The sequence below is a fragment of the Suricata suricatta genome, chromosome 11 (assembly GCF_006229205.1).
Source record: "Suricata suricatta isolate VVHF042 chromosome 11, meerkat_22Aug2017_6uvM2_HiC, whole genome shotgun sequence".
Taxonomy (NCBI): Eukaryota; Metazoa; Chordata; class Mammalia; order Carnivora; family Herpestidae; genus Suricata; species Suricata suricatta.
This window is the reverse complement of record NC_043710.1, coordinates 87,089,726-87,161,814: the sequence shown is the minus strand read 5'-3', so window position 1 is coordinate 87,161,814 and position 72,089 is coordinate 87,089,726. Positions and strand designations below refer to the sequence as shown.

Here is a 72,089-nt window from a genome sequence, read left to right as displayed (position 1 = left end):
ATTTTGAAGTCCCTGAATTTGTTATTCAGAATGTTGCAACAAAAGATACCTGCTATGCTAAGCCAAAATTCTTCCTTGCTTTCTATGGGATAATTTGATTCTTATTAAAAGACTGATTTCTACTGACATGGTAGAGCATAGAGTCCAGTGGTAAGCCAAGCCCCTACTTAAGTTTTATCTACTAAAATTCAGACATGTTGGGGCACCTGGGTGGCTCAGTCAGTTAAGCGTTTGACTCTAGATTTCGGCTCAAATCATGATGTCATGATTTGTGAGTCTGAGCCCTGTGTTGGGCTCTATGATGGTGGTGTGGAGCATCCTTGGGATTCTCTCTCTATCCCTTTCTCTTTGTTTTTCCACATCTCTTGCTCCCGTATGGTCTCTCTCTCAAAATAAATAAATCCACTTAAAATAAAATAAAATAAAATAAAATAAAATAAAATAAAATAAAATAAAATAAATAAAATTCAGACATACTGAAACAAAGCCAATGGTTGCTTGTCTTACTTGCTAGCAGAGGGTCAAGCATCAGAAGGAATGCCACTGCATTTCCAGCCCAATATACAATGCAGGAACTGCCCATCTGGGACCGGTTCTCTCTCTTTTCTATTTATTTTTCTATTATTTGTTTTCTATTCTATCCTTTCACTTAACAGTGTCTTTTTTATCTGCACTTTATACTTCTAGCACAGTTAGCTTCTAGGAAGACCTGAACCATCAGTCATTTACTCCTTACCATAAACCACCCTGTTTCTATTTTAAGGAATATTTGCATTTTAAAGCCTTATCCCTAATTATGGAGTTGAAGCCTTCAACCCTGTCCCTTACAAATGATTCTCAGGAAATATGAATATGTAAAAGAGACATTTTTATGGGGAAAAGGGGCAAAAGTTCTTCCTTGGACCCTGAAACCCTCCTATGTAGAAGGCAGGATAGACGGCTGTCTTTTAGCCATCTAAGGTTGCATGCAATATAGTGTCTCCATCTGTTGTTACTGATCCAAATGCCATCTCTTTCTGAGTCACTGAATTGAATTTTTCTGGGAATACTCAAAAGTTAACTTATTTTTGAATTTTATCTGATTTTCCTCGGTAGACTAAATCATTTCTTATGAATTACTGAGGGATGCTTCTGTAATTCTACTTAGTATTAGTTATTCTGTCTTGGTTTGTAGTTGCTTACATCATGTCTCATCTTCCAACAGGAGTGAAGGATCTCTTCTCTCCCTCTCTTCCTTTTTTCTCATGTATTTGCAGAAAATCCTCTACTGTGTTCTGGTGCTGGGTTTGGCCTTAGGAGTAAAGATATAATAGGGTTTTGAATTTAAGGAGCTCAGTTGTTATTAGGAAAACAGTCTTGTACAGGAAATTATAATGCAATGTGATGGAGACTATAGCAGATGTTGATTTCAGCCTTTTCACCAATTATAGCAAAATATTTTTCTCTGTATTGAGGCTCAGTAGAGAAAAGGAAAGTATTCACCACTGTAAAGCTTTCTTTTCTTTCTTTCATTCTAACCAATAACTCTTTTGGATTAAAAATTTTTTTTTCTCTCCTTTAAGTCTGCAGTAGAGGTCAACTGTTTTTTCTGAGAAGTTCACTTCTCCTCTCCTCTGAAACTTATTTGAAATTCTATCCATGGGCAACTATGCTGTTATGTCTTACTGGCCACAGGGCTGGTCGTGTGATACACACGAGGCCAATCAGAGTCTTTCTCTGGGAACTTCTTATGAAATGAATCCAAAGAAAGAGACTACTTTACACCTTGTCATAAAGGTGTAGAAGACATAAGTCTTAGAACTGCCAGTGGCCATGGGCCCAGCTTCATGGAGATACCTAGCATGAAATATTGAAGATGATATTCACAAGGAATGGGGTGAGATCAAGAGCCTAGTCAGCATCCAGTCTTGTAGGAGTTGACCTAGATCAGCTGCCAAACATACTCTATTTATAGTCTTATGATGAGCCAATGATGTCCCCATTCTGCCTAAGCTTGTTTGCACTGAATTTACTGGAAAACAAAGAATTTGACTCATACAAGTTGTGAACCATCAGTTTTTTCTCCCAATCTGTCAATACCTCACTTTCTAATTGCCCACTTCATACCATGAGTGTCAGAGAACATGCACTCTTTTTTTTTATTGAATATTTGATAGAAATGAGTATTTTATATCTTCTTTTTTGGGGGAAGAAACGAATTGTGTTAGGGCCTAGATTACATAATATATTGCAAGTTTAGGATAGAGCATCATTTGGCTTTTAAGCTGGTTGTAGAACAATGAAATGTGAGCAGGAGAATCCTTGGATTTGATTTGTGGATCTTGAAAGAATCAGGCTTCTCAACTTAGAAGACAAGTTCCTCCTGAGAGAAGAGAAGCAGATACATCAATATGTTTGATTGCCCGGCCACAGGGATGAGAGAGCACAGAACATCCTCAGTTGATGCCAAGGAGAAAGGATAAGGGGAGTGTGGAACTTGAAAAAAAACACAAAACAAAACTAACAAAAAGGTATATTTAAGCAATGAGTAGCATTACAAGTAAATTTCTCTAGTCTAACTGCTATCCCTTCTTCAGAACCATGGAGTAATTTCTAGTCACTTAGGTGTCCTTATTTGAACATTAGACACAATACATTCTGAATTTATGATCACATAAATGCAGTTTTATTATTATCATTTCCAACCCCACAGCATTATTGAATTCTTACTGTTTGCCTAGTTCTACTATGTCAGGTATGGTTATGTATAAAGAAATAGAAGGCATGATTCTTGCCACCATATTTCTCTCACTTTGCATTGAGAAGACCAGAGTGCTATAAAAGCTAAAGAAATTTGCAACACAGGTTAAACTAAGTAACAAAGAGATCTTAGCTGCAAAGGTATTGAAAAGAATGGTCAAGGGAAGCTAATGGAAAAAGAACTCCAAGAACAGGACTTTGCTGGGTAAAATATAAGGGAAATGATTCTTTTACTTGAGATAAAATGCTTGTGAATATAGGATATACTTGGGGACTAAGAAAACACTAATTTGGTTGGAGCAAAGTACAGTGCTTGGGTATTGGATTAGTGATAAATTATATTAATGAGGCTGGATTGGGTCAGATTGTTGAATATCATCAATGCCAAACTCAGGTATTCATAGTCTATTAGGTAGGAACTCTAGTTGACCTGGAGAGGTAAACACAACAGGACTTTGACCTTCACTTCATGAAGCTTACAAGCTGATGGTATATAAAGAGAGAGATAATTAAACAAACAACATGATTAGCTAATATATAGTTTAAAGCCCAATGTATTTGTAAATCTACACACTCACTGGGTAATTAGTGCATGCCAGGCATGGTGTGGTATTGTGAGAACACTAGATCAAATCTCTCTCTTAGTCCCATGGGTACTGTAGGCAATGAGGTACACCCACATATTTCAGAACGGGAGAATAACTGTGTAAGTCAAAATCTTCAGCTACCTGCTTGAAACTAATAATCTAAAAAAGGAACATTTGAATAATTATGACAGTGACTGCACAATATTTGAAAACTTCTTTCTCACTGAAATAGGTTTGGAAGTGGCTCCTGACTTTCCTGCTTTTCCATTGCCCCATCTATGAACCCCAATGTGGGCCCCTTTATTCCTCTAGTCTACTCTTGCCATTTCCAGATTGCTCTCCCCCAGTAAAACAGGCTGAGTCCTCCCCAGGCTGTCCTTCCCTCTTCCCTTTGAGTCTCTTTATATCATTCATTTGCTTAACATGGTCTTTTCGTCATACACAGTATTAAGGAAAATTTCTGGCCTGCCAACATTGGAATAATGACATGCTTTTTAAAAAAATGTATACTTATTTTTGAGAGAGAGAGAGTGAGTGAGCTAGAGAGCATGAAAGCCAGGGAGGGGCAGAGAGCAAGGGAGACACAGAATCCAAAGCAGGCTCCAGGCTCTGAGCTGTCAGCACAGAGCCCGATGTGGGACTCAAACTCTTGAACCATGATATCATGACCTGAGCCAAAGTCGAACACTTAACCAACTGAGCCACACAGGAACCCCCACATTCTTTTTTTCTGATGGGATTTCCTCCCTAGTTTTACTGAGAAATAATTCATGTACATCACTGTAGAAGTTTATGGCATATAACATGATGGTTTGGTTTCCATATATAGTGAAATGATTACCACAACAAATTTAGTTAACATCCATCATCTCATATATTATATCTATATTTGATTAAAAAAGACTTTCTCCTGTGATGAGAGCACTTAGGATCTATTCTTTGAATACCTTTGCTATCTATCCTACAGCACCATTAGCTACAGTCATCATGTTGTGACATGATGTGACATGATATCCCCAGTATTCGTTTATCTTATAAAAGTTTGTACCTTTTGACCATCTTTCTCCCATTTCTCCTCCCCCCTGCCTCTGGTACTACAAATCTCATCTCTTTTTCTATGAGTTTGGTGCTTTGTGTGTGTGTGTTGTTTGCTTTCTAGAATCCACGTATAAGTGGGGTCACAGTAGTGGTCTTTCTCTTGTCTGGCTTACTTTACTTAGCATCATGCCTTCAAGGTCCATCTGTGCTGTCACCAATAGTAAGATTTGGGTATACACATCACAACTTCTTTATCCATTCATCTCTCGAATGACACTTAGGTGGTTTCCATGTCTTGGTTATTGGAAACAATGTTGCCATGTTCCTGGGGGTAGAAATACCTTTTTGAGTTAATGTTTCATTTCTGTTGGATCTATTCCCAGAAGTGGAATTGCTGGATCACATAGTAGTTCTATTCTTATTTTTTTTGAGGAAACTCCATACTCTTTTCCATTGTGGCTGCACCAATTTACATTCCCAGCAACAGGGCACAAGGGCTCCCTTTTCTCTACATCCATGCCAACATTTGTTACTCTTTATCTTGTTCTTCTTTTTTTAAAGTTTATTTATTTTGAGAGATAGAGAAAGTATGAGTAGGGGAAGGGCATAGAGAGAGGGAGAGAGAGAGAGAGAGAGAGAGAGAGAGAGAGAGAGAGAGAGAGAGAGAGAGGATCCCAAGCAGGCTCTGCACTGTCAGCACAGAGCTTAATGTGGGGCTTGAATTCATGAACCACGAGATCATGATCTGAGTCAAAACCAAGAGTTGGATGCTTAGCCTACTGAGCCACCCAGGTGCCCATATCCTTTGTATTCCTGATGATGACCCTTCTAAAAGGAGACATAAAGTCACATTTTTAAAAAATTTTAAATGTTTATTTATTTATTTTTGAGAGAGAGTGAGACAAAGAAAAGGGGAGGGGCAGAGAAAGAGAGAGAGAATCCTAAGCAGGTTCTGTGCTATCAGCACATAGCCTGTTGTGGGACTCAAACCCTCGAACTGTGAGATGATGATGTGAGCTGAAACCAACAGTCAGATGTTTAACTGACTGAGCCACCCAGGCACCCCCATAAAGTCACATTCTTAATCAATGACATCTAAGTTTCATTAGAATCTATATCTTATATAATTTATTTACCATCATAGAGTCTTCTGTTCTATGTCTGGAAACAAAGTTCCCTCTGCAAAGAAGCTTTGTGGTTATTGGAGGATGAGCCTGGGCTTAGAGCTAGACATCTGGATTTCAATCCTAGTTCTCTTCTCACCCAGGAATGTGTGTTCTCTGGGCTGGCACCCTGGGAGCCAGGGCTAGGCAAAGTTGCTGGGTGCATAGGCTCTGGGCTGCCTCAATGGAAACCAAAAAATATTGAAGGCACATCATGAGTGAAGGTGGCCTATGAATCAAAGGAGGAGACTGAAATGATAAATCTATTGGGGGCCAGCAGATGCAAATGGGTCCCAAGTGAAGATCAGAGCAAGTGTTGGTCTGCGAATCAGCAGGGCCAGGAGGTTCAGAGGATGAGTAGCTCTGTGAACAGAGACAGCTTTTTAAAGGGCTTCTCCAGCCTCACTCGTGTTGGTAGATGGGACCTTTCTGAAGACGGTGTGATCTTGGGCAGGCTGCCCTGGTCTCTTTGTGCCTCTGTCTCTGCAAAATGGAGGTTAGGCTGTCTGCCTCAAGACTCCAATGAAATTATCTAGCACACACATTAGGTATCTCCCTCAAGCAATTCTACGTGGCTCTTTTTTTCTCATTGGAGAAGCTTCTGCACAGGCAGCCGGCTGATGAGAGTTTCGTTGCAAATCCCCAGAGACGCTCAGAACTTCATGAGGGCCTGAATCTGCTCACTGCCATTGCCGAGATGTTTCAACTAGTTGGGCTTAGGTTCCGGCTCCAAATGTGTTCTCTGCTTTCAAGACTTCCCTTTTATATTTCTTTCTTAAACTTTTCACCCTCATTAAATTAAGCTCCAGTTTTTGGCAAAACTGTGTTCCCAGGGGAATTCTTAAAAAGTCCCATGTTGAGTTAAAATAAAATATTTCTTCTGCAAGTACTGTGGTAGCAGATCTTGGCTATATTGAAAGACCTGGAGTCCACACAGTCTACCGTACCCTAGGATGCTTCGGTTTGATATTTGAAATTATCCTTTTACTAAAAACACCAGGGAGGCTGGATTGTAACTAGTAGGTCCTTTTAAATTTGCTTTACTTCTTGGATAGAAGCAGCTCATTATAAATCCATCCTTTATCGTGTATTTGAAAGCAAGAGAGTGAGCATCATGCCTCCCAAGCCAAAGCCTCTCCTTTCCTTCCAGTCATTTGTGTTTTCTGATGTTCTGTCCTGTATCTCTGCTTGCACCTGCCGGAGCTGAGAGAAAGGGCTGACTCTTAACGGCGCAGATCCATTAGGATAAGAATGTCACATGCTTTCAAATAAGCCTGTCCTAATATCTGTCTCTCTGGCCTGTCTTCTTTTCTTCCCCTAGTAACCAAGATTAAGTCATTGTATGGGCTAAGCTTATCTTTTGCTATTTATTGTATTTTTGGAACACCCACACATCTTGTGGCAAGTGGACATTACCAATGAATTGTTACTATAACGATGTGTTACCGGGTCATAAAGCTAGTGGCAATTTATATAACTGCTGGAATTGGGAGGAAACTTGAAACCAGTCATCTTTGGAGTACATTGGAGCAATGTTGGGTTAGAGGTTGGATATCTACACCCTGGAACTTCTCTGCCTAACCAGCCCCTTCATTCCCTGCTGGTGAGATACCTGGTGTCTGTTCAAATCCAAATCACCTATAGTCCTTTCTGAGACCCCAGGAGTATATTCCTGGAGCCTTAACTATGGATGCGGGTGGGCAGCATAGAGCCGAATTTATTTCTTTCATATTTTTTCATTCCTAGACTTAAAAGTTCCCTAGTACTAGCATTTGACTGACTCAGTGCTGAGGACACATAAAACATAAGTATTTTACTATAATAAGAAATTATCCTTTTACTGAAAATAGTAAAATAAGAAAATGGAACTGAATTCCAATATAACATGAAAATGGGGAAACAAAAAATTTCCTTAGAAAGCACTGAATACAGCACAATATCTTAGAAGGGAGCTGTAGGCAGAGGAAAAAAACCATTTTCATGCAGAAATTGATTTCTGAACTGTGTTTTGAGGGATAAATAAGAGTTTGGGGCACAGCTTGGAGATGTTGTGTGACTGAGATGTGTCAGAGCCAGGACCAGGTGGCCCGCTCGTGATGTAATAGTGTGAAGATTCCCGACCTTGTATGTGGATATAAACACATGGGAATTTTGTTAAAATGTAGAACCTTATTCTCTGGGCCCCATATGGGGCCTGAAAGTCTGCCATTCTAAAAAATTACTGCTTAGGGGGAAGGGGGAAAGAGAGCTGGGGAGAGTGAAAGACCATTGAATACTAAAAACAAACCATGGACTGAAGGGGGAGGGGGAGGGAGGGAAGGGGGTGATTGTCACGGAGGAGGGCACTTGTGGGGAGAAGCACTGGGTGTTATATGGAAACCAATTTGACAATAAACTATTATAAAAATAAATAAATATAAAATTACTGGTTAAAGGTCCATTCTTTCTTCTTACATATCTCAAGACTTTTTTTGTTTGTTTTTTGGAACTTAAAAAATTGGCAATAATTTCAAATTTACAAAAAAGTTGCAAGAAGAAACACTATATACATTTAACCCAAATTCAAATTCAACAATCTTCCCCTATTTTCTTTTTTGTCACATATTTGTATCATCATGTGTTTCTGAACTGCATAGAAGTAAGTTGGTGACATTGTGCCCCTCTACCTCTAAATTCTTCAGCACATGTATATTTCCTAAGAAAAAGAATGTTTTCTTATTTTTATCAAAATCAGGAGATTTAATATTGATCAATATCCTTATCTAATACAGACAATATTAAAAATGTTTAATTGTTTCAATAATGCCTTTCCAGAGATTTCCCACTCCTTGGTCCAGGAGCATACGCTGCATCGGTTGTGTGTTTCCTGAATATCCTATAATCTGGAACAATTTCTTGGCTGTTTTTGTCATACTTGACCTTGACAATTTTGAAGAATACAGGCCAGTTATTTTATAGAATGCCCCTCAATTTAAGATTGGCTGATGTTTCATAATTAGATTCAGGTTATGTATCTTTGGCAAGAATCCCACAGAGGTGATATTGTGTCCCAGACCATGTTTTGAATAACAAAAATCTAGTGAACGCAGGCCAGGCTCCCAATATGTCAACCAAAGATCACCTCTCTGCCAGGAGCCTGCGCTGCCTAACACTGTGCTTGGCGGATGCTGGCGGGGATGGGATGGATGTGCCGTGTTTTCCATTCACTTTGACCCTTTGGACGCTAGATCTCATGTTAAGCCAGTTCTGTCTGCCTGTAGACGTTGGAATTTGCCCTGCAGCTCCGTGTAGCCTCACATCTGGTCTCTTTGCATGTCACCTGCATTCCTGGTAGTCAGGACTTGTCTCTATCTTCTGCCTCAACTGGACAGTCTGGCCCTGGCAGTCTAGGATGTCATTCGGAAGGGGACTTCCAGAGAGACTGACTCATTACAGGATGGATTGGGCTACTTGAAGTTCCCCGGATTGCTCTTGTCTATAATTCCCTACTCCTGCAGTTCTTTCTGCCTAGAATGCCCTTCCCCCTTCCTTTCTCTAGTAAGCTCTCTCCTTCCTCAGGTCACTCACAAGTAACTCACATGCACATAAAAGCCTGAGAGGTTCTGTGTAAAGGTCAAGATCAAGAAGTCCAGTCCTGAAGGAGACTGTAGTATCGGGTAGATTAGGCTGCAAGACAAGGAAAGGCAGAGCTGGGAGACAGTGATGTATAAGTGGTTAAAAGCAAAGCCCCTTCACCTCCCATGTCCGACTAATTAGCTCCAATACTTTCTGGCTATGGGGCCTGGACAAGAGATTTTTAAAAAATGTTTTATTATTTATTTTTGAGAGAGAGAGGCAGAGCATGACTGGGGGAGGGACAGAGAGAGGGAGACACAGAATCTCAAGTTGCTCAAGGCTCTGAGCTGTCAGCACAGAGCCAAATGCCAGGCTTGAACTCACCATCTGCAAGATGAGCTGAAGTCAGATGCTTAGCCAACTGAGCTACCCAGGAGCCCCCTGGACAAGAGATTTAACCTCTTTGACACTGCCACTTGCCTTACAGGGCTGTTGAGAAGAATAAATGGATAATGCAGGCTGTTTGATATTATAATCATTGTTAGAGTGGGGAAAGCAGAAACTGAATTAGGGCTCTTGCATCGCCCCTGCTTGGGGGTAGGATCAGTTTCCCAGGCTGGTGTTGGGTGAATCGGCAGATGGTGGCAAAGTGGCTCCAGCTTCCCAGATCAGGGTTCCTCGGGTCCTCATAAGTCAACCAGTTCTTATCAAACTGCCACAGCCCTGGATGCAAGGTGGTCCCGGCCGGACCGCACACGTACCGGGACACAAGCAACTGTGTGCCTTGCAGTTCTCGGGAAGAGTATTTGAATCAGAAAAGCAGGGGGAACGCAGGGAATATTTCACCTTGATTTTCACGAAAACCGCTGCAAACTGTGCCAGTCTGCTGCGAGAGTAAACTTTCTGCAGTGCTTAAAAAGAAGTGCAAAGGAAAACAGTTCTGATCAAAACCCGGATGCCTTTGTCACAGGCGTTTTCTCTGCAACACACCCAAAGGCATTTTGTAAAATAGCAGCAGCTTCTGAAAAGATGTGTTAATAGGCTACAGTTTGGGTGTCATCTGCTCCTTCCCAGGATGGGTTTCGCATCAAGACAGACATCAAAATAGAGAGAGTCTAGATGAATTCACTCGCATGCTGGCACTTGATGGAGAGCAGAAGAAAATCAAATGTCTCAGTGGCCTGGACACTACAACTCTTGATGTGAACATTTTTAGCTCCATTTCATTCTCTCAAACTAATGGGGTTATAAAATCATTCTGCAAGAATAACACCATTCGTGGATACAGTTCTGTTCTGCCTCGAAGCCTGGAAACATTCCAATTAGTGGAGATTTACTGAGTGTGTGCTCCATGCTAACACTGTAGTGGGCACGAAAGGGGACTGGACATTCGAGTAAAACACGTTCCTTGCCAGTAGTGACCGCTGGTGGACTGCCCATGTTAGGCTACTTCAAATCCTTATTTCATCCAGGATGGTGTTAATCCTCAATGTACAAATGAGAAAATGGAGGCCCAAAGAAATAAAACAATTTTCCCAAGGCTGCGCAACAGGCCTGAGCTGGTAGTGTCTTGAAACCTATTTGCTGTTTTACTTTACCATGCTGCCTTGGAAAAGCGGACATCGCACATTTTAAAAGAGGCCAAAGGACTTAAAATAGTGTATGTGAGGGCCGCCTGGGTGGCTCACTCAGTTCAGCCCCGGAGTCTTGATTTCAGCTCAGGTCATGATCTCACGGGTCATAAGTTCCAGCCCCATGTCAGGCTGGGAGCGGGGAGCCCGCTTGGGCTACTGTCTCTTTCTATCTCTCTTTCTTTCTCTGCCCCTCCCCTGCTTCCTATCTCTCTTTCAAAATAAATAAAAATAAATGTCAAAAAATAAAATAAAATAGCATATGAGAAATGTGAAAAGATAATGTGGGATTAGTCCTAACTGAAAAGATTCCTTCAGTTAGGACTAATCCCATTGAACAGATGGAGAAACTAAGGCTGATAAACGCATTCAAAGAATTAAGAGAGTTTATTCTTGAAAGAGGAAGGCTCAGGTGCTTTCATGACCCGCATGCCTTATTTGAATTAACCCTTGGTGCCGCCGCCATGGCTGCTTTGCAGGGCGGACTGTCTACTTTCTGGATGCCTGTGATCTGCACAGATGGTGTCTGGAGTATTTAGTATGACTTCCCTCAGCCACAGGTTGGAGGAAGCGAGCATCATCACTCATTCTAGGTGACACACCTCGTGCCAAGGTTCCTCAAGGTGCTGGAAGCAAAGCAGCTAAACACGGCCAGAGAAAGGCCTTCTGGATCACGGTACAGTGGATGGAAACCCTCTAAGGATGGGAAGCAGACGGCTGGGAGATTGATGTGTGCCCTCCGCCCCTACACACAAAGGAATAGCCACCCTGCACCTCTCTCCCCTCCCTTCTCCCTGTTGAGTTTAGCCTGGCTGTTTGGGATGGCATTGAAGAAGCACGTCTGGTTTGATTCAGTGGCAGCACGGCTCTGAGATACCATCCAGAAGGCATGAGAGAGGCACGTCAAGAGGGTGTGGTGGAGACTTACTGCTGTTCCATGAATTTATCACTGAGCATTGTGTCCCCAACCCCTAAAGGAAGAAAGAGAAGGAAAAAAAAAAAACCAAACACTAGGCAAAGGGAGTTAATCTGTGTCCAGAGCATTCTGAAATAATAAAATCAGAGCAGACTCCCTGGATACCATCCATTTCCATTTCACACTCTCAGAGCCTGAAGACAGACCAATGAGTTTGGCTGGCAGAACTCTGTCTTTCTTTGGCTAGCTGTCTAACTCAGTTCTTCCTACCGGCTGGTGGGAAGAAGTCTAAAGGGCCTGGAAGTGTGTCTCAGGAAAACAGCACGCCGGGTTCCACACCCTTTCTCAGGCACTGGGCAGAGACATTCAGGAAGTTCCAGCCTCCCTCTCTGCTCAGTTTTGATTATACCCTTCCCAGTGGGCTAGAAGGACACCACCTTCAAGGACACTGCCATGTAGAGTTCTTTGTGATCATTCCTGTGAGTCATGACAGTCAGGGGGAAGCATGACTTGTGTGCAAGTGGCTCCAGCCCCTCTGAGGCCCCCTGGAGCCCTGCCTTGCCAGAAGTCTTGGAGTCCACCCCTCCTCCTCCTCCGCACACTCAGCTTCTCTGCTCTTTGGGGCTGAGGGAAAAGGCAGGTCAGTGTTAACCCTGTTGTTTCACAGGGCCCAGCCAACTTTGTTTCTGTAGCCCAAGGAGAAATGGAATGATATGGAAAAGAAAAATGACGTCCAAATTCTCCTTCATCAAAACATTTGAAAGGCCCTGACATGCAGTCATTGTGCTCCAAATTTATTACTACAACAGAACTTGGGTAATACTAATGAAATAGCAATCAGTGGGATCATGCCGTGCGTGCAGGCTGCAAGGCAAGGAGAAGACATGGGGCCTGAGGGTAGTGAGGACCCTTATAGAACCTTCAGGGGGTTGCTACTGTCCTGTCATCATTGTCATCAGGTCCTGAGAAATAACAGTAAAGTGGTCCTGGGGGAGGACCCTCCTTCCAGACTTTGAGGAATGCCAGGCCCTCAAGCATGCTTTGTCTCTGGCTTCCAAAGCTGTCTGTGCATTTAAGAGAGGGATGAAGGAGACACATATAACTACCAGTAATTGAGGGAGTCCCATGGGCCAAGATTGACACTTTTGTTTTATTTGATCCTCATAATATTTCCACCACCTCAATTTTTCAAGCTCATAGGTATTAAATAATATTTACCCAATGTCATAGAACATGCAACTAGACATAAATTTGAATTCTGGCCTGACTATTTTCAAAGCCTAGGCATTTATCTTTTCCCCTCGGATCATACAGTTTTCATTCAAGTGTTTGGGGGGTCTTTTAAAACATTTTTTAAATGTTTATTTATTTTTGAGAGAGACACAGAGCATGAGCAGGGGAGAGGCAGAAAGAGAGGGAGACACAGAATCTGAAGCAGGCTCCAGGCTCTAAGCTATCAATATGGAGCCTGATATGGGGTGTGAACTCATAAACAGTGAGATCATGACCTGAACCGAAGTCAGAGGCTTAACCAACTGAGCCACCAAGGTGCCCCATGGGGAACTTCTTAATAAGGATTCTAAGAGTTCCTGGGAAAAACCTTCTGTCTCCTATTGGACTGTAGACTGGGATCAGAGATCTTGTTTTTCAGATCCCCATACATGCTGGATTCCTTTCTACATGAATGACATTAACCAAATGTTTATTGAGTACCTACTATTACTAAGCTCTGTGCTGTGTGCTAGCACTATTATGTAACAGGAAACAAATGAAGTCTGTTCTATTAAAAAAAATTAAACAGGCAGTAAAAAATGTAGAATCAAAATAAATAATGATTTGTAAATCATTATTATTATTAAATAGAGCTACTTGAAAAACAAAACAGGGTACTGTGATAAGTAATAGGAAGGGGGAAACATCTTTAAATTGAATGCTTAGGGAGCTAAGTGAAAGCCTGTAGGATAAGAAGCAGCTGATCAGTTGCTAGACATGGCAAAAGAGATACTAGGCAGTCGGCACAGAGTGTGCAAAGGGCCTGAGGCAGGAAAGGGTTTGTCAAGTTTCAGCTATGAAGGAAGGTCTGCAAAAATGAAGGCCTGAGAGAAAGACAGAGGGAAAGCTGGACAGTTTACAAGGAGAAGGCGTAGATCAGGTAGAACTTAGTTACCTGTGCCATTGAGTCTGGAGCTGGTTGTTCTAAGTGCCATCAGAAGCAGTTAAAAGGGTATCCACTAAGAATGTGGTATGAGGCGAGTTTTTAATAGAAAAACATATCTGTGACCTAAAACTTCAAAAAGTAAGTTTTTACCATAAAATTATTTCCTTCTCATCCTTATCCTACAGTTTCCCTACCAACTTGAATATCCTCCTGAATATATTTTATATTTTATAATATCCAAGAGATATATAATATAATATAACAAAATAATATAACAGGGTACTGTTATATTTTATTATATATAAAATAAACATATATGCATACCATTCTATAGCTTTCCCATTGCATAGAACCATGTCATTCTGTTTTTTAAATGTTTATTTATGTGTTTTGAGAGAGAGAGAGAGAGAGAGAGAGCAGGGGAGGGGCAGAGAGAGAGAATCCCAAGCAGGCTCCTCATTGTCAGTGAAGAGTCTGACATGGGATTTGAACTCATGAACTGTGAGATCATGACCTGAACAAAAATCAAGAGTCTGACTCTTAACAAACTGAGCCACCCAGGCACCCTCCCCCCATGTCATTCTTTTAATAGCTATTGGGTATCACATACTGGTTAAGAACAAATAGAGGGGTGCGTGCGTGGTTCAGTCCATTGAGTGTGTCTGACTCTTGATTTCGGCACAGGAAATGATCTCATGGTGTTGTGAGTTTGAGCCATGCATGAGATTGCTTGAGATCTTCTTCTTTCTCTGCTTCTCCCCTGCTCACACTCTCTCTGTCTCTTTCAAAATAAAAATAAACTTAAAAAAAAAGGACAGACTGGAGTCAGACCACCTGAGTCTAAACCCTCTGTATGACCTTGGGCAGCTTACTTAACCTCTCTCTACTTTGACTGACTCATCTAGGAAACATATGATGAGAGTACCCACCTCAAAGGACTGTGATCAAGATTAAATGAGTTAAAACAGGTTTAGTGTCAAGAACAGTAAGTGCACATGTGCATAAATATGTTCCTGATGGTCTGGATATACTCATCCTCTGCTGATGGTCATTTAAGTCATTCCCAGTGTTTTCCCTGAAAAATGTGACAATGAATATCCCCATATATATGTCACTTCACTCATGGGTTAATACCTGTATAATAAATATGCAGGAATAGAACTGCTCGGTCAAGAAGAGGTATCTTTGTAATTTTGATAGATACTGTCAAAGTCCCCTTCACAGATTTTTCAATTTACAATTTCACCAACAATGTGTATCATCAAACTTTTTGATATTTGCCAACTAGATAGGTAAATAATAAGGTTTTCTGATTATAATTTAGTTTCTCTTTCCCTTAATTTGATTGAGTCTGCGCATCCTTTTTTATATTAAAGGTTATTGCATTTCTTTTTTGTAAACTCTCTCCTCAGGTTCTTTGCCCATTTCCTTGTGTGTTACTGATCTTTTTCTATTCAACTGTATCAGAATAGTGGGTGCGGGTACGGGTTCCTGAGGAAACTTGTTAGAATCGTGTCCTGCCTCTTACCTAGCTATGAGATTCTGGACAGGTTAATTAATTTCTCTGTGCCTCAGTTTCCTCTGGCCAAGGCAGTGTCTCTGTCCATGATTTCTGTGACTTTTAAGCGAATTACAAAAGGCTGCATAGACAAACAGACAAGGATCAGGTGATGTATAAAAATAGAACACTCCACAGTCTTCAGGGACTAGTTCAGGAAATCACACCACAACTTCTGTAACAATCAGCCCCTACTAGTAAAGGGTCAATCAATAATTGCCAGCTTCCCTGATTTTTGCCCACACTTCCAAATTAGGATCAATTGGAAAAACCACATATTCTCTCCTCGCCAATCACATAAGATGTCCTACCTCTAATTAGCCAGCCTCCAGCTTGTCCACACCAACAACCTGCACCTGGGGAACACCTCAACCTTCCCACCCCTCCCCCATCTTTTAGAAATCTTTCCTGCTCCTCTGTCTATAGTTGAGTGTCTGCCAAGTTCAAGGGATGGTGATTGACTCCCTTGCCATAACAAACTCTGAATAAATTGCCTTTGCTCATTTAGCTGGTCTTCATTCATTTCCACAACTAGTACATGAGAAATGCTCACAAGAGAGTTTGGAATACAGTAAACATAGTAAATGATTAATACCACCAGTGGTTGTCATCTGTCTGTGATATATTTTTATGAATCATTTTGCCCGATGCATCTCTCTTTCCAGAATGCAAGCTCCATGAAGGAAGATGCTGCCATGAATCCATTTTAAAACATTCCACAAAGCCTGAAATAATGCCTTACACAGAGTGTGAGCATGTGGATTGAGGGCTGAGTGAATCACACCTGACTCTGGTAGTTCAGAGGGTAGTAACTATACTGCACTTTAAAGCTTTAAGCTGGACATGAACCACAGAGGAAATTAGACTCAGGGTCAGTGGCACCACTTACATTGGAGTAGGGACAGACAGTAGATGAAGAGTTGGAAGATTGAAAGAGATTGTGAATCCAGATGTGTGAACTCAGTGACTTCTGGCCAATATAAAAACTACCTTTACTTTTTCCCCACGTAAATTGAGGACAGTATAACTACACAGTGGTACTGTTAAAAGTGGATGAGATTATTGAGCTAAAAAAAAGTCCCTAAAGAGGCAGTAGGCCATGGCTCTTGCTTGGTAAATATTTGTCAATTTGTCTGCATTTATATGATGGTTTTTACATAACATTTACCTATATGTGAACTCAATTGATGACTTCAATATATTATTGAGGTGGGTGGGACTAGAGTAGCATTCCCATTTAGTAGGTTAGAAAATGAAGGCTCCAAGCCATGAAAGGAGTTGCTTAAGGGCAGGAGGCTAGTGTTGCAGATGGAGTCAAGTATTAAATTCCATCTTTTGATTGTCAATTCTATGTTTAGTCCACTAAACTATGTGGCTTCATTGCTTCTCTTTGCATATTTTTATGACAAAAGAGATGAGTTCATAGGGCTCCCAAGACTCTCCTGGAGAAATTGAAAAGCCAGTGTGCCAGGAGCTATGTGTCTCTGCATCTCTGAGGTCACTTCCACCACGTCAAGATTAGTGGAGTAGGAGGAGTCTACAGAGTCCATCTGTACCCACTCTTCCCTCCTTGCTCCTTTGATTCATTTCACACTCATTGCTGTGATTCCCCCCAGGCTTTGGCCATTGTAAGAAACAGCAGCTGTGGGCATCTAGTTCATGTTACTAATTAAATGGAATTTATGCTTCAGGTTTGGAGATGGATATCTTTTTGCCAAGGTACAACAGCCATCTGAAATCAAGCAATTGAACACACCGAGCTTCCAAAGATCCTTATTTGGCCACACACCCCTCATTCCATTCCACTCAGCATTTATTGATCATGTGCTAAATGCCAAAGATAAAAAGACTAGACATATCTTTGTAAAATCACACCCCCATAAATGTTTATTTTTTAAGAAATATTTAATGTTTATTTTTGAGAGAGAGAGAGAGAGAGAGAGAGAGAGACAAAGCATGATGGGGAGGAGTAGAGAGAAGGAGACACAGAATCTGAAGCATACTCCAGGCTCTGAACTGTCAGCACAAAGCCCAACGTGAGCTGCAAGATCAGGACTGAGCTGAAGTTGGAAGTCGGACACTTAACCGACTGAGCCATGCAGGTGCCCCAAATGTTTCTTGAGTATCTACAAGGTGTAAGGTCATGTGCTGTGTTTGTATATGGAGAGTATAAGCGGAAAGGGCTGAAAAAATTCATAATATAGAGAAAACGGTGCCCTGGTCTGGAAAGAGAGCCCAATGCAAAGGAAGACAACGGGCTATGGTAATGCAGGAGAGGGGAGGGCAAGTCAGGGAATGACAGAGATCCTTATTTTCTGTCTATGTGTTAAAAAAATTTAATAGAAATGCAGCCCACACCATTTTAATGAACCCTCAAATTGTACTGCTTCTGCTTACCTTTGAACTCCCGAGGATGATTCCAGAGATTAGTTGCTGAGAGCTCAGAGACTCTGTAATCACACCACACTCTTCTCTGGCCACACACACTTGCACTGTGCCAGACCCAAGGCTATTTTTTATTATTATTATTGTTTCTCTCCCCTTCCCCAGTTATTTTGCCTGAAGCATATGGGAGTCACCCATTTTAGCCCTTGAGCTCATTAGAATGTTAACTGGTGAAGATAGATAGACCCACTTCCTTAGGTTATCCACACTCTGCAATGAGATTTACCAACTTAACTTGACCTGTGGGATGAGGGAGGAACTTGGGGATCCCCCCACTCTCTCTAAGCATCTCAGTGGATATAGTGTTGCTCCATGCTGTCTGCTTTTGTTAATATCTACAGGGCTCTAAATAGAATCCTGTGGGAATGACTCATTCTAAAAGGAAATTAAAAGCCCTTGACTCAGCTGAGACTCAGTGTGCATCAAAGGTTTGTCTTTGCTCAGTAGGGGGTGTCCTTTTAGCTCTGGTCTGCTCAGAATTAACCACAGATATCCTTTCACGAAGTGGTTGTTAAAAGCCTAATTTTTGAAAGACGGGGGAGAAAAGAATATAAAGAAGAAATGAGTCTGAAAGTTTTCTTTAGAAGCTACATAGTTCTAAAATTACAGGATTGCTTTCCTAAAATTATGGGAACATTAGAACAAGAGATAAGGTGAGCTAGGTAATTCTATTTGTCAGGGTTCTCTAGAGAAACAGAACCAAGCCAATAGGGCATGTCTCTCTCTCTCCTTCTCTCTTTCTCTCTCTCTCCTTCCTCCCCCTCTCCCTCTTCCTCTCCTTTTATTTCTATATATCTCTATCTCTATTTTTCATATCTATCTATCTATCTATCTATCTATCTATCTATCTATCTATCATCTATCTCTATCAACCTAATTGATTCCTGCAATTGTGCAGGCTAAGAAATCCTACAATTTTCATTTACAAGCCAGAGATCCAGGAAAACTATAATTTCAGTCCAGGAGTGAAGGCCTGAGAATGAGGGGAGCTGATGATGTAAATCCTAGTCCAAGCAGAGCCACAGATGAGATGAGATGCTTCAGTGCAAGCAGTGAGGCAGGAAGAACATGGCACGAACTCCTTTCTTACCTTTTGGTTCTCTTCAGTCCCTTTAAGGATTGGAGGATGCCCACCCACACTGGGGAAGACAATCCATTTCACCCAATGCACAGACTCACATGCTAACTCATCCAGAAACAGTCTCATGGGCATACCCAGAAACAATATTAGATCTGGACATCCATGGCCCTGGTGACACATAAAGTTAACTACCACAGCAATTACTAATATTCTTATTACTATCTCTGAAGAAGAATAACTTGGTTAAAACCCTGCTTCTTTTTGCTCCTAAATTTGAACTTTAGGTGGGTGATTCAGCATCTCTGAGCCTCAGTTCTGTTATCTATTGGGTGAGATCATAACTACAGCTACTATGTAAGTTTAACTGAGTGGATTCATTGAAATAAGCCATAGAAAGAAACGAAGAAGGAGGCCTGATGCACAGTTACCTTTTTATTTTATTTTATTTTATTTTATTTATTTGTTTATTTTTAGTTTTGAGAGAGAGGGAGTAAGAGAAAGAGAGAGAGAATCCCAAGGAAGCTCTATCCTCAGTGTGAAGCCCAATTTGGGGTTCGATCCCATAACACTGGGATCAGTGACCAGAGCCAAAATCAAGAGTCAGATACTCAACCAACTGAGCTACCCAGGTGCTCCCACAGTTACCTTTAATTAATGATAGATGCTTATCATCATCATCATCATCATCATCACTGCTGCCATTATTTTCATTCATTTCATGAATATTTTATAGTCTTTACTATACATCAATCACTATGTTTGGTTCTGTCAGGACGTAAAACTGAGTCCAATGTGGTTCCCTCCTCAAGAACATTCAGACCTAAAGGGAAGATAAGATACATAGAGAACTAACATTACAAGATAGAAAGCCAATATATAGCAAGAAATAGATACAACGTGTAGCAGAGACCAGACCAGACAGAGTTTAATTCTAGGCCGCAGCAGAACAGGAAGTGGGTATTTCAGGGAAAGCTTGATGGAGAAGGAATGTTTGGCCTCAGTCTTGTGGGACAGGTAAGATTTGAAGTAGCAAAGTAGTTTCATGGAGAGAAAACAGCATGATCCTAGTTACAGAAACTCAGAACAAACTGAAGGAAAATCAAACATTTCAGTTTGGATTGAGTACAGGATGTTTAAGTAGTTATAAATAGAGAAACAGAATAGAGAGGCAGATAGGGAGAAAATCATAGAAGCACCATTATAATTTTTAATAATCACATTTTCATCAAAGATGCTCATCATTTTATAGAGACACACAGAATGCTTAGAGCCAGGGACCCTTGGTGATTGTCCACTCCGATTTTTGGTTTCTGGGGTAGAGCCATCCCTAAGGCTCATGCAGTCATGGCTGCCCCCTTGCTAAAGCTCTTCAGGGAAATAAGCCACATGGTCACTGGCTCTGAGCCACCTCTTCGGATGTTTCAGGAGCTCCAGGGAAGGGATCATCCAGTCTCCTTTGCTGAAATGTGGAGCCCAATTCAGCAAGTGAAATGTATTCCAATTTGGTATCCAATCACTCTGCTTTTTCTTTCTATTCCTCTTTTGTTTGCTTTTCATAAGACTTTATGTCTGTGAAGAAAAACAGAGTGTTTGCCATGGTCTTTTAGGATAGGAAATTTAAAAAAAAAGAGGAGGACAGTGAAGTTTTTTGAGCTTCTGTTATGTGGTAAGCCCCACCTTCCAGGCTTTCTTGCATTAAAGTTCATCTAATTCTCATGACCTCTCAAAATGTACATTACTTCCCAGTTTTTGCAGGTGATAAAACTAATGTTCAGAAAGGTAAACTTCAGGAGTGTTCAGCTCAGTTGATTAAGCATTTGACTCTTGATTTCAGCTCAGGTCACAATCTTGCCTTTTGTGAGTTCAAGCCCTGCCCTGGGCTCCGGGCTCTGCACAGTGCATTTGCAGAGCCCACTTGGGATTCTCTCTCTCTCTCCCTCTCTCTCTTCCCTCCCTCCCCCACTCTAAGAAAACATAAAAAAACTTTTTAAAAAGTCCTTTGTTGCAAGGCACAGAAGACAGATTTACATGGAAATCTCCTGGTTACAAAGCCTTTCTATTTGAAAGTCTTTCACCAGGTCATTTGAGAGGTTATATGTTGTTTCAAAATATAGGACAGCCCATGTGGGAGGTGGGCAATATATCTTTGTCCTTTTCCAGCTTATATAGCTCCCTGACAACTTTACCTGAGGCAGTAATTATGCTTGATTTGTTTATCAATGTAAATTTATTTCGTATCTAGCATGTACCCAATGAATATTAATTGAATGAATGAATCCCGGTCCCAATTCAGCTTCTGCAGCCACAGAAAGGCAGTGTGGCATTCTGGTAGTGCATTGACTTTGACGCAATGGTTAGTGATTCAAGACTTAACTTTACTATTGTTTATCAAACATACTCAGGCAAGTTTTCACCTTGCAAAGCCTTGATATCTTGGTCCATAAAGTAAAAATAGTCAAACCTGTTATTTCTACCACCCAGAATTGTAGTTGTGAGGATTAATTCCATTCAAGAAATATTTTCTGAGCTTTTGCTCTGATGGGATCAGGTTCCAAGCATGGACAATGATTACAAATGATTGAATCTGTGAAGAAAACTATTTTTATACAAATAAAAGTCAAAGGGCTGATATTATACACAGGCCATCATCAGCTTAATATTGAGAAAATCTCACCCCCAAGACCTGACAGAGTTCCCTACTGGATTTTTTTCCCCCTGTTGAAAAATTGAGCACATTCTTTTTCTCATGACATTTCATCTAAATCAAGTTGTCAGGAAGGTGTAATTTCTTCTAGGTGTGCGTATGAAAATAGATAGGCTGCTTTTTCCTTGGGGTCATTAGTACTTACCTATTTTCTGGATCCCTGGTTTGCTGAAAGCAACAATGGATGACATTCACAACCAGAATGACTGGCTGAACGTGTTCCCCGGGATATCACAGTTTTGTCCCTTGGCTTCTTGTGGTGTGCTTGGTAACTTTATCCTTGGCCTTAGCACAGTTTTTCTCCTGAAATTGCCCATATTCTTGCTTTAAAGATTGGAACTTATCTGGAAATCAGTGCTAAACACAAACCAGGGGTTATATATAATATAGCTCAAATATTCAAAAGTAAAAGAGAACTTGGTAATTATTTAGTGAAAATTTTCCATTTTACAGATTAGGAAACCTAGAATCATTTATCTATCCATCTATCCACCACTTATTTAATCATAAATTCTACCCATGTTTCATGAACCCCTACTGTATGCTACGTACTGGAGATAAAATATTGAATGAATTTGGTGGTGGGGGCCTCAGTGTTTGGAAATCTTGATAATATTTGATTAATATTATAACAACAACTATTTGCTGGGTACTCCATAGGGTCCAGATGGTACTTTTTTATGCCACACATTATTTGATTCTCATAAATACCTATGAAATAGATACCATTATTATTTCTGTTTTACAAATGGTGAATCTGAAACTGAGGGACATTAAGCAATATGCCAAAGATCACACAGTTAGCATTGCAGCCCAACTCTCAGTCCAAACCCACACTTCCTACATTACACAGTGAAGTCTGATGGTCCAAAGAAATGGAGTGGTCGCCCAGGAGATCAGAGAGTAGCTTATTCGAAGAGTCAGTGACTTCAGAATCAAATTACTACTGCATAAATGTAAGCATGTGTATTTAAGCTTATATTTTCATTAAACATTGCACTTTACAATCGGTTAAGAATGTAGCACTTTTGGTACCCACACCAAGAATCTTATTTTTCCTTTATATAAACTGTTGAACTATTCAGTGTTCCTTTGAGTGTGAGGGGAGTGAGAGAGAGCAAAGTTTGAAATACACTGAAATGGTAATGCAATTTCTAAATATTTCTACAAAGAAATCATGTGGGAGTAGAAAATTCTTTTGTGGAATGCTGGAGGGTACATGTGGTGCCGCTCTTGAGAAATGATTACCCTGAAAATTGTAGTCCATCCATATCTGGGCAATCACAAGGCAAATCATTAACCAATCAATTTATAATCACCTAGGGAAACATGGGATACTTTATCAAAGAAATAAATCATCTAGAGCACTGGTTCTCAAACTTGAATATGCATATGCATCACCAAAGTTTTGTTAAACTCAGATTTTTATTTAGGAGATCTCAAGTAGGGCTTGCAATTCTGCATTTCTAAGAAGCTACCAGAAGCTGCTGCTGCTTGTCCATGGACCACACTTTGACAAGTGAGGCTCATAGACCAATATGGTTTCCTACTTGATTCTCAGCTGGAGTAGACAATGATTTTTCTTAATCGCAATAGATTTTTTTTTACTTTGCAAATAATATTTTGAACCATAGGATTTTTAAAATTGTTTTTTTATTTATTTTTGAGAGACAGAGAGAGACAGTGCGAGCAGAGGAGGGCCAGAGAGAGAGGGAGACAGAATGTGAAACAGGCTCCAGGCTCTGAGCTATCTGTCAGCACAGAGCACGATGCAGTGCTCAAACCCACGAACTGTAAGATCCTGATCTGAGCCGAAGCCAGACGCTCAACCGACTGAGCCACCCAGGCACTCCATCAACTATAGGCTTAAAAGTTACTATCTTGCTTGTTGGATTAATGATTCTTTTGACCACCAATTTGAAAAGGTAGCTGTTGTCAATTTGTAAGCAAACCAGATGTGCATTTGAGAAACATTTCAGAGAGGTCTGTAGATGATATTCAAACCATTGCAGGTTCCAAGCATGGAGTGAGACAATGTAAAAATAAGCCAAACATGTACCTTATGGCAAAAGAAAAAGAAAATTCCAAATGCCCTTCACAAATCATTCATATGACCTTGATAAGCTGTGTAAAATTCAAAATGAAGACGTACAAAATAGTACATTTAAAGCCAGAAAATCAAAATACCTAAGATGTGGTAAAAGGGGAAGTATCAAAGGAAAGATCTAAAGCACACACTGAATCACAAGCTGCAGATGAATCAGCAAGAAGATGCTACAGTGGGATAGAAATAAAAGTAGTAGGATACTGTAAAATTTTAAAGTACTCTATTCACAAGAGCTTGCTCTATGTTATTAGGATTTTACATATTGCATTTTAAAGGAGATATAGACAAATTGGAGAAGATTTTAAAAAGTCACAACCTCATATGTCTCTGCATCAGAGGAATTTCCCCCATTCCAGAGAGTCCTCAACTCAACCCTCTTTGCTCTGATGGTTTGTTCCCCTCCTCTTGGCTTTTACAACAGTACATGCAACTGAGTTGCGGAAAAATACCTATCCAACAGAAGCCACTGTTGAACTTGTTGGCTCACCTGTAGAGTACACACCTCTGAAACCCAAGTTATATAAACAAGTAAGTTTTCTACTGCAACAGTGCAAAGATGTAATATGTTGAGCCTACTAAAAAAATAACACTGGCATCTGTAGAATGGCCTCATTAAACAAAGACTCACAAGATTGGCTCAATGTCTCCAACAGAATGAGGCTGGGAGCAAATCCCTTTCTATCAGCTGACAAACACTTGACGTTCATTTAGAACTTGGAGGAAGAAACACATGAGTGAATAAAGGTCCATTTGGACATCTGGGAATTTATATGGAAAACCAAAACTCATGGAAGATGTTAGGCCCTTTTATAATACTTCTTGTTTTCAATTTGTTTTAGTCTGATTTAGGGTTGCTGGGATACTGTCTTTTGGCAGTGATTACCTTATAGGTAAAATCTTAATGATTGAGTTGATTTGACTTGATTTTAGACAGCGGGTATTGATTTCTTCCTGTTCCTTCCCATATAGTTGGGGGTTCCTGGGGGTTCCTCACTGGTTTAAAATTTCTCTCCATGGGTAAAATTAGCTGGGTTGCAGAGAAACTAGCCATGCAAGTAGCATGTTCACTTACGGAAGAAAATCCATTCATCCATCCATCCATTCAGTCAGTCATCTGAAGAAAAAAAAAAAAAAAAAATATATATATATATATATATATATATACACATATGCTAGGTTTTTGTTCTTTAACAGAAAGAACACATGTTTCCACCCACATCTCTTTAACAATGTACTTCCTTCCTTCTTGCTCAGCCAAGCATCATTTTTCCTGCCTAGAGGTAAATAAAAGCACCCATGGACAGATCTATACATGGGGCACATACTTGCTCTGTTAGACTCAGGAGTAGATCTAGAAAACTGGCTAGACCAGAGTTTCAAATGTTTTCATTTCCCTGAAAGACTGAAGACAGTGGATGAATAGGTAAATAAACATTTTTTCTTGTCTTTAGTAAGTCAGCTACTGTGCTGGGAGCTTGCACTTGTATTTCCTCATGAGTACTTTCAAGATCCATGGGGAACTTTGATATTATTCTCTTCATTTCATTGAGAAGAATGTCGAGATCTATAGAAAAGCTATAAATTGCCCAAGATTATATAATGATAAAATGTAGATGCTCATTTGGTCTTATTTAATGTTTCCTATCCTTCCCTTTCCCTCCTTCCTTCCTTCCCTCTTTCCTTCCTTCCCTCTTCCCTTCCTTTCCTCTTTCCTCCCTCCCTCCCTCCCTTCCTTCCTTCCTTCCTTCCTTCCTTCCTTCCTTCCTTCCTTCCTTCCATTCTTCCTTCCATTCTTCCTTCCTTCTTCCCTCCTAGCAGTTATTGAGTTCTGTTATATGATAGACTCTTTTAATTGGTGAAATATAAGACCTGTACTTTCACCTTTAGGAATGTAGAATCTTGTGCTAAGGACAACCATTATCATACTATCTTTAATGATGTTTTACAAGTGTGCAGATATTGCACTAGGAGTCCAGAAGAGGGATAGTTAATTGTTTCATCTGTGCAAAAGGGAATCAGGAAGGTTTTGCAGAATTGACATTTGTGTTGAATCTTATAAGTTGAGTTACTCTTTGCAGATTGTAAAGAAGCAGGTGGGATTAAGATTTGTCAGAGAATTTAATGTTAGAGAAGGGTTAGAGTCTTGAAACATGATTGAAATTTGTTGAAATTGCTGGTAGTTTCACATGGCTAGAGATTTGGGTGGAGAACTGGGCTGAGTCTGGGCAAGTGAGCCTCTTGGGGACAACATTATGGGTATCATATTTCAGGACAGTGTTTCCCAAACTTGAATAATGCATATTCCACTTCTAAAAGGAAAAATAAAAATCCACATTATTCTGGTTATTCTTCACTGACACCTGCACACCCATGTCTATCCTTGTTTGCCTTGCTCCATGGCCCAGACGGTTGTTCTCTATGGATTGCATCATCTGGGTTCACTCTCCTTCTGCTTCTAGGTGGTTGGGACAGTGGAGAGGCACTGGGGTGATCAGAGAGTGGTGGGAAGAGAGAACAGTTATTATCTCCCTGTTTCCTCCCTGCTTCGGGGCTATGCTCTAGAAATAGTTTAGTTTCTGTAGGCTACCATTCCTATCAAGCATCCCCTCTCTTCCAGGTGCTATATCTACTTCTGCTCTCCTGTGGACCTCTCTTTGACCCTTAGCTGAGTCTTGCTGGTTCTCGAATTCCTTACCAACCTTAGTTGGTTTCCTTAACCCTGCTCATACCCCTTCACTCAATTCTTTTCAGTTAAATCCTTCCGCAAGTGTCATCTCTTCCTTGTAGGGACCGGACTGATTTACCCATCTACCCTCAATATTGACTAAAATATTTTTTATTATGATACAGCTTTTTATGTATAAACATATTAAGGGCTACAGTGTTTGTAGCTCTAATCAAACTGAAAAAAAATCAGAAGAAATGTATAACTAAACACATAGGAAACTAAAAGCCAATGAAATAAAAATTAACAACAGAGTTGAATATGGGGCACTAGGTTGTTTGTCTAAATTGCAGTCATGTGTTGCACTGGCCACCACAGTGCAGGCTTCTTTGTGTTTGTCATACTTCTATTACCGCCGTGTGGTGACTCACTTTCCACTACACCCCCTGTGCCAGCTACTGGGAAATCTTCATTCACACAGTGAACATTGAGGTCATTTGACTTTCACTTTGAAAGAAAGCAAAATGTATGTATTTAGCTGGCCTGTGCTCTTTTCTCATTAACTTTCAGTATTAAAGAAGTACAACTTGTCACCAGCACTGTCGTAAATACAAATACAAACACTTAATTGCTTGGCAGCGTTTCGTTAGGAGGTGAGCATCCTGGTGACCCAGAACATGCATGTGTTCATTTTTCTATTATCAGAGATGAAAACATACATTAGAAACATCCCTAATATTATTGGATTATGTCTGAAGACCCCCAGGTATCAGGTACCTGGGTTCCAATGGGGCACCACTAAACATCAAGAAACAGGGCACCAACAGGCTCAGATTTGCATAATGGTGTGGAAAGGGGGATACTGGAGGTAGGGGGACAGGCAGGAAGTCATCCAGTCCATGGCTTCTTCTAATGAATCTCAGCTATAATTTTTATCTTATTAAATATTTATTTTATTTTATTTTATTCATGTTAATTTATTTTGAGGGAGGCAGAGATAGCATGAGTGGGGAGGGGCCGAGAGAGAGAGAGAGAGAGAGAGAGAGAGAAAGTCCACACTGTCAAGTGCAGAGCTCGATGCAGGACTCAAATTCATGAAACTGCAAGATCATGACTTGAACTGAAACCAAGAGTCAGACATTTAATGGAATAAGCCACTCAGGCACCCTTCAGCTATAATCTTTAAATGTGATTGAGTGAAAACAGTAATATTTTATCCTCTGTCCCCACAACCTCACCCCAAATTAACCCTTTCTGAGTGAGGAGGATTACTGCTAATGAAGGGGCAGGAACCTGAGGACCAATGATTGGGATACATTCTGAAATAAGCAAGACGTAACCTCTCAAAAATGGGGGTTGCCTAGGTGGCTCAGTCAGTTAATCTCTGACTCGATTTTGGTGCATGTCATGATCTGACAGTTCATGGGATGGAGCCCAGCGTTGGGTTCTGTGTTGACAGTGCAGAGCCTGTTTGGATATTCTCTCTCTCTTCCTTCCTTTCCTCTCCCCACCTCCTCTCTCTTTCACTCTCAAAAATACATAAATAAACATTTTTTTTAAATTTCTCAAAAATGGGAAATTATAGCCCAAAAGGTAATAATGAGAGAGAAAGAGAGGCATAGACAGAGATTGATTCATCGACAAGGCAGTAGGGAAAACACTCCACAGTATTTAGACAGCCTGCACCTTGGAAGATTCATTCATTTCTCTTATACATAAAATGGAGAAGGAGAATTGAACCAGAGGATTTCTGAAATGTGGCTGTAGCCCTATCACCCAAGTTTTGGTTAAAAAATAAAAGGTGATGCAGGCTTTGTGTGTGAGCTGGTGTGCTTACCAGGAGGTTCCCTCTAAATTAACCTTTGAATTGGTTCCCAAACAAACCAGCGCTACTTAGAAATTTCAGCCTTCTCTGGACTGGGAGTGTTACGACTCCTCTCTCCACACTCGCCTTTTCTTGGCTGAACAGTGAAAGCATTTCAGAAGAAGGTGAGGGATCCAAGCTTGTAGAGGAGGTCAGAATGCACAGAGTCTGGAAATAGCTCTCTAAGCAGCAAAGCCATCCTCAGCATCCCCTTCCTGGAGTGGTCCAAGAGGGAAAGAAAGTCTTGTGAACCTCCATCTTCTTTGTGCACTTGTTGGGGTGACCATTTTGTAAAGGGTAAACTCCTTTTTCTGCTTTCCATTTCTAGAAAAGAGAATAATTTGCTGCCTCTCCCCACACCAGAGAAATGTTAAAGAAGTCACTTCCAATCCCTCTGTCCATTCTCTCTGTCCCCACAGCAGGAGGAGTTGTAGCCAAGCCAAATATTTAGGTTTGAAGGTCTATTGGGTCATCTTTGCTCATGGGTGGAATTCTGTATCTCGAAGGTAGAAATCAGTCCAAGAGAATCCTTTCCTCCAATAGTAGTCTTCTGGACTTCGGCGCAGGGCACACTCTCATTTTCCGTCTCCTCAAGGTAGGCACACCGGGACAAGGGGTAGGTAAGGAGAGAAGTAGAATGCTGAATTTTGACCTCAACAAAAAGAAAAAAAACTGTATCGTACTGTGGAGTTTACCCAAAACTTTAGATTGTGGGGGCTGTGAGGTAATCCACCAGATTAATAAGGAGGCTATTCAGTTCTCAGTTTGCTGGTGATCTGTATGTGTCTCAAGATCTCCAGAGAGAACAACGTGGAGGGTAGAATGAAGAGACGTCACAGCCCTAACACGTGTCACTTTGTCTTTCCCTGGATCAATCCCTGCCCTAAGTCCCCATCTGTCATGTGCTACCATATGGGACTGAGTATATCCCCAAACCTTCCATGCAATGCTTTGGGTGCACTGATTGCCGTAGAGACATCTAAACCCCCCAGCAGTTGGTGCTACCTGGGCTCACGGGTGCCACAGAGCTCCTTACTAAGCAGAGCTTGGATTGGCTGAGCATTGCTAGCTGTCGGCTGCTACCTCTTCTAGGAAAAAAAGAAATCTATTATTGCTCTGCCTGATCTGCTCCCGGATTGAGAGCTAGCAATTACCATTCACCAGGTGGCCCTAAGCTTTTTCTTTGCTTTTAGGGGTAGAAGCACCTGACTGAAGTGTTAAGCTCATTAAATCTACCTCATGTGGTACAGGCATGTTATGGGTCTTTTTCTACTTGCTCTCAGGAGGCAGACTCCTTCCTCCCTCTGCGGTGCTCAGATAGGATTAAGGAGTTCCTTGGCCCTGCACACAGGTGGTTTCCTGGACTCTGGCACATTCTGACTGCTGCTGATGTGAGCCACACAGTCAGTCTCCCGGTCGCACTCATGGTGCCCTGTGCCTATCAGTAGGAGGGAATTAAGTTGTGCTTTTCCAAATTATCAAACCCTCCTGAGGGGCAGGTGAGGCAGGTGGTGACTTCTGTTTCCCACATTTCCCACTATTTTATTTTAACTAAACCCAGCTGACATATATGCAAATAAATTCAGGGCATTCTATAGTAGCTCCTTGGGTCAGCTGTCAGGAGCAGAGTCCTCCTTGTTACATTCATCCATGTGCTGGACCCTAACTCTTCAGAACAGTATTCCAGAGGGTCTTCCTACAGCCTTTTATTTGGGTTGCTTTTTGGCTTTCTTTTTCTAAACTTTCTCCCTTTTCTGTTTCTCTATTCACACTATCAGAGGAAATCATTATTAAAATGATAAATATGGTCTCCTATTTTTCCTGTGTCTTCTGTGCCAGTCGTCCCTCTGTCTCTCTGTCTCTCTCTTCTATCTATCTGCCTAGGTATTTTTACACACACATGCTTCCACACACATATGCTAAAAATAGCTGTTCAGGTTTTAAAGTTTCCAGTTGATCATTATAAAAGACTCTAGCCATCTAAAGAGTGAGGGCCAGGTCTAGTTCCAACTACTTATCTATTAAATGTCAAGCAATCCCCCCACCTCAAGGTTGGGGAAACTGAAAACCAATGGTAAAGCTACCTTGTGTCCTGTGTCCTCCCTGTGTGCCTGGCTCCATGCTGATTGCCTTGTGTGATTTCTCTCCTTACTCCTCATGACTCTACGACAGCATTGCTGGTATTGTTTCCATTATGCAGAGACAACAAGATTCAGGGCAACTTGCCTGAAGTCACAGGGTTGGCAAGTCGTTGAGCCAAAATTCAGCCCTAGAGATCAGCCCGCATGGCCCCTGCTCTGTAGTACAGTTGTTTACTGCGTCCTGACTTGATTGTAATTCCTAGAGAAACCTAGTTTTTATTTATTTTATTTTATTTTACTTTATTTTTTATTCTGTAAATGGGAGCTACAGTCTCTCATTTCTGGTCACTCTAAGCTCAATGGTTGAGCCTAGAACTAAAACTTATTTGTAGCAAATAGTTTCTCAAGTATAGGAGAAGAAACGAAAATAAAGTCCTCAAATGCATGCTTGCTTGCACAAGGAGTATCTACTTGAAGTTAAATCACAAAAATCCTGTTTTTCCTTTTACAGATGTAATTGTCACATATGTTCATCATGAATTCATAATAAGGGCTCAGAACAGATGGTGCAGACTTAAAATGACATACACGGCAAGCAAGTGATGCTTGCCCATAAGGGGGGCTGTTGCTGCCCTTGAAGGCACGGTACTACTGGGTTCTGCAGAGAGGCCCTGAGGCTGGCCTGCTTGCCCAGGGGCTTCAAGGGAGGGACTAGGTTGCCAGACACAAGGCTGTATTTAGCTGAACCTTAAGGTAGGGTCTGGAGCTAGATGGTCCCTGTATCTTCTTGGCATCCTAAGAAATAACCTAGTGGCCAGAGGGTAGGGATTCATTTATCTGGTCATAATTAGTTCAGCCAAGTCTCAGAGGAGACAGGCAGGGACTGGACTTAACTGTCAGGGATCCCTGATTAGGGACTCTCTCCTGTTTGCCCCACCTAAGGGCTTCCCCATCTGGTCCTGTGGGCTTGGCTCTTCTGCTGTTTATATTATTTTATTTTATTTATTTGTTTTTTTTTTTGAGAGAGAGAGAAAGAAAAAGAGAGAATCTTAAGTAGCCTTCACACTCAGCTCAGAGCCCAAGATGGGGCTCGATCCCAAGACCCTGGGATCAAGACCTGAGCTGAAATCAAGAGTTGGACATTTATCTGACTGAGCCACCTAGGCGTCCCTGCTATTATTGTCTACCCAGGACTGAGGGAGGATGGGCACTGACACTGGTGATCTAATGTATTCACTCATGCTAATATCATGGAGCAGAGGGTCACATGTTGCCACATGTTGCCCCTCAATCCATACCTGTTTCCAATTATGTGTAAGTGTGTGCAGTGGGTCTCACTCCAAGTGGGAGGCACCACATTTGAATTGAGGTCCATTTGATTGCAAAGCCTGTGAATCATCTAATACAGACTATCGTTGGTGTTAAGTCCGGTTCAACATTAAATCTGTAATCCTCTTCTTTCAGAATGGTGATAATTTCCTTTTGGAGCTTCTTTTAAAAAATTTTTTAAATGTTTATTTATTTTTGAGACAGAGAGAGACAGAGTGCAAATAAGAGAAGCAGAGAGAGAGACAGAGTGCAAACAAGGAAGGGGCAAAGAATATGAAACAGGCTTCAGGCTCTGAGCTGTCAGCACAGAGCCCCATGTGAGGATTGAACCTATGAACTATGAGATCCTGACCTGAGCCAAAGTCGGACTCTTAACAGACTGAGCCACCAAGGCGCCCCCTTTTGGAGTTTCTTAAAAGTGAAAATCTGAGATGATACAGTGATCCTGCAGTGCGGGAGCGGGTCTGGGAAGCTCGAGTCTTGAAGAAGTAAAACTTTCTCTGGCTAGAGACTGCTCAGATGTCAGATCCTCAAACTGCAGGGCACACATCACACTGCCACTCCTGGATGAACTCTCTGAGTTCTTTCACACTCCCAATCTCCCTTTTCCATGCTCCCCTTCCAACAGCCTCTGCATGGCTGTATCATGGGCTTTCAGAAAGACAGAAGCCTTGCAGAAAAGCCCGGGGCCACTTCAGAAGAATGAACCGGCATTAAGATTCTCTCCATGTTGTCACCCTTCTGTTCAGGTAGGATGTGTGCAGCCTGGTGAGAGAAAAGCAGAATCTGGGGAGTGGGCTATCACAACAGAGGTCACTTATTTGGGCTTCATTTAAAACTAAAAAGTAAGTCCTTTTGCAAGGAGGGATTTTAAAAAATCAGATGACTCTCTTTTCTCCCACCTGCCAGTACTGAGCACAACTCCAAGAAGAAAGGAAGTAGTAAATTGTGTGTGCTTGCTGTTAAGGTTGTAGTCACTGATAAATTGTAGGTCTTTTATTTATGTAAGATGTGCCTTGCAGACTGCAAATTATTATGCTGTCATATCAATGAGAAGGAAAGGGACCTTTGGTCCTCGTTATTTTCAGAGGCTATCAGAAGAGTTTGAAACAACATAAACTTTCTGGAAAGACACAGCTGAATCACCTCTAATGTATAAGAGCCTGAGTCTACCTTAGATGCAGTGGGCTGGATGCTTGGGGCTACTGGTTCTAGTGTTGGCTATACACCTGCACCACCTCAGACAAGTCACCACCTTGTGGGAGTCGTTCTCAACATGGTAGAGAAAACCTGCTCAAAAGCTTTTTGTAAATTTTATTTTACTTTTTAATGTTTATTTTTGAGAGAGAGAAAGGGAGAGAGAGAACGAAAGTGGGGGCAGGTAGAGAAAGAGGGAGACACAGAATCTGAAGCAGGCTCCAGGCTCTGAGCCAACAGCACAGAGCCCGATGTGGGGCTTGAACCCATGAACCTCGAGATCATGTCCTGCGCCCAAGTCTGACACCCAACTGACTGAGCCACCCAGGCACCCAGTAAATTTTAAAGTGGTTTACAAATGTCTGAGATTTCTCAAATATCATTAGTGGAGGATTTTCAAAACTTTAGCACTGTCGAGATCTTGGGCCAAATAATTCTGTTTGGGGAAAGAGGGCTGTTTGTGTTTTAGAGAATTTTGAGCATCCCTGTGTTCAACCTGTAATGGATGCTGGTAGCACCCTTCCCTTGTGGTACTCTTCTCCACCCAGTCAAAGCTACCAAAGATGTCTTCAAACATTGCCAAATGTCCCTTTGGGGCAGGCTTTCCCCTACTGATTAAGTGTGACCTTGGATAGGTGGCTTAAACTCTCTAAGCTTTGGTCTCCTCATTTGTGGACTGGACATAATAATAATGATCATGCCTACTTCATCGATATTATTTAATCTTTATAATGAGGATTAGATGAGATAAGGCACATAAAGCAGGAAACAGTGTATGATACACATGCTAAATGATCAGTTATTTGCTGTTATTCGAAGAGCATGAGCTTAATGCTGCTTTTGAATGTAAAGATGAACCTGATGAACCAGTAAGCGCTCCAGGCGCCTAGTGAAGAAATGATTATGGATTCTCTCCGAAGCATCTACAGGCACGTGATCAGGAATGAGCACTTGGTTTGCCTGGATCAAGCTATCTCTTTTGAGTACTCAATACTCCCCTTCCTCGTCTCTATCTCTTTGCTAAGTGCCATTATATATTCTAGTTCCCCTAGTATCCTATCCAATATCCGCCACTATCCTTTGTTGCATCTGATCAGCTCATTCATGTCAAGGATGTCTACATAGATTATATGCACTCTTCACAGGTGCATTTGACAATTTTTAAAGCATTTTAAGTCAAATAATTCACCGTAAGCATTAATACGCCAGTGAACTATGTTGAACTAGCAAAGTTCCTGGGAGATCATTCTGTATGTTCCACTCCTATGTTGGTCTGGAGGGCAACCCATGGGTAGGAAAAGAAGCCATGTGAATAGTGTCCCCATGAAGTGAGCTCAGTACCATGGTAGCAATTTATTGGGTGTAAGAGGGGAAAAGCATCTTCATTGCTAGTTAAATTTAGGGTGTCAATAATGTACCTTTCTATTCTCCCAAGTTCAGGACCATTTGAACAATAGATACAGAGATCAGAGTTTAAGTTCCAGAATGTCATCTGTTTGGAGATACAAACAGTTTAGAGACTGTAACTTTAGATTTATTCTCAAAGGTACTTGCTACAACTTTACCCTTTCCTCTAGTCTTTGCCCCAACTTCCCCAGAAAGGGCATGAAAGAGCAGATCCAGTGAGGGGAGAGAGTAGGTGGCCAGATACATTTCTCTAGTATAAGAAATTCCACATAGAAACACGAGAAACATATTGCTCCTCAACACTGAGGCCTGTCTGGGTGACCTTGGCCTCTAATCTGTTATATTCTATATAGTGTGCACACTTACTTTACACCAGGGCTATCCCCTTGTGCTCATACAGAAAATTGTCATGTTGGGAAAATAATTAAGATCAACATGGGAAATATTAAATAGTATGGGAAAATAAACTTGGGAATATCGGTGGGATTTTTGCAAGATTTCTCAGATCCCTCAGTTGGTAAATAGACAGGCTTCTGCACACTAAAGTGCTTTTTTTTTTTTTCCTGGAGCATCAAACACACCTTGATAAATGCTGTCTTAAGCTAAATGTGGAGGAGGGGTTTTTGTTATTCTTTAAAGCAGCAAACCATCCAAAGAGGATTACCCCTCTACTAACAGAATGAAAGTCAAGCTAAATTAGCTAAATTGTCCCCGTTTCACATGGTGGGGGGTGGGGGGGTAGCCTGAGACCTAAGCTTTTAGTGTAGTATGCTATTGTATCAAAAGGATATTTATGTAGGCACATGCAATGTAAAACCTTGCTTACAGCTTTCAACTGTACTTATACAATGTATGAATGTATATATATACACACACACACACACATGTGGTTTTCTGATGACAAATGAGTGATTTTTATTTTCTGCTAGATTTTTTTTTGCCCGATATCCCATGTGCATTTCAGTTATTTTCTTCTGTGACTTGGGAATTTTTATTAATTCGATGACTCTCCATATGATCTCTGTACATGGAAACAAATCAATGGGGTGGTTTAAGTGACTGTAGGAGAAAGAACCTCCTTTTGTGTTCCTATTGGCTACAGCTCCTTTGCAAAGAGTTGTAGTTTGATTGTAAACTCCAGTGGAATGTTAAGGTAGCTGGCTCTGGGATGATACTTCAGAATTGCTCAGAGAGGCTCAGCGGGGCCAGGAGGGAATTGAACCCTGGTGAGCTCTCCAAGAGCCCTGAGGTTATGACAGCTTCCTTGTGACAATTGCCTCAAGTCAGAGACCAGCATCCTTCATAATTGATTTTTCTCTGGTTACCAAACTTCCTGTTCTTGCGCTAAGTTGTTTTCTTTTTTTCCCCCATGAAACTTGTGTGTCTTTTTAGCTGGAAATGGAAGAGATTGGGAGAGGTGATGATTTAGAAACACAGAAGCACATATTCTGGTCGTCCTTCTGAGCACCATTTAAATGCCGCTTCTTATTACAGTGCTTGTACTTGAGGACAGTGGCACACTTCTACGGCCATGTAGTCACAGTTGCGATGCCACTTCCATTATAAACCCTTGTTTTCAGGTGCTCATGACAGCCTTGAGGGAAAATCACTCTTTGGGCTGAAATTTCTCATATCCGTTCTCACCTCCAAGGTGAAATTCTTGTTCTAAAGTCTGGCAGAAAGCTCTGTATCTGTGACAGTGTGAGACCTCTCAAAAGACTCATGGGCGTGGGTGTGGGGGTTGCAGATTTCACAGAAGTGACATCTGGGTAACTCTGGGCCCTCATCGTTCTGATATCTGGGAGTTGGGACATCAAGATCACTTTGTAAGTCACCCGATGTCTCTGATTCCTGGATGTTGAAGACAATTCCTTAATTCTAGAAGCAGGCAGGTGAATTAATTCTGCAGGAAAACTTGGATTTGACCTCATCACATCGGTCTGGGCACCCTTGTCTAAGCAGAAGCTAGTTTGCCAGTATAGCTGGGCCTCATTGTCACTCTTACCTGAGCTTGGATTATCCATCTTTCTCTGCTGAGAAGTCCTTTCCTGCCTGCTTCTACCAAAGCCCTAATTTTCTATAAAATCTAATTCATGTGTCACCTTCTCTGTGAAGCTCACTTTGTCATCTGAGGCAAATCCCTTTTTGTTATTTTCTTTTTAATTTTTAAAAATTTTTGAGAGCGAGCGGGAGTGGGGGAGGTGCAGAGAGTGAGGGTGGCAGAACACCTGAAGTGGGTTCAGAGGTGACAGCAGAGAACCCCATGTGGGGCCTGAACTCACGAACCATGAGATCATCACCTGGACTGAAGTTGAAGACAACCTACTGAGCCATTCAGGCACTTCCAGCAAATTCCTTCTGACTCTGTATTCTTATAGCATGTTATTTATACCACTCATGTATTGTCCATTTGATTCTACCTCAGTTATGTGTATTCATATGTCTTTTGCTTATGCCCCTCCCTTCCATTAGCTTGCAAACTTCCTGAGGGTAAGGACTCTTAAATTTTTGCAAACATTGCAATGCCTCGTGCATATTTGCTAATCCATAAATGTTTCTCAGATCAATTTGGTTCATATCACCATTGACAGAACATCAGCCATATTGCAGCTCTCTGCAAAATGATGGTATTAGAGATTTTGAACACCAAAAACTGAAACTGATGTAATTCTTGCCCTCTGCAAATATGTGATTTGAAATGTTTAGCAAGAAGACAGAAAAATGGAAAGAAAAACATATTTAAAATATAAAGCTAACCAATTTGCATGGGATCTGATGGTAGAGTCTCAGCACCAGACCTTCCATGGGTGCGCCTTTGTGAGTGGAGGCCGTAGGATGGATTTGTTTTTTTTTTTTTTTACACAATTTATTTTTTTAACATATGCAATTATTTTCCATCATTTACAATACAGTAGTTACAATGATGCTCCAAACAGAAAAGCAAAGTAAAAAATCAAAACCCCCACTTCTATTTCATGTAATTAGACTTATACAGAAATTAGAAGGTTAGGTACCAACTAGTTAATCACCTAATTTCACAGCTATCTGAAGTGGCAATTGTAATATAGCAGCTGGTCCCCCCCCCGCCCCCGGGAGTGTGTCTTGGGTTTTTCCCTTATTATTTTCTTTACTTTTTTTCCCCCTCTTCTTTTTATGGTGGTGGGGGTGGTTATGTTTAAATGAAGTTGCTTTTATAGCACCAAAAACTTAATCATCCATTTCCTATATAAAAAGTAGCTACTTTTTTTGCATGGATTTGTGATTGAGAAAGAACTTGTGGGAAGGTATCTTCTGGATCCACCGGCTTCACTAAGGTCGTGGAGAATTTTTTTTTTTAAGCTATCCGTAGAGGGTAATCCAAACCATTTTCTGTGATAGTTTCCAAATCGTTCCTGAAATAAATCAACTTGAAGTTAGGCTGATGGCAAAAATTAGTCATTTTAGTGACAATTTACCTCAGGAGGGCTCGTGTTCTTTCAGACGGACCCACATTGTACCCTCATTCATGCAAGAATACTGAAAAGTGAAGAAAACTCAAACTACAGCGTGTATCTAAAAGCAAGGTTTAAAATATCTTCCCTCCCCCATCCTCAGCATCTCTATTAATGTCTCCCCATCAATTGATTGCAGACGTTCCTTGTCTTTTTGTATATGTCTCTGTTGTATTGAATTTGAGGTTTGTTCTGCTAAGGAGACCCAGCCTGACAGGGAGGATGTGGAAAAATGATCAGAGCCAGCGCTGCTCCTTAATTCTGTCTGCTGTGCTGCTCCTTTGAATAACACCTGGAGCCAGCACACAGATGAGCCATTGTATGTTCCTGTCTCTGTGCAATTGTTACGTTTGTTACCCTATTACTGAACAAGCTATCTCTTTGGATGGAGTGTCCCTCTGGTCAATTTTCAAATGCATTTGGATGTTGGGAGATCTTCTCAGCTTCTGTGATTAAATCCAACTCAGGATTTAAAAGCAGGGATTCTGCACATTGGGGTAATTAACTAAAGCTTATCCCACTTTATCCCCAATCCCTGTTGACCTATTTTAGGTGTAATGTTTCAAGAGTTGTGATACAAAGGTGGAAACAGAGTCAGTCAGCAGCGTCTTGCCACCTTTTCATTCCCCGCTACCCCTACCCCTTCCTCGTTCAATGCCTTTCCATCCCACCTGGAAGTTTAACTGAGTTCAATTCTTCTTTTTTTCAGAAAGCCCACCAGATGTACACTTGGCACTAGAACTCCAGTATAGGGAGCACTGAGACCCAGGGAATTAGAGAGGTTCAGGCTCACTTTGAAGGCACAGAAGGCACCCATTGCATGACCTTGAAAACGTTAGGTGTATCTACTCAAAGGAGTATAAGAAAAAATCTATTCTCCAATGGTTCTGTTACTATGCTGGAAGCCTGCTCTCATCTTCTTTCTCTGCCCTTTCCCCCACCCCTCTTTTTCTCTCTTTCACCCATGCACACGCACACATGCATACACTGCACACACAAGTGCAGAGGAAAAGAGAAAGGAAGGAAAAGAAGTAAAAAATAAATGCAATGCAATGTATGAACACCCAGATAAAACAAAGCCCTTCCATTGTGCCCTTAACTCTAGAAGGGGACAAAAAAACAAGTGACCCCACCAAGTATACAATTATGAAACAGGGCGAAAGGGCATGAAAATGGCCCCAGAGAGCTGTTCTTTACTCAGGAAAGTTTTGCCATTGTGTGGTAAGCACCTTCTTTTACTTCCTTCCCACTTTTTTGACCTCTGCCGTTATCTCTAGATTTATCAGCAATACTAGATGGCTTTTTCACATCAGTAAGCACCATCCAAAATATAACAATCAGAAAGAATCAGAGAAAATAAATCAATGTCCACAAACAACCGACCAATTTTGGCAAGTACAATTTATTCATAAAAGCTACAGTTCACTGGGGATTCTCTTGTCTTGCATCCACAATGCCCTTGATTCAGGTGCCAGCTTGGCGAGCGCCAGGTGGCGGCCAAGATGGGAAGACACGCATTGTTCCATCCGGTTTGCTTTGTTCCCCTAATGCCTGTGGTCTCCCTCTCTTTAATCTCAGAGGCGCACTTTTATTCCAGAAATTCTATAGGATTGTTATCCTAGCTAATTGAAGATAGAAATTAAAGTTAAGCCAGCCTTGTTGTTATTGTTCTTGTTTTTCTATTTTTTATTTTTGCAGGGGTTGGGCACGGATGGAGGGTGTCATAAAAAGGAGCCCTCCTGGTCCTATCAATAGGCTCACTGCACTGAGAATGTCTGATGCCTTCTCCTGATCTTGCAGATCATTGCCCCTCAGAGGTCATAATCATGAACCGGCAGAAACCAGCTTAGCAGAAAGACTTCCATATTTCAGCTCTATATTCTGTCTAGGATTAATTGCATACCTTTTTCTCCCAGGGGGACTGCATATTTCCCAGCCAATGCTGCACATATTTTGTCTTAGATCCCTTCTTTCGTATGTTTCAGTTTACATTTACGTTCCTAAGCATTTCTCTTCCTTTCTTTATGAGACCCTGCTTGTTTCTGAGGTGCAAGGGGGAAGCTAAAAACCTTGCTTTCCAGCCAGGGCCAAGAGAAAGGGGAAGGGGAAGAAAGAGTAGATGGGGGAAGGGGAGAAGAGAATGGAAAATATATAAAACACAAGCACTCTTACAGCTGTAAACAAGGGCTCCTAGACGTGAAAATACAGAGTAAATAATTCCACTGACAATAATTAATTAACAATAATAGTTTGCATTCAGAGCTCGTCTTCCATCCGGTAACCTCAGAGCATCTCACAAACCACACTTAATTAAGGCTCCCGGCCGCCTGTGGAAGGTAAGCAGGTATTAATAGCACCCTTTCTCTGGTGCGGAAACAAAGGCATGGTGGATGGAGTTCATGGCTCATCCAGTGGCTTGCTCCTCTGGAATTGCTGGTCAGTGGGGAAGAAAGGGGCCTTCAGTCAGGTTAACAGGGTCCAGGACTGTGTCACCCAAAGTGACAGGGAGTGACCTGCCTCAGTGACCAGTGTGTACTGTTGGTAATTAGTTGCCAACCTGACACACACCTGCTGTCCGTGTGGTTCACACATCTTGTTCTCACCTAGGTTGGCTACCTGGCTTGCAGCCTCTTATCTGGTTGAGCACAGGAAATCTCAGCTTCCCTCTCCCAAAGCAAGCTGGGAGGTGAACTCTCCTGCACAGACAGTATTTAATTTGTGATGGCTTGATGAGGTTAGTCACCTTGCTCCTTACCTCTGTTTACTCCTGGCCAGACTTACTTTCTGCTGCTACTTTGTCATGGGGGCAGATGAAGAGGGATCCTGGAGGAACAGAGGAGAGGTGTTCATGTCTCTCTGGGTGGCGCTGTGTTGCCTTTTCCCTGGCTCATCCTCCTGTTAGCCCTCAGCTGGCAGCTGCTGCTGTGCTCCCCCCCCCCAGGCCCCCCAGATGGAAGGAGGGAAGATTAGCTCTCCCTGCATCTCGTGCCAGGGCTGCGTGGTGGATTAGGTTGGCAGAGAGACCCGAAGAGCTCCATCTTCGGGAGCAGAAAGATCTTTCTCAAGGTCACTCTGCAACATACATATGTTTCTGAGTTGCTCAGGAAAGCTGCCTTCCAGGTTCACTCAGATCCTGGATTCTGACTTATAAGAGTGATTCCTAAATGCTGCTGGTATTGGCATTGCTTTTTACATCAAGCGTTTTGCAAAATGCACCCCTTGTCAATTCCCCCCAAATAAAAATTTAAGTTATTATTAATCCTTTGAATACTTATTTTGTAGGGAAATGTATAATTACAAACAGCTATTATAAATTCAGTGATGTTCTCATATAGGTATACATTTATTTATAACAATATAAAGTATACTTGAAATAAAAAAATAGGTGGGTGTATTTACAAAACATGCATCTTTTTTTTAGGTGAGAGACGAAGCTTAATGTACACTCAACTTTGAAACTACTGCAATAATCCACATCCTTCAAGACCTTTTGCACATGGGTTGGAGATTTCTATTTTATCACATGAGGTATATAAATGTTGGGGTGACTAAACCTTTGGAAATTCCCAAAAGTAGACATAACATGTTCCTAGATGCTTAGACTGTCTGGCTGGATTTCGAATACCAGATGTAGAATGGCCCTTTCTTTACGAGGAGCATGAGAACTGGAGGGGCGCCTGGGTGATTCAGTCGGCTGAGCATCCGACTTCGGCTCAGGTCATGATCTCGCAGTCCATGGGTTTGAGCCCTGCACTGGGCTCCGTGCTGACGGCTCAGAACCTGGAGCCTGCTTTGGATTCTGTGTCTCCCTCTGTCTTTGCCCCTCCCCTGCTAGTGGTCTGTCTGTCTGTCTGTCTGTCTCTCTCTCTCTCAAAAACAAACACTAAAAAAGAAAACGTAGATTGCACCATGGGCCCATTTGGGAAAACACCTTGAACCCTCAGGGAACACGTCTTCTGTAGGTTTCTACCATTACTCTTGGATTCCTCTGCATGCTTTCCTTCCTCTGGAGTATATCACAGTATTTTGTAAAAAATGATCATAATAGGGATTACAGAAGCTATGCAAAACAGAACCATGGTGGACATACAGCGTATCAGAGGATGTTGTAATTCTTTTCTTTATTTGGATGAGAATTCTTCTTCCCATGCACTCTCAAGGTCTAGGAGGTCAACATAGAGGGCTAAGGAGGATTCAGGGCCCAGAAAAATTATTGAAAAGAGAACAGATTGTTGTACAGACCAAGCATAGCTTGGTGCCACTCATGGTGAGCATTTATTGGACTCGTGCTATGTCGATATATTTACAGAGATTCAATTACAAAGTATATGCAAAGTGTATACATCACTGATACTGTTATCCATTTTATGGACAATTGTGAAGGGTAGTTATACTTATCCCTATCTTTGAGAAAATACAAGTGTAAGAAATACTTGTAAGAAAATACAAGTGTGCTCTAAGTCACATTCTGGCGAATGGCAGAGCTGGAGTCAAATACTGGTACAACTCAACATTGGGAGATCAGCCTGTGGCTCAGTGTATCTGTTAGGAGGTTCACTGTTTCCTAAGAATAACTTGGAAAACTTAACTTGCCACACAACTGTGAGGCTCTCAGTACCTTGTGGCCCTCACTGTACATGGCTGGCTTCCCTATATCAGTGGGATGTGAACTCACAGAAGGTTTTGCCACCCAAGAAAAAGAGTGATGCTTTGTGCTGAGTCTCTGCAGAGCTGGTGCCATGTGGTGGGATCAGAGATGCTAGTTTTGTCTTTCAAGGAAAAATCTGTGAACCCAAAGCCAAAAGCTCTAGTCCCAGATGTACCAATGTGCTTCTCCAAACTCTAGTTTTCCTCTGTGTAACCTAATGGCTCATTCAGTCACCAGGTAATGTTTGAGACTCGACCGTGTGCCAGTCACAGTGTTGGGTGGCTATTCTTACCCTCTAGGAACTCTGGAGGTAGATGAGTTTTAAAAGGTGATAATAATGCAGTGTAACAAGTGGAATAATAGAGACCTGAAAAATATCTGTGGATGCCTGGTGGAATTAAGGAAGTCTTCACAGAAGAGGTGACATCTGAATAAGGTCTTAAATAGCTGCAAGTTGGTGAGAGGAAGGATTCAATTAAGATTAACTGGTGTGTGTGGCATGTGCACACGTGCATGCACATGCATGTGCATTCCTTCCATTTACCACTTATTGTGCCAGGCTTTGGGCATATAATTGTAAGGCAGATATCCCACCAGATGCTTAGTTTGATTAGGGAGAAAGGTCACTGCCACATGGAATGGTAAAAGCTGTGTGAGCACATATAGAAGGAGCTCCATCGCCACCCAGGGAAGGGGAAGAATTTCTTGCAGAGAAGACAGATTGGCTCTAAGAGCAAATGGAGAAGTGAAAACAAAAGGGTAAGAGGGTTTATGGGTTAAGTGTAATGGTAAGAATGGAGAATTGTATAATGAGCAACAATAAAGGGTCATATGTGCCTAGCTAAAAATTTGAATTTTATCCTAAGACAATGGAGACTGTTAACCAGGGGAACAGACCAAATGAGAGCTTTTGTGAGGAGGAGCAGTCCAAAGGAGAACTTTTTTTGGGTAGGAGAAGAGTTGGGATTTCCTATGAAAATGAAAAGAAGAACTTGGGGATGACAGTAGGTGTAGTAGACCTCCAGACAAGAATTTCTCATGATGGTAGGTAGAGTGAGAGGAGTGGATCTAGGAGATGGTTCTGAATTAGAAAAGACAGTTTATAGATGAGGTTTGTCTGCAAAAGAAGGATTCAGAGATAAGGCAGAGTAAGAATGAGATTTACTTTTCCAAACACCAACATTGCATCTGGAAAAAAAAAGGTCTGGTGGAAAGACGGTGAGTTCACATCTGGACATATCTAGTGAGTTGCTTGCTACATGCTCAGGCAGAGTTATCTGCTGGGTCAGGTAGGGGTCGATGGCCACACCTCCAGAGAAAGGCAGGAGCTGTTTGGGTTTGTTGGTGCACCTGCAATGATGGGAATGCGAATGGAGGTCCAAGGGTACCTCCCCAGGGAAGGGGACACTTGGGGCTGATGCCTAAGCAGATCAGCTGTTGAGGAGACTGAAAGGGAAAGCCAGAGAGCTATGAGGAAGGTAGGAAGGAACGAGATCCTGGAGGTTGAGAGAAGATGGGCGCAGGAAAAGCAGATAGTGCTGCAGAGTGGGAAGGAGAGGAAAGGCGAATACTGGGCTGATAATGGGGAGACCACTGGTAGATCCAGAAGGGACTGGCATCTCCCATGTAAACTACATGAGGCTCCTCAGTGCATGTGAAGCAAGAGGCTGTGAGCTGTTAGATAAATGTCAAGTATGTGTCTCCTGCCTACATCTCCTCCCATTCCCTTTCTCCACCCCCTAACACCCAACACTACTTCCACCTGCCAACACCATCTTGAAAATGAAGCCACCTACTGCTTTTCTCCCCACTCCCATGCTACTCTTGTTCTCCATTTCTTTGTTTATGTTGCTTCCTCTCCTAAGAAAGCATTGCCAACCCTATCGTTGCCTTATTAGCTTCTCCTTATCATTTGGGACATATTTGAGTATCTCTTCCTCCTGGAAGTCTTCCCAGATTCTCAGCAATGGAAACCACTCTTTGGCCCCCTCCTACCACAAACCCAAGGCTGGGTAAAATGCTCTACCTCTGGTTCTTCATCACACCCTGTACGTCTCTGTATCATCTAGCCTCCACCTTTACCATACATTATCTGTTTATAACATGTCCATTTAATGTCCCTCATGTGTGTCTGTGAGCAGGAGTCATGTCTGATGCTCTTAGAATCCCATCATTGCAGCTGAGTGCCTGACACTTAATAAGGCCTCGATAAAACGTGGTTGAACATGAATGAACAAATAAGATGCAGACACCCAGGTGTTGTTTTCTTTTTCTAGAAATCAGAGCACTCAACCTCTCAATACAACAGCTTTCAGCCACTCACCTAAGAAGCAAAGCAGTTGGTGGGGAGCTCTGACCAGACCAGCTGACGGTGCTAATTAAAACATCCAACCCACGTGTATGCAAATCCAGAAACAGAGTGTCAGGGAAGATAACTCCTGATCCGAACTCATCCCCAGAGCTTTTCCTCAGCCCAGCTGTTTAGAGGCAATCTGCAGCATGGCCACTTGATAAAATTATTTCTGTTTTGTGAGTGTGGGTGGGCATGCGGGTGCATGAAAACCAGGACAGTCGGGGCAGAAGATGATGGGAAATCAAATCGTGGAGGCTTCAGGAATGAAAGCACGGTGAAAAAAATTCCTTAGGGACCTCATCAAGTTTGGGGTTAGAGAGCATGAACAGGGGAAGAAATATCTGATTGTTATACTTCCCTTAGACTACCTGACTTTCATGTTCAATGCAGCATTGAGCCACAAACACAAATTCATAGGCACAAACCTTAGACAAATGATCTCGGCAGCCCTCAAAGCTTTAGACCTGGTGCTTAACTCCTTCCAGTCACCAGGTTCAACAGAGTGACATGATACGTTTATTTGGGACAAAGAGTTGTCTTCTAAGAATCTGCAGTGTTGTTCACAGAAAACATGATACTTGAGAGATGAAAGGAGATGTGGGTTCTTGTCCCAGCTCTATCACAAACTGGCTGTGTGATCCTATGCAAATCACTTGGCTTCTCTGAGCCTTTGTTGCCTGTCCTTGAAATTAAGGTCTCCAGACCTTAGATCTGATGATCTACACTACACTATCCAGTGTAAGTTTCTTCTTACACTATGGTGATGCAACTCTATGTCCTGATGTTGTAGATGAGGATCATGCTAAGTTCAGCTTCATTCAGGGAGAATGAGTGAGATTCTGGCCTATTGGTAAGGATGCCATCTCCCAGGCTAATGGTTTAATGTTTTTATTTATTTTTGAGAGAGTGAGTGGGGGAGGGGCAGAGAAAGAGGGAGACACAGAATCTGAAGCAGGCTCCAGCCTCTGAGCTATTAGCATAGAGCCTGACACAGGGCTCGAACCCATGAACTGTGAGATCATGAACTGAGCTGAAGTCAGAAGTCTGAAGTTGGATGCTTAACTGATTGAGCCTCCCAGGCTCACCCTTCTCCCCGCCCCCAGAGGCTACCAGTTTAGATCACTCTCTCTGTTTAGGCTCAGCCCAGGTTTTGTCATGTCCTTACATCCCCGATGTGTTGTTTACTGGGCTGATTCTATTCAATCTTCCTTCTCCTGGCCTTTTAAGAATCCCTCCCCCCCCACCCTTTTCTTGGTCTGGCTTTTGGCAATGCTGCTGGGCAATTGTGAGCATCTAATCAGGTGATTGCCTGGCCCTGTCCTGGAATATGTATGGAGAGGAGACAAAGAAAAATGGAAATTGAGTGCATTTATGCCAATGCCTTCTCATGGAACTCACACAGCTCTTCACAGCTGCATGCAAACTGGGCCAGGACTACCATCCAAAGGGCCTCCTGGAGGTGCCTGCAATAATATTTGATCACAGTGTCAGACCTGGAAGAGTTCACCTTTCCAGGCTCAAGCTCTGTGCTGCTGTCTTCAGGCTGACTTGGCCAATGGGGATGCCACAGACTTCTCTGTGTGTTATTGGCTGGGGTGGCACTCCTTCTCTTTTCCTTCTTCAGAGGGTGGCCAGAGTTTCCAGGGGGCTGGAAAGAATGGAAATGCCTCCTGCTCATGGAGGGACACTGCACTGGGTTGGTAACTCTCTAGGCAGGACCTTAATTTTTCTCGTGCTCCTTTCCAGGTTCTCAATGGCTATCTTTCTAACAGTTTAGCCTTCTTTGTCCATGTTTGAGGGAGTCATCCCAGGACCAATAAATCATGGGAGTCCACAGTTTTGTTCAACGGCCTCGATTCACTTAACTATTTAGGGAAATGTGTACTATGTGTGGCCCTTTGGCTAGATGCTGGGCATTCAGAAATGGATAAATTCTGGCACACAGTAGTTTGAAACTAGTAGAAGAAAGTCAAATAACAAGAGAATTTGTAATCAGAGATATGGAGTAGCCAGTTGCTGCTGGAGCAGAGGAAATAATGACCAGCATCCTCGGGAAATCAGTCAAGTTTCTTATCGGAGGAAGTTTTAGAAAATGGCGAGTGGCAAAGGTTGCCAGAGGAGGGAGAGGATTGCCCCCACAAAGCATGCTTAGCTCTTAAAGGGCAGCACTTGGATACAGGTGAGAAGCTCCCTATGGCTACAGCAAGAGGCATGAGGGGTGCAGAGCAGGGGATGAGATGTCACATGCCAGCACCATGCCAGACATTACACACGTGCCATCTCATCCGATGCGCCCCTGTGATGACATGCACCCCAGGACAAGTTGCTGAGCCAGACCAAGCTTTTAAGAATCATAGTAAAAGAGGTATAATAATATCTTCTTCACTGGGCGGCTAAAAAGGTTAAACACAAGAGTCATCTGTTTCTGTTAATGTGGGACTCCCTCAGGCTGGTAAACTGGGCCTGGGGGGGTGGGTTCTGTGGGGTTCTGAAGACCATCTCCTCCCCATAATGGTTGGTTTGGTGAAAGGGAGACAGAGACAGAAGCTGAGGAGAGAAAAGAGTGCTCTCCTCAAATCTCAAAAGTCACATGTATTAAATTCATGCCACTGCAGGTGCAAGTCAAATTTTACTATAAAACCTCTTTAGTTCCTATATGTTAGTTGTTTTAACCCTGTTATTTTAAGTCTCACAAAAGCTCTAGGAGGTTGGTATTCCTGATTCCCATTTTACAGAAGAGGAGGCTGAGCCCCAGTGTGATTAAGGATATGTCTGAGGGCCATGCAGCTCAGACCTTAAAAAGTAAGGACTCAGGCTACCCAGACTGGTGCGTCAGGGAGGAGAAACAAAGAGTGAAGGACTCACTCCAAAAACATGTGCCACAGGCCTTAGTGGTTCCTCTTCCAGCAGAGAGTCTGCTCTTGTGAATTCTTCCCTACTTCCAGGGGGAGGAAGGCAAAATGGTCCATAATCAGGACCAGGGAGAGCAGAACAGTCATGCTGAGAGGAGATAACTCTATAAACAGCCACAGGGCGAAGAAACTCAGCAAAAACATAATGAAGCCTCTTCTCTGAGACTGCGATGGGAAGTCCTGCTCTGCTAACCTCTCTGATGAGTGCTTGCTGATAACTATGTATTACTGCTCAGAATCACAGGCGGTAATTGCTAGACACGAATTTAGTCTGAAAGGTGAGATGGGGGAGATTGGAGCTGCACTGCTTTGGTTCCCTCTCCTGGGGTTAACGTCTGTGGACAGGGGATAGTGCATCCCTTTGGACCCAGAGGATGGGATGCATTGTGGAATTTTGGAATTCTGGATGCCCTGTGCCCTGATCATAGAAAAATCTCAAACAGAAAAGGCAAATCCATCCCATGTGAAAACCAACACACTCAAAAGGCTCTTACAAAACTACAGCAGGATGTTAGAAAATTCAATTGAGTTTCTCTGCTGCCTTGTTAGAAGAGAGCCATCCTGAGGGCCACCGCTCCCTGTCGCAGCCTCATGAGAAGTCTCTGTCCCCACCTTGAACATCTGATGGGAAATAACCCTCTTAACTTTGTTTTCACTTCTCCATTTGCTCTTAGTGCCTGAAACTCAGAACCTCACTGTGCTTTTGTTTCTTAGCTCCTGCTATTTTGGGTTTGTGAAGTCATTTCTTAAGTGAGGAAGTGTGGTCAGACAGCAAGAGCCCACATTTCAGAGCTCCAGCATCTGTCCCAGTGAACAAAAAAGCAAAGATTCTGTCATCTCCTCACTCTGCTTTCCAGGAGGTAAGTGAACCGATTTCCTGCAGAAGATATGACAGGGCAGAGTGAGGTCCTTGGGCTGGGCTGCAGGGCCACGGAGCAGAATTTCTGAATAGGCAGATCTAGACCTCTCTGAAGCACCCAGAGGATTGACAAGGATGGTCATAGAAAGGAATGAAGTCTGACCCCGGGAGGGAATGAATAGAGTGAGTGTCAGGGCATCAAACACAAAGCCTGGGGATGTAGGCACTCTGTTCTAAACATCTCTGCTGCAACAGCACAGCCAAAGTGGGCTCATAAACCTCAAGAGCCTCCTTCCTGGTCAGGGGTTGGCTTGGCCTGGAGTGGACTGAGTATCCCCTTGACCCTGAAGCCGATGCTCAGCTACTCTTCCCCCAAAGCACATCCATTCTGACCTCAGGCCCTGAGAACACAAGAGAGGTATCCAGCAAGCCAACTCACCTCCCTCCCCTCCTTCCTGCTCCAGCTATAATTGGGAAAATGCTTTCCTGTCTTAAAAATGCATGGGCACAGAAGATGAATGGGGACTGAGAGCTAAATCCACTATTACAATTCTCCTCGACCCTGTTGTTTATTTTCCACGGAAACTAAATAATGGATCTAAACTGTTTGCTATTACTTTAAGGAGCTGCAGATGCATCAGAGAAATCTTTGAAAACATTCTTTCTAGATTCATGATTTTACTTCAAATAAAGCTATTTCTCCCCTTCTCCCCCTCCCCGATTTTTTGTTTTGCAAAATATTTGAGAGGGAAAAGGACCTCTCTTGGCCAGGAGATTCAGCAACAGGTTTTGTTTATCTTCTAGCTCAAGTCTCCAGGTTTGGGACTGGGTCTCAGTGAGAATGCCAGGACTTGGGTTCCACAATCAACCAGCCCCATGATTAATTCTGGGGACTTGGCTGTTCTGGTAGCACTTACTATTTCTCTGCATATTTGCTTGACATGGGAGTACCAAAAAAGAAGAGAATTAGCTGAGGCCAGATAGGAATTTGGTGACAGTTAAAATTCTTAGGGTTTAATTCAATTCTTATAATTCTTGAGTTTTATCGCTTAGATCATGACATCAAGGATTGATTTTCGAAAGGAAAGGAAAATTATTCAACGTATTAAAGGTTCATTACATAATTGTTTAATCACAATTTTGATATTAGTAGGGAACTTATTGATTATTCATCCCAACTCCATCTTTTAAAATTTTTGAAAAATGTTTATTTATTTTTGAGAGAGACAGAGCATGAGTGGAGGAAGGGCAGAGAGAGAAGGAGACATAGAATCCAAAGCAGGCTCCAGGCTTTGAGCTGTCAGCACAGAGCCTGATGCAGGGCTTGAAGTCATGAACTGAGGGATCATGACTTGAGCTGAAGTCCGATGCTTAACCGCCTAAGCCGCCCAGGCACCCACCCAACTCCATCTTGCTACTGGTAATGAAAGTAAGATTAGGAAAGGGTTCACCTGCCTGCCTGGATCAAGATCATCAGAGTAGTAGTGACATGACCGGCTGGGGACTCAGATGTCCTGATAAAGTGCTCTTGTCTCCCTTTCCCCCAACTCATGATTTCCATAGGAAATGGGGAATTGGTGGGCATATTTGGTTATTTGGGTTATACATCTGTTGGACAATCACTATCCAAAAAGCAGTCTCTTGAAGTATACTGCACAAGCTTCTAATGACTACAGCATGTTTAGAACATGTGGTTCCCCTTCTCCCTGAAGCTCAGGAAGTATGAGAGGCCATTGGGGCTCACCTGGCTTCTTCTCCATTCACCAGAGCAGTTATTCTCAGTAAGGAGTTCCTGTTGGAGCTACTGGAGGACATTTCGAAAAACTGCACTCTGAACTACTGAATGAGAATTTCTTGGGAAGGGGTGATAGGAGTGCACTTTGCATAACTTTGCGTAAGAGGGGAATTTGATAAAGTCCATTGTGTACATAATGGGAATTCACAGGGAGACCAGCTCTGAAGCAGCCTGAAAATTGGCAAGGGGAAAGAAATGAAGTCTGACCCTGACCCAGGGGAGTGAGTGGGTAGAATGAGTTGATGTTGGTAGTCTGGAGGAAATTCCCAGGGCAAGAGGACTCAGCCTATTCTTTTTCCTAATATCACCTGGGAGATACCCTGCGTGAGGTCTGTGTGTAGGGATGTGGGACCAGCAAGTTGATATGAAAAAGCATCCATCTCAGCCAGGCCCATCTCTGGCCCTCAGGGCTTCCAGGAGAAATAACAAGTGGAGACTATGTACAAGGTTACTGTGTCTCACCCAAACCATGAAACACAATGCTGTGATTGATGTCAAAGTCTAAGACCTAAAACATCCCCCTTTCCTTTATTTTCCTTTCCTTTCCTTTCCTTTCCTTTCCTCCTAACACTGGAGGATAATTCAGAGGGGCGGGGGGGGGGCTTGACCTCTCAGGAAGATCAGCATGAGTCAACAGCTATTTTCAGTTTGTAACCTCTAGGATAAAGGCTTTCCCAGAGACAAGGGAGAAATTCCACTTAATTTGCTTCTGATCTGTCCCACAGATCATCAGGGTGCTGTTACAAGACCACAGTCCTGCTTCTCAAGCACTAGGACTTAGGAGGGGTGTGTTTCTCTCCCAAAAACCTAATCATACAGAGTGGTCAGAAGTGTAGGTAGATGGAGACCAAAGGGGACCTAGCAGATACTTGGCTCATGACTACTGAGATGGCAGCCAAGCAGCCTTGCCAACCCTCCTGGCTGTCCCTGGATTTATTCTGGCAGGGAAAGTGAGAGGGAGGAGGGAGACAGAAGAGGCACCACATCAGAAGGAAACAATAAAAGCATCTGGAAATAGACATTGTTTCCAGCCATGAGTCAGCAGTTCTTTGTTGGTCTCCATGAGGGAAGGCCTTTACTCTACTGGACATACAAGCAGTGAGGTTCCTGAGCAGGCTCTGATTTAGGCAAGGCATCTTCGGATGAGTCTGGGATGTCTTAGCTGGGACTTTTCCTTGACAAAAGAATAGTGATGGAATAACCACAGCCTCATTTTCAGGGCCAGGCATTTTCATGTAAAATAAAAGTTGGGGGGCAATGAGCCATAGTTGGCTACCAGATGTACATTAATCAGCCTGTTTTAAATTGAATATAAAATGCTTTATGTTGGGGCATGCACTTTCCAGTTTGTCCCAATCCCTGGTTTCCTATTATAGTATCCATCAAGCTGGGTTTAACTTTTGTATTATTGCTGTTTATAATGTGCCATATTGCCCTCTGAATTCTGTGACTTCTATACTGTATTTGTGAGACCACATGATCATCATGGGGCAAAGCACTGTTGTTATTCCCCCTCTTACAGGTGAAGAAGCTGTGGCTAAGAGACAGCTCTGATTTGGCTGAGGTGGCCCGTAGGTGTCAGAGGCAGGACTCAAACCTCTGACTTGCAGGCTGAAAAGCGTTTATCCCAGGCCACACAGAACACTGTCTCTGGGAACTCATTGACCAGTCCCACCCCAGTGTCCCACTCTCTCCCTGTTCTGACCCTCATTCATATGCATTCATGTGTGTGCATGCACTTTTAAGGTATCATTGAACCTGCAGTTACCCTAGTACATTTCTCTTCCTCCTCCTTTTGCCTAAAGATGACTCAGAAACTAAGGGAGGAGAGCTACATCTCCTGATAAATAGTGATGGTGAGCATCTTTTCATACACTCTTTGGCCAGCTTAATGTCCTCTTAGGAGAAATGTCTACTCAATCTCTTCTCCCATTTTTAAATTGGGTTGTTGTTTTCAATTGCTGCCAAGTTTCAAAAATTCCTTCATATTTAAGAAGTGGAGTAAAATGGTGATCGTCAGGGGCTGAGAGTTGGGGGAAATGAGAGGTTCCTATTCAGTCGGTATAAAGTTTCAGTTAAGAACAATGAATATGTTTCAGAGATTGCTGTACAACATTGTGCCTATTGAACACAAAAACTGACTTATGTGCTTAAAAATTAGCCAAGAGAGAGATCTCCAGTTAAGTGTTCTCGTCCTAATTAAAAAGAAGAAGAGGAAGAAAAAGAAAGTAAGAGGGACGAAGATGGGCACCATAGGTGGGTGACACAATTCATCTTGCACTTCCCCCCAGGATTCCCAGATGAGGCAGCAGAAGCCTAGAACTTGGATGGAATCTATATACCCTTTGCCCTTCTCCATCTTGTTACAAAGACCAAAACAACCCCAAGGTTGAAAATGTGTCCTGAATGAGATCAGAGTTGCAAATGCCAGACATTAAACAATAACTGGCTTTGCATTTAACTGGGGTTGTTGTTTATGGTTTAAAAACTCTCCTCAGTTTCGAAGTTCCCATGCATCTTCCCTCTGGAATCCACCTCACTGGGATGGGTAACAGCTAGAGTATGTCATCGGCGGCAGGTAACATGCAGTCCTGGCTGATGGAAATTGCTCAGTTTGCTCTCTGCTGAGCCAAAAGCTGTTGGGCCCCGATCACTTTCTGCACAAATATGAACGAGTGACTCTGTCATCCTGACCCTCCAAGGCTCATGTAGCTCAAAGGTCTAACCTTTCTTGTCACCCCTGCAAAGTGTTTTCTGTGATAAAAAAAGAAAGTGTGTTTATTTCCCTTTGAGAATCATTCCTTTCCCATATTGCAGGTTGAGTCATTTTCAGGATGGCAAGGAAGCATGGGGAGGTTCAATGGCAACTGGGGTGAGGTCTCCCTGGGGAGTTGGGGATGGTTTCTCTTGTAACTGTGTCAGATTCAGAAGAGGGCGGTGCCCTCTCTTGTTGCCTCCATGGATGAATTCATTCTGGGTGGGGAGAACTTATGTACAATGATATTGAGTAGGAACATCATTTCACAATAAAGTCCAAGGCTCAGGACAGAGTTGCTGTGCATTCTACCCACGAATTAATTACATATCCAAACTACTCTGTCCTGACATTGATGTTGGACCACTCCCTCCCACCTTGATCGGCCAATTCTTGCAGGTGAGAGTGAGAATAGCAGGATGCCCCCCCCCCTCAGACTCCTGGATGTCAATATGGCTGGCCTTCCAAGTGTCCCCGAATCACCCTGCCTGTTCCAGGCCTCCCTGCTGACTCCTTCCAGGAACTCCAACTGGGCCCAGCAGAGGAGTTAAATCAAGGTGTGGACTGGCCAAAAAGAGTAGGAGGAAATGGTTTGGGAAACAGTGTTAAAAAATAGTCCCGTGAGGGGCACCTGGGTGGCTCAGTTGTATAAGCAGCTGACTTCGTCTCAGGTCATAATCCTGCGGTTCATGAGTCCAAGCCCTGTTTCAGGCTCTGGGCTGACAGCTTGGAGCCTGGAGTCTGTTTCAGATTCTGTGTCTCTCTCTCTGCTCTCCTCTGCTCACACTCTGTCTCTCAAAAATAAATAAATGTTTAAAAGAAAAAGAAAGAAAGAAAGAAAGAAAGAAAGAAAGAAAGAAAGAAAGAAAGAAAGAAAGAAAGAAAGAGAAAGAAAGAAAAATGGTCCTTTGAAAGGATTGGATTTTCTTGGCAAGTGAAAGGGAAGAACAGGAACCAGAAACAGGTTGGCACCAAAGTACTGATGTAAAGATGGGGTGGATTTCAAAGATCAACCAGGTTTGAGAATAAAGATGTATGTTTTTAAAAGTTGTAAATGAAAAAGAAACCAGTTATGATTAGACACAAAGGTGACTGGACAGCAGATTATGGAAGAATGTGCTTTTTGGAGCATTGTTAGGAATCTGATGGGCAGTAGGACTTAGCTTTAGCTGCCTTTCATGTGACATGGGTCCCACCTCCCCTCTTTTCATGCTCTTTCCTCTGTCCCAACCACACAGAACATCTTTTAGTCTCTCTACCATCCCTTACCCTCTCCACCATCAGCTCTTCACATGCTCTTTTCTCATTTCCAAGAACATTCTAACCCCCACCTTATCACTTGGCTAATAAATGTCTATTCATTACGGGTACTGACATAACTAAAGGTTTCCCCCTCTAGGAAGCTTTCCTGGACCACCATTCCTTCCTCAATTTTGGCTCAATGCTTCCTTCCTCCCTGTGCCCTCACTGCTGCTGAACTTTCTCTACCCAAGCACTTGACACACCTCTTTACAATTGCTTGTTCATTGTCATTTCTCCCCCAGCAGACTCTAAGAGCCAAGAAAGCAAGGGACCATGTCTATATTGATTCTGGCCCCTCCAATACTTAGCCGAGTGTTTACCATGAGTAAACTGCAAATAAATTTAATTTATTCTTATGAGGTACCATCTTTCCCTGCCCCGAAGAGAGTGCCCAACACAGTTTCTGGCAAGAAAGACTGAGTTGTGCACTGTACGTGATCATTTTGTTGTCCAAAGTAGTCAGTCATTGCCTCCTCAGCCAACAGTAGACTCCCCAAGGATAAAATCTGTATATTCAACTTCACTGTTCTCTCTCATTCCATAGGCTACTTCCTTCCACAAAAATCCAGTGTTGACCTACAGTAGGTGCTCAATTAAAAAAAAAGTGTTATTGGATTGCAGTGGTTAGCTATCAGAAAGAGGGTATTATCTCTGCTTTAAGAGATAAAACAATTTGTTTCAAACTTGTCTGAGTGTTTGGAATCAGACAAGAGTCCTTTTTAAAATGGGAAAATAGGGCTTTAATAGGTCTTGCCCTCCTTTCCTTGCAGAAGATGAAGCAGGCATTTCATTCAGTTGGAGATGCCGTCTGCAGCAAATAACCCTTGGGATTTGAGAGGGATTATTTGGCCACTGGAGGGCTCTTACATTTTTCTATGTAATGCAATTGAAACCTATTCAGAATGGTTAAATAATTAATGCTGCATTGTACAGAGTGTGCTCCCTAGTTTCTATCACAATTTTTTTAAATGCAGAATTTCAAGAAGACTAGACTTCATTTACTGTGTGTTTTGCTTCTTCAACAAAAACATGAGATGAATAATTTCCCCACATCATGGCTTTACATTTCCCCATAAGTAGGGCATTTGCTAACATGGATTATTATGTATGTGATGCTAACATGATTAGGCTCAAACACTCACCCAAAAAGCTAATTTTTTAGAGGAATGACTCATGAGAAAAAGGGATAAAGAATCAAGAGAGAAAAAAGTATTAAAGAAGCATCTATAAGGGTAAGAAATAAGGAACAAGTTTGCCATTTTGGAGTAAGATGGTGAGAATTATTTGTTCAACAATATTTATCATGGGCCTTGTAAGTGTCAATCACCGGGCTAGCTACTGGACATATAAATAGCAGCTCTGAAAGTAACAACAGCAGCCCAGCCCACCAAGGATTTTGCTTTATTCACCACTAATTCTAGAACCCTAGACCAGAGCCTGACTTGTAATAGGTATGCACTGATATTAAGTACAGAGGTAATGTTTACTGAATGCCTTCTTTATGCCTTGGATAGTTTTAAGAATTTTACACATTTTGTTTTTAATCTTCACACTATTATAAGGTCAGTAGTAGTAGTAGTACCTTCATTTTATAGGTGGGACCCTGGAGACTAAAACTAAATGGAAGATCTCTAGAGATCGAATTCAAAGCTGCCTGACACTGAGTCTGATATGAGATAGTTATACTCTATAAAGATGATATGCCTGCAATCTGGGTGTTCACACCTAGTGCCGGAATTAAATGTGCAAGCAAGTAGCCAAAATAAAAGTAATGTAAGTGGAGAAACACACTTATGTTGTAATACTTGTCTGCCTGGAGAATCCTGGAAAAGCTTCATGAAGGGGTTAAAATTCAATCTGTTTCATGAAGATGATGTGAAGTAGAGCCACAGCTGATCTCCAGAAGACATGCTGCATGGGCAAGAGCAAGATGTGGGCCAATAGGGATTATTTGTTACTAGACAACAGCCTATTTTGTTCTGACTATTGCACTGGGGCAAGAAGGATTCTTCCAAAGTACTTTACAATTTTTTTTAATTTATTTTTTAAATTTATCTTTGTGAGACAGAAAGAGACAGCACAAGCAGGATCAAAGAGAGGGAGACACAGAATCCAAAGCAGGCTCCAGGCTCTGAGCTGGCTCTCGACACAGAGGCTGACGCACGGCTTGAACCCATGAACCGTGAGACCGTGACCTGAGTCGAAGCCGGATCCGGAGGCTTAACCGACTGAGCCACCCAGGCGCCCCAGAAGGATTCTTTCAGCATGTAATAAAAGTATATGCTTGGAATGTGATGTACATATTGAAAAGTGCGCAGTGATAAAGTACACAGAACAATGGATTTTCATAAACGGAACCTTGAACGAGAAACGGAATTCTAGCTGCAACCCAGTAACCTGTGTGATGCCCCTACATGGTGTTCTGAGAGCTGCTGTAACAAATTACCACAACCTATGTGACTTAAAACAATAGAAATGTATTTCCTTAGAGTTCTGGAGGCCAGAAGTCTAGAGTCAAGCTGTTGGCATGGTTAGTTTCTTTTGGAGGCTCTGAGGGATGATCTGCACCATGCTTCTCTCCCTCCTGGCTTCTGCGGTCTGCCAGCACCCCTCAGAACTGCTTGGTACATAGAAGCATCACTCTGACCTCTGTCTCAGCCTTCCCATGGCCTTCCCTTCTGTGTGTCTCACATCTCCCTCTCCTTTCTCTCATAAGGACACCCGCCATTGGACTCTAGGACCACCCTAATCCAGAATGACCTCATCTTGCAGTCCTTAATCAATTATATTTCCAGAAACCCTATTTCCAAAGAAGTTCATGTTCACCAGTATCAAGGGGCAGAGCAGAAACATATTTTGGGGAGATATAATTTAATTCACTACAATCCCTTTTGGTCACTCCTTCCCTAAGGCAATATTTCTCTGGCTTTTAATAGCTTGACCTATTTTTCTATGTGACCTTTTTTCACTTAAAAGGAATCAGAAAGTTTATACTACTTATGTTTGACTTCACCCCACCCCAAAAGTGTATTTGTGAGATTCATTCATATAGTTGCATATAGCTCTTGAAAAATTTTTATCATTGATGTATAATATTTCACTGTGTCAGTATAACATACTTTACCCATTATACTATTAGGGGCATTTAGGTATATTTCACTTTGGTGGTATTACAAATAATGCTCCTTTGAACATCTTTGTACCCTTCTTTCATGTGAGCTTGTATATGGGTTTATATTGGGTATATATCAGAAGAGAAATTGCTAGGTCATAGCGTATACATGTGATCAGTTTTACTGGAATTTCCAGATCATTTTTCAATGCAGCTACACAAAAAAGGGTATAAACAGAAGAGTAGCAGGATTTGATTTTCACATTTAAAAGATCACTGGCTGAAGGAATACAATGGCACAGAGGTTTAGCTTCGAGATAACATTCACAAAGAAAAGCGGTAGGAAGCAAATCTAAAAAGAAAGCCGGATCAGAGTACAGAGGGTTCTAACTCTTAGCTTAGAAGTTGGGCTCCTTTTGTTAGGAAAAATGCTGCGTTTTTAAAGGAAGAGAATATTATTAGATTTATTTCTCAGGAAGGTAGATGAGAGCCAGGAAGAAGACTTTGGACCTTGAAGGGAGATACTAAGTATGTGAACACAGGGATATGGTAAGGGGGATACAGAAAGGGTGAATGGGAGCATCCTGAGTGGAGCCTATAGACCCATGTCGTGTCCAGAACGTGGTGTGCAAGTGCAAAGGAAGCGCCAATGATGCCTTCTTAGCTTCTAATATCTTTAGGACACTTTGTCCAGGAAAGTGGAATGGGGGTGGACTTAACATGCCGTTTTCATATCAACACTCTGTACGGGGTGTGGTTGGGTTAGAATTTATGCTGTCTTGGCAGCATCTATCAAAGGGATTTTCTCCGGGGCAATAAAGAGCTCTCATCACCAACATGTGCATCTGTCAGGATTGGACAGAAAGCCCTGAGGCCACCTGGAAATGTGCCATCACCTCTATTTCTAAGCATTGGAAAGGAGAGAAAAGGGACTCTAGACTCATTCGGCCGACATTTTAAGAACCCGCTGCAAAATACAAAATCTCATCAAAGTGTTATTTTGATCACAAAAGCATGTCAAGGGAATTAGGGCAGTCTGGAAAAGGACACATTTGATCTGACTAAGGGTATCAGGAAGGATGATGGTGGAGAACGTTGCAACTGGGTTTTGAAAGATGAGTAGAAATTTTCACAAGGATAAAAGGCTGGGGACTTGAGGATACAGAGTGGACTTGGGTGGAGGTCATTTCCCATAGGGAAAAAGGCACTGGCCAAGATACCAAGAGATTAAAAAAAAAATAGCTGACATATATTGTGCTCTTTCTGTATACCAAGAACTTTTCTGGGAATTTGATCTAGGCTCACCCACTGGGTCCTCTCCACAATCCACCCAAACAGGTATATTTATTATCTCTCATTTTGCAGATGAAAACCACCAAAACTTAAAGAGGCCAAGCTACTTAACACTAGGACACACAGCTTATAGGAGACAGAGCAAGAATTCTGACCATGAGGCTTCGGCCTCTAATTACTGTGAGTTTCCCTGCCCTTGAAGAGGTTGGAAACAGCATGGATGTTAACGCAGGGAGCTTGCATCTGGCTCACATGAAGTCATGGCAGGCCAACTCTTCATCCTAAGCCATGATGACTGGCAGCAGATGATTTTCCCAAATTCTCTCCCAGGCCATGCTTAGAGAAACAGGAGGGCCCCATTAAGACTTTGAAAAAATGCTGGTGACATTTACCTATGTTGGTACATCAGAATAAAAATAGCGCCTCCTGACCTCTCATTTAACCCCTTCTTTTCAGTTCAGCATCCCCCGGTTTTGCCTGTGCTCTAGTTTTATTTTTTTCCCCTCTTTGAAGATGCGTCAGGTCTCAAGTTCAGCTTAATCCAACTGCTAGATGTATTATTCATTTCTACGCTTTAATGATGTGATAAGGTTTCTGGAAATAGGAAAAGGCTCATTAAACTGTCATTTGAATATAGATCACACCTAAATTCTAAGGAAGACAAAGTCTGCCAGCCGGAGCTGCGTTTGCCTTCCCAATACAGCTCTCTACAAACTGGGAAGGCACAAAGAAGCATTTCAAAGACAAGATCCTCCAGATTAGCATGTATTCTTGATTTATTCTGTAATTAACGATAACTCACAAACAGAATGAGGGGTTCAGAGACAGCGAATGAATATGAGCCAAATGAAAAAGGAATCTGGGATGTCAAACACGGCGAGATGTGTGTTTTGTCCCTGTCTGTGAGCAGTGGTTTGATCAGGCAGGCTCTATTTGAGGTAGGAGAATATGTAGGGATTTTAATTTGACTTGCATGGCTTAAAACACAACATCATCCCTGGCTGCAGAAACTGATTTGAGAATACAACTTGCCCGCAGCTTTCCTCTTCGTTTGCCTTCAATTTTTAAAAGATGCTAGAAAATGCAGAAGTGCAAGTTGCTGGTGCCAGGTGCTGGTGAAACTGGGAATATGCTCAGCTATTTATCTACCTCTTGATCTGTAGGGAATATGAAAATAATAAGAGGTAACCTGTGTTAAAGGCTTATGTTGTATCAGACACTGGTCTAAGCACTCGACACATATGATCTTGTTCATTTCTCATCCAACTTCATGGGATAGGTCCACTTTGCCCTTCGACAAGAGAGGCCTCTACTTGGACCCTGTTTAGGTGGTCTATTTTGGCTCTCTTTCAGAAGTGGTCCTCTCCAGAGGATAAGAAGCAGCTCTGTGTGGACAAAAGGACATACCACCAGACATCTGAGACAAAGTAGTTTCCTTCTCTAATATCCCCGGACCAAATTGAGATTCTGAGTAGGCCTCCTACCTGGATCTGCCTTTGATGCAAACTGTGTTCATAATATGATCCCATATCTTCAAGCAAAGGGCCAGCCCATCCCATGACCCATGGGCACATAGAGAGTGTTTTGTGTGAGCTGGACCACCAGCAAACTTACTCCCAAAGGACTTGCAGTGAGGGTCAGAATCAGATGTGGGAAGAAGAAGGGAAGAAAGGTGGGGTGTATTATCTCCCACACCTTTGAGAGTTCTAAACTCAAACCTTGTCCTTCCACATGATTATAAACATGTTTGTCAAGGTGGAAGGATATTATATGTTATATTTAATAATTTGTTAGCTTAATTTTTACTTCTGATATAGGCTGCTATTTGTACTCTGGTTCTGGACCCTGACAATGTTAGGGTTGGGCTCAGTATAGGGATATTAATGTCTATATTTTATATATACATTGAAAAATGAAGACTTAGTCACTGGCTAGTAAGTACTGAATTTGAATGAACACAGTCTCATTGTAGTATCTGTACTCTCAACTTGTACCTGATACTTCCTCTTATGGGGGCATCCTGGGGAGATGCCCATTCAAGTTAGCTGATACCCTGATAGGATTAGAGCCTTTAAAGTTTATTTATTTGTTTTGAGAGAGAGAGAGAGTGGAGAGAGAGAGAATGTGCAGGGGAAAGTCAGAGAGAGACAGAGAGAAAATCCCATGCAGGCTCCATGCTCTCTGTACAGAACTCAATGTATGGTCCTAGGAACCATGAGACCATGACCCAAGCTGAAATCAAGAATTCAATATTCAACCGAGGAAGCCACCCAAGCACCCTGGATTAGAGCTTTTAGGCAAACACGGACAACTTTCCTCTCCCACCATCAGACCCCCAGATTCTTGCCTTTATTAGCACATGCCCTCTATAACCCCCTACCTCGATGGGGCAGGACCTGTGGATGATGGGTTAGTCATCCTCTTGATTATGGCATGTACATGGCAAAAATGAAAGGAATTTCCCAATGTAATTAAAGTCCCTAATCAGTTGACTTTAGGAGAATTAGATTATCTTGGCAGAAATGACTCCATTACTAGGATGGCCTTAGATCAGAGATTAGCCCTTTCCTCAGGGAGAGAAGCAGGAGCAGACATTCTCCTTTCAGCCTTGAAGAAGGAAGCTACTGTGTCATGGAGAGAGCCAAGTGGCAGGTGGTGGCCTTGGGGGAATGGAGAGCCTCAGATCTACAGCTGCAGCAAACTGAATCGTAACACCACTGAACCCGAAACAGAACCCCAAGCCTTAAATGAGGCCACAATCTCTAACTTCATGAATTCAGCTTGCCAATACTCTGAGCAGAAGACCAACAGAACCCTGGCCCAGGATCCAGACTCACAGAAATTGGGAGATAGCAAAATGTTACTTTCAGCTGCTCAACTTATGGTCATGTTTCACAGCAACAGGAAAAGAATGGAAGGGGAATTTTACAAGACGATTGGTTTGTACTATCCAAAACATCATGGCCACATGTACATATACACACATGGACATAAATAAGGGGAAGACTCTAGTTTAAGAACAACTAGAGAGCAAATAGATAATAATACAGAACACCAACAATCACAGAATCCCTCTGGGCTGGCAGTGGTTTATGAAATTTAGTTCATACTGAGTTTTGACAATTATTGTTTTCCTAACTCTTGAATGTCCCTTTCTTTATGGAGATGTATGCTCTGTACTTTGAGCAGAGGATAGGTCTTATGGCTCTGATCTTCTCAATGGCCCATGAATAGGGACAGGTACTTGAAACTAATTACACTGTCACTTTGTTAGGGAGAAGTGGCCTCAGTCTTTAGCAGCTGCTGGAAGGCCAGGATTTAATGGCAGTGGTGGGGTCATATGGATGAATGTAATGGTCCACGTATCCTCTTTCCCATAGCTCTTAAGGTTTAAGAGATGGGGATATGAGCTTCCTTTGACAAATTTGTAGTGATGGCACAATATATTGGGACAAGGACAATACTTTTGCAACAAGGAATTTGTGCTCAGAAGGCCCCAGATAAAGTTTGTCTGTAGTACCTAGCTTGTCACTTCCCTACTTACAGGTCTGTACTCCCCACCTAGCCTACTGTCTTTGTCAGGGAGGAGAAAAATACCTGAAAATGGAATTTACATTACCATGTGAATGACCTTTCTGTGGACTGGATGGTTCCCTCAACCACCACCACCACCAAATTTGTATGTTGAAGCCCTAACTTACAATGTGACTGTATTTTAAGAGGTAACTTAAGTTAAATGAGGTAATAAAAGTGGGGTCCTGATCTCTTAGATTGGTAGTCTTATCAGGTGGAGGAAGAGAGAAAGATCTCCCTCTCTGCCTGCATGCACCAAGGGAAGTCAATGTGAGGACATTTTGAGAAGACAGCTGATTGTAGCCCAAGGAGAGAACTCTCGCCAGGCACTGACCTCACCAGGACTTCCCAGTTTCCAGAACTGCAAGAAAGTAAATTTCTGTTGTCTCCATCCACTAGTCTGTGCATTTTGTTATGGGAGCCCAAGCTAATGGATATAGACCATGATACAAAGCTTTGTGTTACCCGTAAGACTGCCAGGTGAGTCCAATACATACCCCACAGGCGATCTCTTTGTTGGTGGAGTGCCAGTGTTTGTGACACTTTGGTATTGGAAGTCAATATAAAGATAACTAGAGGGTTTTAATTATTTTATATACGGAGATGGGTCTATTAGAGGAATTTGCAAAACATGCATGCATGCACACACATACACACAGCACCAGAATAGCTGGGTGGCAAACACATTAATTGAGACAGGAGAAGATTCATGGGTAGAAGCATATTTTATTCATTCATTCATTGATTCATTCAACAAATAAGTATTAATCATTATAAACTAAGGGTATGTAGCAAGTATGACATATTTCTAAACAACATGGAACTTGCTAAGAAATATAATATACCCTGTCCTTGAAGGGGTCCAAGATATACATAAATACAGGGAAATGCCACTGCTGTTTATTAAATGCCTAAAATGAACTAGGGCCTATGCTACATGACTTGTCTTAGATTACTTTTTCTATACAACCAGTCAAGGTGTATAGAATTACTTCCATTTTACATGTGATGTATCGAGTCACAGAGAGTTTAAATAACTTCTCCAAAATCACATAGAAAGAACCAGATTTGTTTGTTCTCCAGTACAGCATTCTACATTAATCATAAATAAGGTAGTGTCTGATTAACCATGTCCCTTAAAGAGAGAAATAGGCTATAAAGTGTTAGAGAAATTCAGGGTTTGATATCTGAGAATAAGGAAAACTTCATAGAGAAGGTGGCATTAAACTGAACTTATATTAAAAAAAAGCAGACATGTGAGGGAGGATAGTGTAAGTAGTGAAAAGGGCTACTAAGGCCACAGTGATGGGACTAAGCTGCATGGGAGTAGTGAGACATCCGCACTGGCCACACCGCTAAGGATTAACTTAGTAGCACAGCCAAAATCAGAGAGAAAAAGGAAGTGAGGAGCAGGGGGAACCTGAGGTGGAGAGCTTCTGGAGCCCAAATGGCCAGGCTCAGAGCTAGGGCCATAGCTGGCAAGAGCCCAAGTTAGGGTGGGGGAGGGTAGAACCACTGGGGTGAGTTCTCACCTTCTTGCCAGGGTAGGATGGTGGTCCTGGTGTGCCACCCTGTGGTGCTGGAGAAGGGAGAGGCAAGGGATGAGGGCTGTGGAGGAGGAGGATGAAGAGGGAGAGGATGGCAGGAGGGCTGACTCAGCAAGCCGTCACTAGGGGCTATGCCCCATAGCAAGTATTGCAGGTAAACTCATACCAACAGCTCCATACATAATGGACGTTGTTAACACCTCCACTGGACAGAGGACAAGCGGGCTCTCAGAGACTGAGGAATTGGTCTATGTTCCCACAGCTTGCACGTGGCAAGAACAAGGTCTGAGGTGAAACTGCGGAGCACACACCTAGCACTGAAAGCACAAGGAGGGGCCCCCAGCTGGGAGATGGCACATGTGGGGGGAGGGTCTTCAAGGCTCTCCTCTGAATTCACCCTCCTGCAGCCCACACCAGACGAGCCATGGGGAATATGCAGAAAATACCACACCATCTAATTGATGACAAGCATTTTGAAAACGTCTCTGTGTTCCTTAAAATGAGGGGTGCTGGCTCTTCATGCTGCTTCAGAACTTCTTTATCTTTTAACCATTTTTCCCTTCAAATTTAACTCTGCTGCCTTCTGCACTGAGGATTACCTAAAGGCCAAGTTTGACATTCTTAATCCAACCATTTCTGAGTTATCTGAGAACAGAGAAGGTACAGGGATAAATGCTTGAAGCATTAACTCTGGAAGTACCAGAAGGAACAGATGGGAAAGAGTCCTTCCCCAAGGACCCTGAGGGGTTCAGACCTATGGGGTGCTCCTATGAGCTGGGCAGAAATAAACCCTCCTTTTAGGTCCCAGAGCCCCCTGTTTATTTTTGGCTATTTTAAAAAAACTGCCTGCAGATAAACTATGTGGCCAATGAAATTTTGGGGAAGGTATTATTCCCCCCCCACCTCAAAAAAGAGCTTAACTGGAAGAATTGGAGCCATAGGAAGGTATTGGCAAGCTAAGGTGTCAAGGAAAATCAGCAGGTGTTTATTTTGCAGGTACCTGCCATGAATCCCATGAAGTACTGGGCCAGGAAGAGGCTACACAGAGAAAATACCCTATGAAAATAATCAAAACCTATAGGAATTTTTATTTCAATTCAGTTATGATTCAGCATCTACCATGCAGCAGACATGGTGCTCTGTGCTGTTTGGTGAATCAGTGACAAAACAGACCTTGTCTCCTGCCCTCATGGAATTCATATTTTACACTATATGAAATTAAGCCAACGTTTTTTTCAATTATATTTGGAATAGAAACCGAAAATAACAGAGAGGCATAGCAGAACTATATTTTTCACCTGAATTAAAAGGTAGTATGAGATTCTAACATGTTATTCATTGCATGATAGGGGTAATGACAGTGAACCAACACAATCTTACACACTCACACACACATACATTCACACACCTGTGCATGCACATGTGACCTACGTCCTTTATCTCATGTATGAAGGAAATATCCTTTGGAATTAGCTGAAAGTAAAGTTTATAATTTTTAGGATTTTAATAAAGAGAGAAAATATAGGGCAATGTCCTCCCTATTGAATGTCTTATAGTTGGTTTGAAAAGACTCTCACATATGAACAAGTGAGAGAACAATTTAAGATGATATAGTCAAGTTCTGCTATTACCCAGGCCACTTCTATCAGATTTAAACATAGATTCAGCCTCCTTAAGGGAACAGACTGCTTCTAAGAACTTGGCATTAATTACTGGGATGCAGATGGGTACAAATAGATGTTGCCAGTTACAAATGAGTCTTATCCGTCCAATAAATTAGGCCTCCTCAGGAATGTGTTCTATATCCTGAAAGTCATAAAAGTGCATTTCTCTATAATTATGCTACTCTCTTCTTTCATTTATAAATTCATCTGGCTTGCTGGAGTTCACTCGACTAAACCCAAGTCTATATGCCCAAGACATGATAGTGGATGGATTCTGGGGTAACCCAGTGAACAAAACTGTTCCATCGGGTGCCTATCCTCAAAAAAATTTCATTCTACTGAGTGATCCAAGAAGAGAAAAATGAACACATAAATGGATTCATTGCAGCTGTAAAAAATCTATGAAAACAATAAGGGAGAGAATTATGGTAGTGGTCTACTTTAAACAGAGCTGTGAGGAAAGACTTAAGGATGAATAAGGATTCGCAAATGGAGTCACAGGGGAGAGCATTTCTGCTGTAAGTAGATGACTAAAAGGGTGTTTTTTAAGGCTCATAGAAGTCCATTATGGCCACTGGCTAGTGAACAAAGAAAAGTGTGTCCAGAAAGCTGGAGAGAGGGGCAAGGAGGATCAGATCCTACAAGACTTAACAGATCACAGTAAGAAGCTTGAACGTTATTCTAAGTAGAATACGACGTGATCTGAGGGTTCTAAGCAGAATGGGAACATTATTCAATTTGGAAATGGACACGATCACTCCACTTCTGTGTGGAGAATAGATCAGAGGGGGTGGAAACCAGGCACAGATGAAGAAGCTATTGCATAGTTCCAAGTAAGAGAGAAGTGCTCACCAATAAGGGTTATGACCCTGGTGATGGGGCAGGTGGACACATCCAAGAGATACTAAGAATTTGCTGGTGCATCACTTGAGGACGGTGACACAATGGCAGAATGAAGGAGAACTTTTTCTCTCACTTGAGTAAGTGAGTGGCTGGAGTGCCCATTTGTGGCAGAAGGGAGGAAGAAGAAAAGTAAAGGAAGAAGAGAATTGTAGGTGTGATGTTTGGAGAATGAGAGATCCTACGTGGGATGGTTTCTATTTTCCCAATAGAAGGTGAGAGCCCTGATCAAATATTTGTTGCCAAGAAAATAATTTGCAAAAAACACCAGCTCCCCTGCAAGCTTTCCCGATATTTCTTGGCCTACAAATTTCCATTGGCCATTTTTCCAATTTCCCCCTCTTATTTTTTATGGCCTCCTCTTCCCTTTCACCTTTTCCTGTCCTCTGGTCACTTAGCTGCAAGAGTGCAGGCATTTGAGAGTAGCAGACTGCTCAGAGCCTTCCCCAGATACAGATTCTACTGAAACCCAGACCAAGGGAAACTCCAAAAAGGAGGCGGAGTATGTTCCATTTATTTTATTATCACTGCCAGTCTCCCATTTTAGGGCACCCCAATTGCTCTGGGGGACTATGGAGGAGTGCTTTCTTCCATTGTCAGTTTAATGACCCTATTATGCTAATTGTCTCTTTCTCCATAAGATCAACTCTTCCTCCCACATCTCTCAGACCAATGACCAATCTCTACAAACACAATCCATGGAGAGCTTCGCCACCCACCTGGGTAGAGTGCAACTATAGCATGCCAGTGCTTGTAACATGTAAATATACAATGTCAGGTTACAGGAGGAAATGATAGTCTAAAAATAAACATCATCAGATTATTATACTGTAATTTCCTACCATTATTTACACAATCTGAGATGCACCAGGTAGAAGAATGAGGGGCCTGCAGTTCAGCAGTTTGTATTTAGGGTGGAAACATATGGAAGAATGACAAGTGGAGATAAAACCTGGCTAAGGGACATAGGACTTGCCGATCTGATTCATTCAGTCATTTGTTAATTCTTTCATATCTTAAATGTTCGCTGAGTATGCACTCGATGACCTCTCCTTATGTTCTTGGCATTAGAAATTTGAAAAATGAACATGAGCTAATTACAGTGGGAAAAGAGCAAGTGGAGCTCAACTCCAAGTGTCCTGAGGACTCTGATTTCAGAAGGACAGCTGTGCAGCTGGGAGCAGGGCTAATGAAGGTGTGGGCAGGGCTGCTCATGGTCAGGGAAGACGTTTACAAAAAGGTGATATTTATGTCGAGGCTCAGTGATATTAAGTGGCCATGGCACAGGGTATTTGGGTGAGGAGGAGGATGGAGATTGGGAAAAGGAGGTGAATAGAGAATATGAGGCAGAAAAAAACATGCAGGAGCTATCTAGACATCTAGCTAGACAGGTGTTCTGCTTTGTATTTCATAAACAGCTTTTATAAACTTCTTGCAAATCTATGCTCACAAGTGTTTGATTGCTCTGGATATTATATCTCTACACATCTTACTCCTCAGTTTTTATCTGCTTGGGCATTCTTTTCCAAAAGTATTTTCCATACTGTTTAATTGGACCTATGATTACTCTCTCAGACAAAAAACAAAAACAAAAACAAAGACAACCCCACCCCCCCACAAATAAAACAGTGCTCTTTGCCAAGGCTGACTTCTTATCTTGGTTTTTGTCATCTAATAAGTCAGCACCATGTAATGTATCTACGTCAATGAATGGATTTTCACGAGATGTGGTGGTGAGGGAGCACTGAGTGACAGAGATGCAACAACTCAGAATAAAGAAAAAGAAATCTGCCTTAGTCCTCAGATTCCTTAAAATCTAGTTGATGAGAGGAAACAGACTAACTTTAAGTGACTTAAAAGCACTTGCAAAATGACCTTCAGACAACTATGAGTTCTTACTCTCCAAGCTGAGTACCTGAGTACTGAGTGGAAGAACAAGAAAATGGCTGACTTCATCTGTTATGGTTAGTTCTGGAAAGCTTGGCGAGTTAGCATTTGAGATATCTGTTTTGGGATGGTGCAAGGGAGGGCAGCAGGGGCTGAGAGGCGGCTGAGAGGAAGAAAGCAATGCTTAGGGACTCAGTGCTGGTGAAGCCTATTTAGGAACTCATCGAATGTTGAATGACTGGCACGGCTGAGAAACCAGTGCTCATTCATTTGCCTGACTCGGAATCGACATTCAGAGAGAGATGAAAATAAAAAAATAAAAAAGGCTTCATTTCTTTGGCAAATCAATAACAGGCTTTAGGATTTTGCTTTAAACTTTTGAATAATCCTATTAGCAGCTTAGAAAAACGGGGTTATTTTAATGACAGAGTATATATATCTATATATTTCCCATCCACCAGTGTCTGAAGGAGATTATCCATATTCGTTGAAGCCTAGTCTTTCTGTGGGGCTTCATCACCAGGTTTGGAGGGGCAGGGGAGGGAAAGAACGACTAAGTTGCTCTTCCGGCGCTGAGTCTGCCAGATTATGTCTTCTTTGCCCAGCATGCCTAATGGCCTATGGATTGGTTCCCTTGGGTGTCCAGTCAGCCCAAGCCCAGCGGGGCTAGCACTGTGCAAGAGCCAGACTCCAACTGCAGAGTCAGAAGACCCAAATTTAAGTCTCCGTTCTGGCTATGACACTTGACTTACAAAATAGGAATGACAACAATCAAGTCATGGGGCTGTCTTGACAATAAAACCAGACTATTAGTGGGAGCACTGAGTCAAGCACCCAGATCACAAATTCTGGTTGTTATTTATACTAGTTTGGATGTCTTTGATAACTGAGAGGCTGTTTTGTAGTGTGTGTGTGTGTGTGTGTGTGTGTGTGTGTGTGTGTGTGTGGGTGAAGTCAGTTACCTTGACTTAGAGCAGGTGGGGTTTGCTTTCTGGTTGACACATAGCCTTGCTGGAAGTAGTGTGTAAAAATACTTCTTGAGTTCTCTTTCGGCCTTAGGATCTGACCAATGAAGCTTATAGAGCTAATCTTACTCTTAAGCAACATCATATCCATATAAGAATAGTATAGATGGTTTTGTAAATGTGAGTTTCATGATTTTTAAAGAAAGAATATTGCTATGTGGTTGGATTTTGTCAGCAATCGTCTTTATGTTGTTTATCCATCCCTTTCCCCCAATTCAAGAGTTGCATGATCTGATCCCTGGACAAGTGAAACATAGATGCTTACATGAGGAATAGGGCTGAAATCCTTCCAAAGCCTTCCTATCTCTCTAATGTTGTTACTTGCAGGGATCAGATGTGCATGCTGCCAGAAACATTTCTTCTATATGTTGTAATGACTCATGCCCCCAGGATAATGAACAAGACTTGGCAAATGCCAGTCCCTAGCACCAGAGCCAACTGGAGACGTCCACATCAGAGAAGCTGAGAGTCAGAAGGGCCAACTAGAAACTTTATTAAGAATTTGCAGAGGAAAAAAAAAGCATTAGACACCAAAATCGTCTTTGAGTCTAACAAATAATAGTTCCTATATGTGTTTCTTAGATATATTTTCCTGACTGATTATTTAAATTTCCCATTATAAATCTTTATTTCAGCTTAGCAAAACAGGCAAGGAGAGCTTTGGGAGATATTGATTTACAGTCAAAGAAATCTATTGAGAGACAAATATAGACATGCTATTCTTGGAAAAATCAGAGTACAGTGGAGACAAAACCATAACTTCTTTTTCATTTAACAATAAGGAAAGTCTAGTTTATATTGTTCAGGGCTTGAGAAAGTAAGAGGTGTGCAGACAGGACTGTGCACACAGTAGGTGTTGGTCAAGTGAACAGAGGGTGATAGGCAAACCACAAGGGATTGATAGAGGGAGGAAAAGAGAGAGACAGGCAGAAAGGAAAGAAGGGGAGCATGGCCTGACCAGGAGGAAAGGGAGGAGGAAGACACACAATGAAACACTAGATGAATCTTGAGGAAAGTGCTGGAGGTTATACTCAGCCGCTCCCTTTGTAGTTTCAGTGAGCTGTTGCTTACTGAAATGTTAACTGATTAGCTTTTCTTCCTTCATATTCTTCAAATGTTTTAATCTTTAAATCAAATTCCCTATAGATTGGAGAACCATAGCGAGCCAGTGTATTATACATTTTTCCTGGTGGGCACAGCCAGTGATGGTGACCAGTGGGCCAGGGAAATCAATGGAAAGGTCAGAGGGTGCCCTTGAGGTAGAGGTCTTCGGTACCCTCCAGGCGCTAGAGTGTAAATCTGCAGTGTAGCCAGAAAAGGACCATGGTTGCAGGGTAGGGGCGGGGTTGCAGAGAGAAGGGCCACACCAAAGAAGGCTCTCTTCCTGGTCCTGCGTTTCCCACATCTGGTTGGCCTCAGGGTTCAGCCATGCTCCAGCGCACAGGACAATGTGCCGGAAGAGTAAGCAAAAACATTTGTTATTTCTACCCAGGCAGAAAACAAACAGCACCAAGAACAGCAGCAGATTCAATGTAAAACAGCCTACAAAACTGCAGGCTTTAACCTCGATGGTATTGATTGAGTGCACCTGTCCATCTTCATTTTTAACCGTGAGCTTGATTGCTGGCAAGTTTATAGGATTATGGGTCTAATTGGATGCCTGTTTTTACTAGATGTAAGTGAAATTTATGGCTGTGGGGTTTGTGGTGCCAAGGTTTACCTCAGTCGCTGCCTCTCAGCCGAGAGGGCTGGGACCCAGGAGCTAATCAGAGAGAGCTCTGGGGCTTGCGTGCGAGCGAGGCACCTCTGGGGGCTGTCTGCAGGCTGGGGTCACACGGAGAGCAGACAGGCCAGGACAGGAGCCAGGAGCTTGTGCTGCACCCAGGAGCCTTCCTCACTTTCTGGCATCATTTGATGCTAAAAGGAACTAGTGATAGGCATCTTGGAGAAACTATTGATATTTAGATAGGTCCCCAAGTGCTGGTGATGCACAGAGAACAGCTCCGGGAAATGGCTGATGTGTTGTTCTATATGCACACTGCTGCTGTCAAGGCTTCTAGAAGAGTCCGAAGCGTTTGAGAAGTTAGAAGACTATAGGGAAGCTCTTTCAGCCCTGAATGAACCTGAAGTGGCTGGTGTGTTCATCATCTGCTCTTTAATAACTTGTTAGGTAAATTTAAATTATTATTTCATTTTTCAAAGTGTGATTTTCCTTAATAACTCATGTCAACTTCAGAGCAGCTACTCAGTCACCTACTTATTTATTCATTTAGCAGATTATTTATTGAGTGCCTAATATGTGCCATTTTCTGGGCTTTTAGGGAGAATTGCGATTTTCTTCATTTTGAGGTTGAGAAAACTAAGATCCAGAAAAGATATATACTTTACTCCAGTCATACAGAGACCTCCTGTGGATTCATAATGAGAACTCATATACCCTACTCCAAGTTTAGAAAGAACATGGTCAGCTGATTAGTGGATCTTAGTCAGAGATCACAAATGAGGGAAACTCCAATTAGTAAATGAATCCTTGGACTTCTATTGGGCTGCCCAGCAAACCCAAGTGCTCATTTTCTGGTTTCAGTTTGTTTTGGACAGTTTTACTCACTAAATTAAATGACCTCCAGGAAAGTGAGGGATTACATACATCACCAGGTCAGTTCTCCTGACCAACGACAGTAGAACACTGCCTGAAGAGATCCAATTCCAATTCTTTGCTATACAATTTCATTCCTTGTTTATGAAGTG

At 42.2% G+C, this 72,089-nt stretch overlaps 1 long non-coding RNA gene across 1 annotated transcript; it reads left to right on the top strand.

The window, feature by feature from the left end:
• Positions 1-41,154: 41,154 nt before the first annotated feature.
• On the top strand, positions 41,155-56,448 carry LOC115272176. Its single transcript, XR_003900286.1, has 3 exons — positions 41,155-41,244; positions 48,344-48,489; positions 56,409-56,448. It is a non-coding gene; the product is annotated as an uncharacterized LOC115272176 (long non-coding RNA).
• Positions 56,449-72,089: the final 15,641 nt, after the last annotated feature.